The sequence below is a fragment of the Callithrix jacchus genome, chromosome 13 (genome assembly GCF_049354715.1).
Source record: "Callithrix jacchus isolate 240 chromosome 13, calJac240_pri, whole genome shotgun sequence".
NCBI classification, from domain to species: domain Eukaryota; kingdom Metazoa; phylum Chordata; class Mammalia; order Primates; family Cebidae; genus Callithrix; species Callithrix jacchus.
This window is the reverse complement of record NC_133514.1, coordinates 20,414,511-20,486,599: the sequence shown is the minus strand read 5'-3', so window position 1 is coordinate 20,486,599 and position 72,089 is coordinate 20,414,511. Positions and strand designations below refer to the sequence as shown.

Here is a 72,089-nt window from a genome sequence, read left to right as displayed (position 1 = left end):
AATGCTGATGAAGGAAATCAAAGATCTAAATAATTAAAAGGACATACAATGTTCATGGGTCAGAAGACTTCACAAAGTAAGGATATTAATCCTCTGCAAAATGATACACAGGCTTAATTCAATTTCTATCAAAATCCTAGCGAGATTTTTGTAGTTGTAGATAAGATTATTCTAAGATTTATAAGGAAAGGCAGAAGAGCTAGAACAGGAATAACAACTTTGAGTCTGGGAAGAAATTAGTCTACTCAGTTTCAAGACTTCCATATGGCTGTAATAACCAAGACTTGTGGCAGAATAGTTGCATAAGTAAATGAAACAGAATACAGAATGCAGAAAGAGACCTACACAGGCCGGGCGCGGTGGCTCAAGCCTGTAATCCCAGCACTTTGGGAGGCCGAGGCGGGTGGATCACGAGGTCAAGAGATCGAGACCATCCTGGTCAACATGGTGAAACCCCGTCTCTACTAAAAATTACAAAAAATTAGCTGGGCATGGTGGCGCGTGCCTGTAATCCCAGCTACTCAGGAGGCTGAGGCAGGAGAATTGCCTGAACCCAGGGGGCGGAGGTTGCGGTGAGCCGAGATTGCGCCATTGCACTCCAGCCTGGGTAACAAGAGCGAAACTCCGTCTCAAAAAAAAAAAAAAAAGAAAGAGACCTACACAAATGGAGCCAATTGATTTTTGTCAAAAGTACAAAAGCAATTCGATGGAAGAATTACAGTCTTTTCAACAAATGGTGCTAGAGCAACTGGACTCCCACAGGCAAAAAATAGTAATAATAAATTGAACCTTATTAAAGTGAAAAGCTTTTGCTCTGCAATGTGCCCTGTTAATATTATCAAAATATGAGCTATAGACTGGGCAAGAGTATTTACAAACCACATATCCAACAATGGATTGATATCTACATTATATGAAAACATCTCAAAACTCCATGGTAAAAAAAAATAAGTAATTACAAAATGGGCAAAAATCATGGGCCGGGCACAGTGGCTCATGCCTGTAATCCCAACATTTTGGGAGGCCAAGACAAGTGGATCATCTGAAGGCAGAAGTGTGAGACTAACCTGCCCGACATAGTGAAACCCTGTCCGACATGGTAAAACCCTGTCTCTACTAAAAATACAAAAATTAGCTGGATGTGGTGGCACACACCTGTAATCCCAGCTACTCAGGAGTCTGAGGCAGGAGAATCGCTTGAACTCAGAAGATCAAGATTGTAGGGAGCTGAGATTATACCACTGCACTCCAGCCTGGAGAACAGAGAGAGACTCCATCTCAAAAAAAAAAAGTCATGAAGAAACATTTCACCAAAGAGCATATACAGGTTATAAATAAGCACATAAGAAGATGTTCAACATCAGCAGGCAGTGGGGAATACAAATTAAAAACACAATGAGACATCACTAGATACCTAACAGAATGGCTAAAGTGAAAAATAGAGTCACCACCAAGTGCTGACCATGACCCAAACTGGATCATGCACACATTGACCATGAGAGTGTAAAAAGCAATATACAACCACTCTGGAAAATATTTGGCCAGTTTCTTAAAATAAAAGTAAACATGCAACTACCACACTCCTGGACATTTATCCCAAAGAAATGAAGATTTCTGTTGACACAAAAACTTGTATATGAATGTTCATAGCAGCCATAGCCATAATAGTCAAAACCTGGAAACAAAACAGATGTGAAAGACATCTGCAAATGATCTCTGAAACAAACTGTGGTATGTCCATATCATGAAATACTCCAGCAATAGAAACGAAGAAACTGTTAATACATACAACAATCTGAATGAATTTCCAAAGAATACTGTTGAGTGAGAAAAGGCAACCTTGTTATAGAGCATTCTAGAAAAGCATTATAGAAATGCAAAACAGATGAGTGGTTGCCAGGAGTTCAGAGAGGGTCATTAGAAGGAGGTGAGTCTGGCTACTGAAAGGTGTGATGGATCCTTGGGGTGATGCAAAGGCTCTGTATTCTTCCTGTACCAATGTCAATACCCTCGTTGTGATACGTCCTATAGTTACATGCAATGTTATTGTCTGAGGAAACCAAGTAAAAGGAATCTCTGCAGTAGTTCTTGCAACTGCATGACTCTATAATAATCTCAAAATAAAAAGGTTTAAACAGCAAAAAGATATGGTCAATTTGATGTGTAATGCATCTAATGTGATGACAATTAGAGGGCACGAGGCATGGGTATACATTATTTCTGTGTCTACAACAGGCCATGCTATCTTAAGCAAACCCCTGGATTGACTGGGTCTCAGTCTTCTCATCTGTTAAATGAGGTATGTGAGCTAGATCACCTCTAAATGCTTTCCTATTTAATGTACAACTGCATAGATGGGACAGAGAATAACTGATAGAGATTGATCCCAAAGTGGCAAGAGTTCCAAGTGCTTTATGGCATGTGGACCACTTCCTTATGAACCCACACACGTGCCATTGAGTAAGGAAGGAAACTGCCTGTGGCTCAGATCCTCAAATGGACCAAGTCCAACAGTAGGCATGCCACACATGTTTTCTTACTTAGTCAAGCACCAATAATAAACTTTTTTGAGGGAGGAAACTGAGTCTTGAAGAGATTGTGTAACTTTGCAGTGAGTGCAAGCACTATAATTGCAAAGTATGAATTTAAAACCCAAAATGGTGACTGCTAGCAGAATGTTAAATTATTTAAACTCTATAAGCCTCTGTTTCCTTACTTGTAAAACATACAACAGTTTCTGCTTTTCTGTGCAGAGTAGTTGGGATTATGTATGTAAAGCATTAACATAAAATCTGGTATATGATGAGTATTCAAAAATTTTTCGAGATGATGATGATCATCATCGCCAGAGTTTCTGCCTGGGACGTTCTGTTTTCAAAGTTCATATTCAGGACCTTAATTCCTGGCAGCTGCTGTATTCTCCCAGGGAAGTCCATGAAGCCCTTTCTGGTAAGATGGGAAAGGAGAAGGTAGAAAAGAAATCCCGGCTCTAGATAGCTCAGCTGTCAGCAGTTGTTTTAATTCACCTAGGAGACAATGCAATTCTAGAAATCAGCAGTTTTGCATAGGTTCTCCCATGACTGCCTCACCAACATTCCTGACTCTCATTCATCTTGCACCACAGACAGATGTGCTTATTTCATAGATGGGAAAACAGGACCGCTGGAGTGGAGAGGCTTGATCCAGGTTACACAGCTGGTCAGAAATGAAACACAGGACTGGAGCCCCAGCCTTCCATTGTATTTTCATGTTCCCTCCCTCAACCAGGAGCAGGTCCCCAGACACTTCCTCTCCTGGTGCAGCATGTGCCCTTGGTATCAATGATGTTCAGGAGAGTTCAGGAAAAAGGAAGATAAATGGACGCCATGTAGTTGGGAAGACCTTCTGGAAAAAAGACTTGAGTTACATCCTGAATGAACAGCACGTGTCTATAGGGGGAGGGGAGTGGCAAAAACCATGCAGGCCAGAGTCACTGGAGGGAAAGTATGGAAGTGGAGATGCCTATGCTCGGTCTCAGACGAAGGAATCAGCAGACATGCTTCTCAAGCCTGCTCCCCACTATTATTCTGGCAACCTGACCTGAGCAATCTTCCCCCTTGAGCTTTCCTGGCTTTAGAATAAGAGACTTGCATTCCTAGCATGACTTCTCTCATGGTGGTGCTGAAGACAATGAGATCAGGTCTAGGGTTCTCTACAAACTGTAAGGAGATGGGTCCAGGTACAGGGTCACTGGTGGCAGTGGGGAACCTCAGGAGATAAGTTTAGGGAATCTTGAGGACCAGGCTGTGGAGTTTGGACAGCAAGCTCTTGATCTGGGAGAGGAAACTGCTCTCTCTAGGCATGGCCGACTCCATTCCTGCCAGCAAGAACAAGAACATCAGGTCAAACAATGACCTGCAAAGTCACTGGCGGGTCCTAGAGGCTTTGATTTCTAAGCAAGTGAAGTACAGCTGTTCTCCGCCAGGTTCTCATGGAGAGCAAGTCACGGACATGAAGGTCTGGCAGAGTGGGGAGCCCTGGCCCTTATACTCGTTGTTGTAAATCCCACAGGCTCTCCAAGACCCCCCTACTGGCCGTCCAAATAGGAATAAAGACAGGGGCCTTTGCAGCACATTTGAATGGCCTTCAGAATCCGTAATGTGCTGTCCCCACGGAAGAGCTGGCAACTGCTGGGTGCAGAGACATCTGGGCCTTTGATGGCAGGTATCTGCCGGTGCCGGCCCTCCTGGCGCTTCTCCTGGAGCCCACGCTTTCCCAAGTCTCAAAGGGGATTACGCTACAGAAGAAGACAGAGTGCTGCTCAGGCTTAACTGAGCTCGAAGGCTGGTATTCTCTCCCCATATCTTCTAATTAATAGTCAGGATTAACAGCTGCTGCTGCTGGGCCTAAGCCATCTAATCACAGCCGCACAGGCTCCTGGGTGCTCAGACTTCCCCGTGCTCTGCAGCCTCCCCCAACCCTCGGAGAAATGTGTTCAGAAATTAAAACAACAACACAAACTAGAAGAAATCCATCTCCCCTGCTCCAGCCCCAGCACCTCCTGGGATTGGAATTGTGCCTGCCTTTCACCTCTCTGAGATGAAAGCAGAAAGTGCCACTTCCCTGGGGCCCCTCTGGGTTTGGGAGGGTTTCATAAAGCTTTGGTGAGAAGGGACAAGATGCCTGTCATTCCAGCCCACAGGCAAGACACAACCCGAGAAAGCAGGCGACCTATATAATAATAATGTTATAATTTTTATGCTAACATTTGCTTTCTAAGTGTTTTACATAAATTGAATTATTTCATATGCACAAAACCTAAGTAATATGTACCATTACCATTCCTCTTTGATAGACCAGCAAGGGCGGCACAGAGAGGTTACATCTCTTGGCCCCAGTCAACCGCTTGTTAGTGATGGAGGTGAAATTTGAAAACCATGTAGGCTCAAATAAGAAAGGCTGCGAGCCCAGGTATCTGTATGTTCTCAAGCAACTCACAGAACCATGCCACTGTGGAAGCAAAAGTTAGGAGCCCAGAGACCTGTCTTTCCACCTCCCTTTGTGGAGGTGACTCCAGCACCTCTACAAACCCTGGGCCTCCTCCACAAACCCTGGGGCTATAAGACACACATGCTGCAAACTCTGGTAGAAAGCCCTTTGCTGATCATGTCGGCAGGGCCCCGAGCTGGGTCCCAGGGTCAATTACTGACCTCTGAGGAGACACAGGAAATCATGACTAAGTGGTCAGGGACTCTGGGAAGCTGCTCAGCCTGCACTAGTACCTGCAGAGGCCCGACCTTGGGGAAGGATTCCCCTCTCCCATGGATCTGACCCTCAAGGCCACACCTTCAGCGTGGGTCAGACTTTGGTCTGCTCCCAGTGGACTCCACCCCTTTTCTAACATACCTACACCTTTTCTCATTTCATGCATTTGTATTTGCTCCACAAATGCATAAAATGAACCATCTACTAGACGGTCTGCTGGGGGCTGCTGGTGAAAAGATAATGCAGTTTTCTGCCCTCAGTGGATACCCCTGCCTAAAGCTCATCTTCTTACACTCTGCTGCCAAGGGCTCCCACTGGACCACTTATCTGTGGAGACTTTTGTGCTTCTCATCTGGTACTTGGTGTTTCTCCGGTGGCGATGGTGCTCCTCTAGAGTCATGTGATGCTGGAGCCCTGTTTCCAACCAGCACCAAACTCCACGTCACACTCACCAAACAGACCAGTGCTCTGCTGGGCCAAATGATAAGCTCATTCACCTGTCAGTGGTGAACCATGAGGGTGCTGAGAGCGGTAGAAAACACATAACTTAGTGTCAAATGGAAAAAAGTTTAAAGGCTAGTGAAGCCACTAACTAGCTTTGGATCTCTGATAGGCAGCCCCTAAGAGGACCCCTCTTTCCCCCGCTCTGTAGCCCCTCCCCCTGGAGTGTGGACATTCCCTTGACTTGCTTTAATGGGTGGAATGCAGTAGAAGTAGTGGGGTGTCACTTCCAAGGTTAGGTTATAAGAGGTTGTGGCTTTTATCTCAAGCGCTGTTTACTTGTCTCTAAGAGCCCCCACGTTACAGGAAGTTAGCTGCCATGCCGTCACATTATGGCAATGACCATGTGGCAAAGAACTGATATCTCTGGTCAACAGCCAGGGAGGCCCTGACATGCATGAGCTTACAAGCTGATTCTCACCACCCCAGCTGACCCTGGAGATGACTGCAGCCTTAGCCAGGCGCCTGACTGCAGCCTGGGAGAGACCCCGAACCAGCAACACCCGGCTAAGCTGAGCCCAGATTTCTGATCCACAGGAAGAGTGAGATAACAAAAGTGTGCTGTTTTAAGCTGCGAGGCTTTGGGGTAATTTGTCACCTAGCAATAGGTGACTAATACACTAGCTGAGTGATAGTGAGCCGCTTTTTTCCTCACTTTATTGTAGAACTAACTGAAACAGATTTAAAAATAGGAAATAGTTTCTTATAAACCCTGTGATGGTTAATATTGAGCATCAAATTGATTGGGTTGAACGATGCAAAGTATTGTTCCTGTGTGAGTCTATGAAGGTGCTGCCAAGGGAGATTAACATTGGAGTCAATGGTCTGGCAGAGGCAGACCCACCCTCAATCTGGGTGGGCACATTCTAATCAGCTGCCAGCAAGGCTGGAATAAAAGCAGGCGGAAGGTGGAAAGACGAGACTGGCTAAGTCTTCTGGCCTCTGTCTTTTTCCCGTGCTGGATGCTTCCTGCCCTCAAACATCAGACTCCAAGTTCTTCAGCTTTTGGACGTGTGGGCCTATACCAGTGGTTTGCCAGGGGCTCTCAGGCCTTCGGGCACAGACTGAAGGCTGCACCATCAGCCTCCCTACTTTTGAGGTGTTGAAACTCGGACTGACTTCCTTGCTCCTGAGCTTGCAGATGATCTGTTGTGGGACTTCACCTTGTAATCATGTGGGTCAGTACTCGCTGATAAACTCCATTTCATATATACATCTATCTTGTTAGTCTTGTACCTCTAGAGAACCCTGACTAATACAAACTCCCATGTTCCCGTCACCTACTTTCAACAATTATGCGCACATAGCCGTTCTTGCTTTATCTCTGTCCACAATGTCCAAATTGCTTAACCTTCCTTGGCCTCTATTTCCTCTTCTCTAAAATAATATGGTTTAAAACATTTGCCTACCAGTGATTGCCTGAGTGAATGCATATAGAGTGACTAGTATGATGGCTCCTACACAGCACAAGATTAATGAACATCTACCCTTCCCTTTCCTTCCTTTCATATCTTAGAAAACTCAATTTGTACTGTGACATAGTTTAAAGATGCGACCCATTAAATTACAGGTTAGTGAAGACGACCTTACAGTGACATGATGGCAAGGGCTTGGCACGAAGGTTTTGTTCTGAATGCTTATGTAGGCATCAGCATGGAAATTGCCATGGAAATGTCATTCTTCTGACCTTCCCTTCATTCAGTGACAACACATGTTCTGAATTCCTGTCTTACCAGACCTAAATACTGGGGTGACCAGGGTAGGGTCTCTTGCCTTCAAAGAATACAGCTTCCTAGAGGGTAGAACCACACATTAGCAGCCGCAATAGCCTTTTGTTGTTGTTGTTGTTGTTGAGTATAGAGGGGCATAGAAGGTCCTATAAGATCTGCAATCACAAGTATGGATGACAGGGGGAGAAATAGTCTTTATTGGTACACTTTGAAGGCATATGAAACATGTGAGCTTCTAGACAAAGTGTCTGCAGGTCAACAGGCAGATAAGGGTTGTCCAAACAGCACCATGGAGGCTGAAAGGGGCAAAGTGGATGGCATTTTAGTGACATGGCAGAGATGGAAAGAGGAAACTGGAGGCAGCAGAACAAACCACTCCATGGAGAGGCTTGAGGCTGTGATGATGATCAAATAAGAAGGAGCCAGGACAGGATGGGGATTTATTTCTAGGATGGTTGTGTAGACAGAGAAAGACCAGAGGAGAGAGAAAAATTCAAAGATGTGGGAAAAAGAAGATAACTGACAGAGCCAAGTCCAGAGGGGATGTGACAAATTGGGATGAGGTGTGAGGTGTGGCAGAGCAGGGGTCCTCTTCTCCGAGATGGGTGGAAGGATCACTGGCAGCATGGAGATCTTTAGAACTTCTTGTCTAAAGGATCCTGTTTTCTCAGTTATCTAGGAGGCAAGTCATCCACTGAAAGTGAGGAGGAGGGTGGGGGAGGGTGGGGATATCACAGAGAAGTATTTACCATAGACAAGGAATGTGAATTTTGTTAGGTTTCATTTTTTTTCTGGCAGAGAATGGGCAAAGAGAAGTGGCAGAGAGAAGCGGAAGATTCAGTGGACAAGGAAAAAGAAAGACATTATGCCCTGTTTGTGCCCTCCCAAAATTCATATGTCAAAGCCTTAATCCACGCTGTGATGGTGTTTGCAGGTGGGGCTTTGGAAGGTAAGAAGGCTTAGATGAAGTCATGAGGATAGAGCCCCCCAATTGAGATTAGTGCCCTTGTAAGAGGAGAGCCTGCTTCTCCTCTCTGTTCTCTGCCATGTGAGCCCATAATGAAAATAGGCAGTCTGCAACCTGGAAGAGGACCTGCCAGAGTCCTACCATGCTGGAGCCTTGATCTTGGACTTTCAGCCTTCAGAACTATGAGAAATAAGTTTCTGTTGTTTATAAGCCACCCAGTCTATGGCACTTTGTTACAGCAGTGTGAACGAAGACACCAAATGTACATTAGGAGCCTGAGGCCTCCCAAGGAAAGGTATTTAGGGGAGAGTGACAAGTTGGACACTGTTGGGGATGAGAGGGCAAGAATAGTACTAGGTTGAAAGGAAAAAGATGGTGTTGTGGACTGAATGTGTCCAATCTAAAATTCATATGTCGAGTTTTCATATTTTTATTTATACATTGACTATTCATATTTATATATTGAAGCCCTAATCTCCTATTTGAGGGCATTTGGAGGTGGGGCCTTTGCGACGTTGTTGGGCCATGAGGGTAGAGCCCTCATAAATGATGTAGTGCCTTTAAAAAAGGAACTGTAGAGAGATCCTTCACCCCTTCTGCCACATAAGGACACAGCAAGAAGGTGGCTACTGCAAACAAGGAACTCTAGAAGACTAGAATCAGCTGATACCTTGATCTTAGACTTCCAGCCTCTACAACTGTGGGAAATTCATTGACATTGTTGAAGCCACTCAGTCTCTGCACATCTATTTTTTATAGCAACACCATCTGACTCATGCCCATAAGTAGAGATAAAGAGATGCTAAAGACAAACCTTGTTTTCTCCAAAGAAAGCTGATGCGAAGGCATACTTTTAAGAGAGAGCAAAAGGAAAGCTATTTGACATTTCTGGGACTTGTGAGACCCAGGAAAAACAATCTGTCCCAGATGGGAAAGTTGTATGCCACACAAAGAGGGGGTGCAGGGTGCAGGACTAGGGTCATGTAGTTCCAGGTACTGACTCGTGGGTTGGAGAGGGTTGCAGCCCATCTCCCACAATGCCTTTCCTCCAGCACTCTGGCACAGATGAGCCCAAGACGCTTTATAACTTGCAATCCTCTTTTTATGATCCTCGGAACTTGTCGCCATCTGCTATGCAGGGCTTTAATGCAAATCGGAGTTTGCTTTTATGGTTTCAATTAACCTAATAATAAAGCGGGGCAGGCAGGCTCCAAAGCATCTGCCCCTCCCACCCACTTCCTGGCAAGCTTCCCACCCTCCTCCCCCAAAATAACAGACCATGATGGCTTCATCCTGCAGTTGGAAACCCTTTGTCACATTAACCATGTCATGTCTGCACCAAATTAACCATCTCCTGATTGCACCATAGTTGCCGCCAGGAATCCCTTCAGAGGAGACTGATCTAGACTCTTCTGTGACAGGTGCTACTTGAGAACAGAAGCCACTCAGGCCAGGAGGTATTTCCCGGAGCACAATGTAAAGGGAAGACCATGGCTCTGAGAATGACAGACACAGATAGAGATCATCCCTGTTTCACAGTTGGGTCACCTTGGGCATCCGTGTGAGCCTCACTTTCCTCACCTCTAATAAGAGGACAATTACATACAGCATGCATGGTGCTGTGAGAATGAATCATCTGCCTCCCTATTTTTGCTGTCAGTAGGAATCAGGAGCATGTTAGGAAGATAAATCTAGGATCACCAGAGGGGTTTCCAGGGACACAAGGCTTTCAATGCTAAAACTTGGAAAGTCCTGGGCAAAGTGGAAGAAGCTGGTCACCCTAAATGACTTCTCTCCAAGGTCTCCTTAGGGCCCTCCACAGGTGGATAGCTAAGGCAAGGCAAGGTAGGCACTCCACAGGTAAGGCAGGTAAGGTAGGGTAGGTACTCCACAGGTGAGGTAGAATCCCAGTTTCAAATTTTATTCTTTTGCTTATGACTTGCTTAGAAATTTCACAAAACTTTGGGGAGTCAAGTTTCAAAAATATAATTATTGCCATTGATTTATTCTTAAACTATAAATAACGTGAAGATTCTTTCCATTTGCCTAATGCTGTGTAGCATACAAAGCTACGCTTAATACCCGGGAAACCTCTGCAAGGAAAGGCAATAGCCAAGGCCACGTAGCAACAACATCACAGGGCTCCCTGGTCTTGAGCGGGACATTTAATCACGCTCTCTCCCTCTTCTCAACTGTAAAATGGAGTTAAAATATTTAGCTTGGTGAGAGTGAAAGATAATGCATTTAAAGTGCCTAAATTTTGTAGGTGATCCATTAAATGATGGCATTAGCTCATTATTGTTTTAACCTAACAAAATTGCTCTGTGTATCTATAAAAAAAAATCTGGCATTTGGCCTTAGGTGCTCATCCATCCTTTCTTTGGATGTGAATGTCCTGTATTTTCTGAACTTGGTTGATTAGGTAGGTGTCAGTTGACATTTTTAAAGTAAAAGCCTTCTATTATAATTTTTGAATTATCTTCTCTTGAAGCAAAGTGAGATGTACACTCCCATTTAAAGCATTCACTCATTCATTCATTCATTACTCTATGCATATTTTATTGGGCTTCTGGCTCCCAATGGGATTTTCCTGGGCTAGACATTCCTCTACTCAACCAGAATATATTACATTTTAGTTTTTAAGTTGAAATCACCTTTAGGTTCAGGAGTTTCTCCTAACTAGACAGAGACAACCCTTTTGGAAAGGTAAATGGGAGTATTCTTTGGTTCTGGGAGCGTAGATCAGCTTTAGGACTGTATTTCTCACAAGCAGAAAAGCAAAAGCCCACAATACTGTTTGGGGCCCCCCAAAATGTTTGAATTATTTTAAATCAGAAAAAAAAATATAATCCATTCCATTTTATATTTGTATTTATACCATCACAGTTATATAATATTTTACACACACACACACACACACAACATATACAATTTTTAATGGACTAAAAGCATCTATGAATATAAATGCCTAAGACCCATGAAAGTCAATTCAGCCCTGAGTCAACATCATTTCAGAGCTGGGACTTTCGACTACATGTGGTTAGCGGAGTGGCTAGCTGCAGGAATGATTCCTTAAAGCCTCTAATGCAGGGCTTCCTGCAAATGAAAAGGACATGGGGGCTACAGAATGGGTGGATGGGTGGCTGGGTGGATGGATGGGTGGATGGGTGGATGGGTGGGTGGGTGGGTGGGTGGATGGATGGGTGGATGGGTGGATGGGTGGATGGATGGATGGATGGATGGATGGATGGATGGATGGGTGGATGGGTGGATGGGTGGATGGGTGGATGGATGGATGGATGGATGGGTGGATGGGTGGGTGGGTGGGTGGGTGGATGGATGGGTGGATGGGTGGATGGGTGGATGGATGGATGGATGGATGGATGGGTGGATGGGTGGATGGGTGGATGGGTGGATGGGTGGGTGGATGGATGGATGGATGGATGGATGGATGGATGGATGAATGGGTGGGTGGATGGATGGATGGATGGATGGATGGATGGATGGATGGATGGGTAGATGGATGGGTGGATGGATGGATAGATGGATGGGTGGGTGGGTGGGTGGATGGATGGATGGGTGGATGGATGGATGAAGTCATGGGTGGATAGATGGATGGGTGAATACATGGATAGATAGATGGATAAATGGGTAGATGAATGGACAGATGGATAGAAGGACAGGCATATAGATGAAAGAACAGATATTTATGAAGATGCAAAGTTGTATAAGTTATCAGGACCGGAAGTGGAGGAGAATTAGTGACCCACGAAATCAGAGAAGGGACAATTGACCTTGTGTTCTGCCTAGGCCCAGCTAAAAGGGACCCCACGAGTCTTACTTTACCCTTTTTAACCAGACTTTAAAAATCTTACTCTTAGGTTGGTATTTAAAGCACACATACAAGTCCCATTCCGTGATTTAACTGGGTTTTGTGTGTAACAGTAACTCAAATGGAAAGTATTGGCCCTAAAGCTGGTAAGTGCCATATCCAAACCCAGGGCTGTGGCTCAAGTCCCGTGTTTCTCCAGAACCATGGTCTGCCTTTTGGGAGATATTACCTGCTAAAGTTTGCTTTCTTTAACACTATGCGCCATTTCACTTGGCTTAAAGACAAGAACCAGTTTCAACTTTAAAAAATAAAAGGAATAAAAGAAAAGCAATGATAACACATAAACCAAAAACTACACCAGTGACATTTTCTGATACATTTCAAGTTTCAGACACTTCTTGTAAAGTGATTTAGCTGAGAAACAACAATGAAGGCATTTCATTTCCAAGCAGTGATGGCACCAAGACAATTGGCAAAAAGTGTATTCGACATGAAGACAGGAGTTGGTTTTCATTCCTCTTTGGATGTTTGGGGCATCTTCTTCTGCCTCTTAGAGAATCCCTGAGAGACAGCCCTTAGACTTGCTTGTCCTCCACTAGTCACTGCCAGGGACCTCCTGAAACACCAAGATCCCCAGGGGACCAAGTTATCTGTTGCTGACTTAGCTTCTTCATTTTGCCTTCTTTGTGCCCTTCTCTCCACATCCACACCCCCACTCACGCTGTTATAAACCATATTTAATAAAATGTAGACACCCAGGATGCTATAGTGAATGATTATAACATCCTTGATGGTAACTAGACATTGAAAGGGACCCATTAAAACTAATGAATAAATGGGCCAGTTCACACTAAAATGCAATTGTAAATAAGCAACCTCAGAAGTGAGAAGGGCAGGGGCTGTTCGTTCTCATTCCTAGTAAGAGGCAGAGATAAATTGGGTGCAAATGGAGATCCAATAGGTGCCGACAGTAACAGATGAAGATCTATGAAAATTGGGGATGCTTTAATGAGTTATGTTGAACAGATGCAAGAGAAATTGGTCTGGGAGGGTGCCCTTGGAAAGCCCTGTAGTCCTCCATATGCTTGGGTTTGTAGTTTGTCTCTCAATCACGTCGTCTTGATAAATGAGTGCCTGACTCTCCTTTTAGGGCCTCTTACTGGGCTAGAAGCTGAGGCCAAACTTGTGGTTTTTCTCTGTTGCAATCTGCAATGTCCTAAGCACACCATTATCTCTCTGTGTGTTGCAATCTGCAATGTCCTAAACACACCATTATCTCTCTGTGTGCCTCACTTGTATTATCTCTACAGTGAGAGTAATTATAATGGTGCATCTTGCCTCGAAGTCTTCGAAGGGGGATGGATGTGACAATGAATGCAAAAGGGCCACCACATAGTGGGAAGAGATTCAAGAGACAGCTCTAACACAGTCTGGCCATGTGACCTACCGTGGGCTATTATTTCATCTTTGGAGGCCTAAAGTTTCCTCATCTGTAAAATGAGGAGCTTGGATTCGCCAGTGGTTCTCAAACCTGGCTGCACTTCAGAATCACTTGGGGAGCTTTTGAAAAATAGTGATGCCTGGAAACTTTCTCAAATTAGTTACACTAGAACCTTTGAGGTTAGGCCCCAGACATCAGTCTATTTTAAAGCTCCTGGGGTGATTCTGTTGTTCAGCCAGAGTTGTGAACCGCTGAACTAGATGATCTCTAAGGTTTCTTTCCCTCTAACATTCTGAGACTCTATAATTTGTTTTATAATTGCATGAGACATATTGGCTTTGATTCAGAGCCATTTCTACCTTAAAGGGAAACATCCCCCAAATAACAATGAAAGGGTGGCACAGAAGGGCAAGCCAGGTGGTGGAGCAGTGAATTCCATCTGTTTCAGAGTCATGGTTCCTATAAAAAGCTGGACGTGATGGTTGGCATGCTTAGAGCAACATTTTTTACTATTTCCTCTTAAAAGTGGTTGAGATGTTATATAAATTAAGTCACACACTGTGTAACCTTTTGAGATTGGTTTTAGTTACCCAGTGTAATGGTTTTGAAAATGCATCCTAGTGATGCATGCATCAGTAATTTGTTCCTTTTGATTGCTGAGTAGTATTCCATGATAGGCTTATACACAATTTGATTAAATTTGCACATTGAAAAAAATTGAAGTTGGTTCTGGTTTCTGACTATTATAAATAAAGATGTTAAACACATTTTATAAAGGTCTATTAGGAACATAAGTTTTGCATTTTGTGGGATAAATGCCCAAGAGTGCAATTTATGGGTCATACGATAAATGCATGTTCAGCTTTGTAAGAAACTGCCAAAACTATTTTCTAGAGTGGCTGTGACATTTTAAATTCCTACCAGCAATGTGTGAGTAATCGAATTTCTCTGCATCATGACCAGTCTTTGGTGTTAGTCACTCTGATAGCTATGTGGTGATATCTCATTGTGATTTTAATTTGAATTTTCCTAATGTTTTGTGATGTTAAATATCTTTCATGATTTCAATTATTTTAGTGTTGTTGACTTTTTGGGGGGCTCAGGATATAATTTATCATGACGAATTTTCTGTGGTCGCTTGAAAAAAGTTTATACAGTCATCCCTCAGTACACACAAGAGATTGGTTCCAGGATAGTGGTTACATATCAATGTTAATTTCCTGACTTTGATTTTATTCTATAGTTTTGTGAGATGTTACTATTTCAAGAAACTGGATGAACACTATATAATACCTCTCTGTATTACTTCTTATAGCTGCACGTGGGTCTGCAATTATATCAAGATAAAATTGAAAAAAATTAAGAGTATTCTTACTTTTATATACCTTTGAAATTTTCCATAGTAAAACATTTTGAAGGATGGATGAGAAATTATCGTAAATTCTGCTCTTTTACGCATTCTCGTTTGTGTTGTCCGCATTCGTTCGGTGTTACAGACACTGCTTGAAGGCAGGCAGTGTGGGACTTTGTGTTTACCGCTTGGTATTGCTGACATTTTGATACTTCAGTCTAAATCTGACTTGATCACATTTTAAACCTCAAGGTTCCCTCAGCCTGGGCAGGAGCCCCACTGCCTGAATCAGCTCAGGTTGGAAGGGAACTTGCTTGTGATCCTCACATGGCTGTGATCACTCCTATTTGTTGCTGTTTCATGCTTGTTTTCCTTCTTGGATTTGCTTCTCTTCTCTTCTCACTGATTTATCTGAGTAAGGGAGAAAGGGCCTCAGCACTTGGGGCCCAAGGGTGTGGACTCTGCACCAAGCCTCACGGCTGAGTCCAGATTTGGGCAAGTCACTGGCCCCTTCAGAACCCTCATTCCTTCACCCATCAAATGAGGGTTACCGTACAACCATCACAGACGATGGCATTGAGAAACCCACAAGAGGGCATGTTAAGGGACTTACTAACTATACTGCGTCATGCAAATGCAGACTGTGATTACTATTAGGTCCTTTTCCTGACTCTTCAAGAAAGCTCTTTAGCGCCGATTCCCTTAGGACACATAGATTGCTTGCACAGTATTTATTTCACTTTGGGTCGTTTGGTGGCTGTCGTGTGCTTGATTCGACTTTGGCAAAGCACATCCTCCTCCAAGCCATGCTTAGAAGTTTAAAGAAAGATTTCAGACCAGACCAGCCTGGGAGAAGTGAGTGCTGACCTTCCAGGGATCTCAGGACTTATGCAAGTGAACCAAGAATGGCCAGGATGAGGTGCTCAGGCAGTGGGCAAAACTAGGACGAATGACATGCTCTCAGGAGAGAAACTGTGGGTTTGAAATGATACTTAGAGAGTTTTTTCTTAGTGGGAGTCCTGGTCGTGTCCCTGGGTTTAGGCAGTAGGAGTAAGCAAGCCTCAGGAGATGTTTCTCAGATGCTTCATCCGCTGTATTCGTCAGGGTTCTACAGAGTCACAGAAGCAACCGAATCTGTACAGACAAATAGAAAGAGATTTATTATGAGGGATTGACCCACGTGCTTATGCAGGCTGAGAAGTCCCACAGGATGAGGCTGAAAAAGTCAGGCGTCAGACCCGGACAAGGCAAAATTCAAAATATTGAGCACCTCCTTTCTCCACCCCATCCCCAAACACACACAGACATCCACTTCCATGGAGCTCTAGGCCTCTGGGATGCAGGTATAAGAAGATCAAATAAAAAAATCTGCAAGCTGGAGGTCCAGGAAAGCAGTGGCATAGTTCTTATCCAAGCCCAGCGCCCTGAGAACCAGGGCACCGATGGTGTAAGTCCAAGTCTGAGTCTGAAGGCCAGAGAGTGAGGAACACCAGTGTCCAAGGGCAAGAGAAAATGGCTTCCCACGTCAAGCAGAGACAGTGAATTTGCCCTTCCCTGACCTTTTTGTTCTCATCAGGCCCTCAGTAGATTGGACAGTGCCACTGACATCAAGGAGGGGCACCTTCTTTACTCAGTCTGCTGACTCAAATGCCAGTCTCTTCTGGGATTTGCCTGTTCCCCTCCTCTTTCCTTTCTCTCTGTCATGGCCCCTTGCTTCTCTGGGTTGCAGGACTGGCCATGCTGCATGGCATTGTCTCTGAGTGCTTTACATTGTAAGTTCCTTGAGGGCAGAGGCTCTAGCTTTCACAGCTGCATCTCCATTACCTGGAATATAATGGGTGCCCCACAAATGTCTGTTGAATAGTTATATGGATGACTAAGTGAAGAAAATGGCAGGAGAGAATAGAGAAAAAAAGACAGCAAAGAGGAGTGCAGAGAGCTGCAGGGCAGGGCTGTGGAGGGTAGACAGGCTGCAGAGGGCAGTCTACCTGGGTTCTGGCAGCTTATCTTCACCTCAGCTCTTGCTTCTTTTTCAGCTCCCCACAGGCAAATAATGGTGTCCCTCACCTGCAGGCACAGAGTTATAGGGTCGATTGGATAACCATCTGACTGGACAGATTGAGACCATCATTAGCAGCTTCAGCTGCTCGTTTCTCACACTGGAGGTTTGAAAAGCAACCACTTACAAACCCTGAGTGTCCACCCTCTTTCATCCTACCTGCTCTTTTCTGTGAGGCATTCTCAAGGTGCTGTGTCCTCCCTTCCTGACCTGCTGTGGGCTCACCCTCCAGCCTGGTACCCTCAGGTCTCCTCCTTTTGCACCTTGTAACTGTCACTCTGTGTTCTCTTCATGCCTGAGGCTCCTGGTCCTGAAACAGAGTGGGGGTGCCTCTTAAGGGCCCGCTGCTAACCCTCCCCATGCCACATACTGCTTTGCAAGCATGGAAGTGAAGTAGAATCTTGAGTTCATTCATAGAAATTTCAGACACCTAGCTAGCCCTGGGAAGTACACGGGCAATTTAATAAGCAAGAAGCCAATAGTAGCTTAAAACAATAGCCAAGAAAGTTAGAGTCATAGGATGTTTGGTTCCCTCCAGAAACTAAATATAACATCTCAACATGTGTTCCGAGTTGTTTTTCAGAAACCCTAAACCCCACCAAGTGGATCTGCTGGCACATAGACCTCAGACAGGGGAACTGAGCCCTGAGCTCTAATCATCACTTTGTTCGAAATGTCTTCCAAAGGGGCCTTAGAGGAAGTCACACCCACAAGCCAGAGCTAAAGTTCTTCTCTGCTGATCCCAATTTTGAAGTAAAACTTCTCTTCCTTAACGAATTGCAAATCAGAAAATCTTTTAATCTACCTAACCTGTACGCTCTTACTTCGAGATATCCCACTTGTTAAGGCCAAACCAACGTAAAACCTCCATGTATTGATACATGATTTTGCCTGTAATTTCTGCTTTCCTGAAATTGTCCCTGCCTTTAAGAACTCTTGCTTGTACGCCATCGAGTCTTCAGTGTCAGCTGTTCAGTTCTCCTTGCATGGTGCCCCACAAAGGAATGCCCTCATTTCTCTCACTGTGAATGTCAGTGTAGGTGTTTGGCCTTACTGTGGGGGCGGGTGGACCCTCGTTCACTTAGATCACAGTTCTTCCACTAGAGGTGTTCAGACCTCACTCATGTCCACTCAGATTCTTTTTAAGGGACTGGGTTGGATTGCTTTTCTCCAAGTTATAGCCCTGTTCACATGAGTGAGCATAGTAGCTACAAGCATTGACCATACAGTTTAAGGTTCAAACCCTGGCTCCGGCACTGGCTATCTTGGGAACTCGGGCAAATTAAGTAAACTTTCTGGGCCTGCTTCCTTCCTCTGTGACATGGGGCTAATCATAATACCTGGCCATATATAATAAGGTCAGGCGGCCATGAGGTCATGCAGGTAAAATACCGGAACTTTTGAGCTAGTCAGTATTCGACAAATACTGGCTGCTTTCTTTTCACGGTTCTTGTTAATTGACAGATAGTCCAGAACCCTCACCGCTGCCTCCCTTGACCAGAGTCCTGTTGGAATGGTAATTAAACATGTCAGAGTTGACGACCCAGCTGTCACCTAGAAGGAGAGCATCATGCCAGGACAACCTCCCCAGTGATGCGAACCCTGGCTTATGGGCCTCTCCTCCGATGCTGTGGTTTCCAGATTCCCCAAATGTCACTTGCTGACCCAAATGACACTGAGGCTGAAAAAGTCAGGCATCAGACCCGAACAAGGCAAAATTCAAAATATTTAGCACACCCTTTCCCCACCCCACCCCCAAACACACACAGACACCCACTTCCATGGAGCTCTAGGCCTCTGGGATGTGGGTATAAGAAGATCAGATAAATAAGAACAGAAAATAATATAACAGCCATGTCAGATGGCTGATTCTCTCCTAAGGAGGCAAATCGGCAGACGGATCTTAGGTACAGGCCACATATGCCATGATGGTGCATACACTGTGGTACGCGGAGGAGAGAGGAGCAGCTGGGTTCTCTCACCCTGGTCAGGGTGAACTGTCACCAGAGAACGAAATGATCAGAAAGGCTGTGCACTGGGGGAGGGTTCTCTCTCAGGAGGTGTGTGCAGGAGGAAATTTTTCAGAGGAGTCTGTCTGCTAGACCTTTAGCAAGTGAAAGGGAGTTTGGGAGCGGAGATACAGCTGACCCCTTAGACATCCCAGATGCCACCCTTGGAAGGGGAGTGGAAGAGCACCTCCTCTCTTTCCTCTGGATAAGGTGAGGTCACAGGCTGGGCCCCTGACAACAGGAGCTGCGTTCCATGACAACCTAAGATGCTGCCACTGCATCAGAAGGAAAATTACAGTCAGGCTCGCGTAGCCTCAGGCAGTGCGTAAAAAGGGAATCAGCACTGCATTAAAGGGAAATGAGTATTTGTTTTGAAATGTATTTAAAAGCTCTGGCTGGTTAATTATTTAAGGACCAGCGGGTATCTCAGCTACCATGGAAACCTCTGGTTCTGTGATTCCTTCCTGGAGCCCTCAGACACCTCCCTGCAACACACACACACAAACACACACTCTCATGCACATTTACACACCTACACTCATATAGGCACACACAAACATATGGTCACACACACACAAACACATTCACACACATGCATTTGCACACATACACTCACATAGACATTCACTTACACACGTAAATGGCCACACACACACTTAGATATACTCACATGTGCACACATGCACATGCTTATATACATTTGCACATATATTCACGTACTCTCAGACACACACACACACAAATGGTCACACACATTCACACACATGCATTCACAGTCACACAAATGCAAACACTTACACACTCAAACACCTTCACATTCACCCTTTCTCACACACACAGGGCTCTGTTAGAGCCCTCATGTTTTCCTGCTCTCACTATCCATGAGGTGCTCAGAGACTGCGCCAGGACTTGTGCAAGATGTCCTGGGACATCCCTTCCAGCCCCTTTAACTCTAAGTGCACTACCCTTTGCACATGGAGCTGAGCACAGCGTGTTTCCCTTTCTAAATTATAGTCAAGTGCCATTATGAACAGGTCGGGCCACTAACTGACTTTGCTCAGAGTCCACCACAAAGCTAAGGGGAAACAGCAGGCCAGCACACAAAACAGACTAGAATCACGACTGACATCACTTGCTGTCATAAGTTCCCTAGCCTCTCTGAGCCATAATTTCCTCATCTGTCAAATGGGGATCATAACAGCGAAATGCCTTTTATTTGGATTATCTTATTTGATTCTCCGCGTCACCCTTGACGCAGGGGTCATTTCTATCCTCATTTGCTAGATGACGAGAAAGCCCTGGCTCAGAAAGAATGAGAAACTTCCCCAAAGGTAGACAAATGAACCCACGTGGTTTCCCACTAGAGACCACTTCTTTGCACTACCCCCTCCTTACTAGTGAATTGCTGTGAAGATGCCAAGAGATGCACATGGCATCAGAGAAGGTGAGTGCCCCCATCCCACACCTCCGTTGCCTGGAAGGACCTGGATGGATGCCCTACACTTAGCCAGAGGCAGAAGGAGTTTCCTGCTAGACTCAGGAGCAGGGTCCTTGCCTTGGAAAAGAGTCGGGTCCAAGAGCTCAAGTTTCCTTTGGAAGGAACTTTCCCAGAGCTGAAGTGGTGCCTCTCATCCCTCCCTGCGCTGCTGTGGTGCTGCACCACTGAACTATATAATTGCATATTTGTTCCTGTTGAGTCTTGAAATATTAGGGCCCAGTGTATAATTTCAGGGCTCCTGTACTGAAGATACTACCATGTAACTACCAAATAAAAAGACAAATAATGTGGCCAGAGCTGCAAGCCCATACTGCCCTGCTTAATTAATGGAAAATTTTATGAAGAGCAGGCAGAAAACAGACCAACCTCTGACACCCAGCCTTCTCCGAGGATCCTTACAGGGATAATAATGCCTCCTGAATAAATCCGGCATCATCATCTGCTAAGAGTTTTCATAATATCTTGTCTGTGCAGCTTTGATGACTGTGTTTGCAATGGGGTGGGGATGGAGGTCACACTGGCATAACAAAGGCAAAGACTCTGCAGCCAGGCAGATGTTGGACATGCAAGCTGGTGGGTCTCCAGATGCCAGGGACCCTCAATGCCAGGGAGAAAACACGTTTGGGTTCAGACAAATAGATCAGAATCCAGGGAAATGTAAAAAGATTGTTGTGCACGAGGATAGATGAGTCCAGATAAACAATTTGTCAGGAATCACACAGGCAGAAATTTCTCTGCAGAAAAGAAAGCCAGAGAGTCTAAAGCTCGGAGGAGGGAAAGGAGGTGAGGTTTGACCAGCAGGAAAAGGCAGGTGGTCAAGACCACGCAGGTGACCAAGGAGACTTGAGCCTAGGACAAACACCGCACAGGCCTAGGAGTTCGTTATGCACCCCCTCCCAGAGCCCCCAGAGAATTCAGTGCCTAGATATTCAAAGACCTAAAATAGGAAGGCATAGTTTGGTTCCCTCTGATCAAAGTGACAGCCAGTGTCCAGGGAAGGAAGCCCAGGCCAAGGGTGGGGTACAAGTCCTGTAGGGCAAGGTGCCTGGACACAGAGGGTTATGCATTTACCAGTCATTTCCATGGCCTGTACTACATACCAGGCACTGCGCTGAGGACAGAGAGACAAAATAAACATCAGCTCTGTCAGCACAGCCACTCCACTAGGTGTTTCTATCCCCATTGCACAGGAAGCTGAGCACAGAGGTCACGCAATTTGCCTAAGGTCATAGAAGGCGGTGGTGGTGCTGCCTGAGAGCAAAACGGAGGCATCCGGCCCCAGAGCCTGGAGATCAAAGTCCAGAAAGGACCATTTGGGAGGTTCTAACAGGGAAACAGGGAGATTAAAAACATGGACTCTCCTGCTGACAGCAGTCTTTACACACAGGCTGAGGGTCAGCACTGGGACAGGAAGAAGTAACCAAGCCTCCCTCTCCCATCTCTCGGTCTTTCTCTGCCTCATTCTCTCTTTGCCTCATCCTCCTTCTCTCTCCTTCCCCCACCCACCACTCCCATCTCTGCCTTTTTCTCTGTCTGTCTTTCCTTTCCCCCCTCTGTATGTCTCTCTCTCTCTTACTCTCTCTGTCTCTCCCTCTCTCTCCCTTTTGTGTCTCTCTCCCTCCCTTCCTCCTTACCATCTTTCTCTGTGTGTTTTTCTCTCTTAATCTTTTTTACTGTCTTTCTGTCTCTCCTTCTCTCTCTCCATCTCTGCCTCTCTCTCTCTACCTTCCTCCCTCTTTCCCCTCTCCCTCTCCCCTACCTCCTCACTCCTTCCTTCCATCTCTTTCTTTGTGTGTGTGTCTTCCCTCTTTTTATCTTCCCCTTGCTTGAAACAGGAATAAGGTGTGGGGGTCAGGGAGAAGTAGAGGAAATATTTGACAAATTGGCCAAAAAATGTGTCTAAGTAGGATGTTTCTCAAACTTGTCTGGGATCTGTCAGCCGTTCCTTCAACTGTCTGTATTTTCATGGTGCCATGTAATGATTATCTCTGTTAAATAAGTTTTCATATACACTTTTCCTCCCTAAAACCCCTGTGGGAAAATGGATTAGGCACTTGGGTTTAAATTTTGCTGCCATTTCTGCCTTCATTGAAAACATATTGAAAAGGCAAGACACTTTTGTTCTGAAGGTAGTGAGTTTAGTGCCAGGTAATGAGGTGTCAGGAGAGGGTTGATGAGAGGCATGTGTGGCATGAAGTCGTGTCTTCTGGATCTCTCAGAAGAATCTCACCAGCCCCAGCTTTCCTTTGAGGTCTTAAACTCAGCTGCTTCGGGCATGAGGTTCTCAGGTCTCAGCTCTTTCATGAAGTTAGATTTCCAGTGAGCTGACAATGCAAAGAGTGGGGACCCTTGCCCAGTGGTAGTCACAGTTTCTTCTTCTTCCTTTGCTGGTGCATGAATAGGCTTGAGATGTGGCTACCTGTGCGCCCTTCCCTCTTACTGAATTATGTGTCTGGGGTAAATCCTTTGGCCTCTTAAGCTTTCATTTCCAGCAGTGTCAAAGAATAATGATGCAGGCTCTCTGCTTTGGGGATGCCTTCTAGGATCTGGTGAAAATGAATGAAGCAACTGGTTATCAAGAGCCAATGTCTGCCCATGACTCTCGTTCTACCAATGAGGGAGCTCCCCATGAAAGGAAGCACTGAGGCCATTTTTCAATTCTTTAACTGATCTCCAGCAAATGGGCTCCCTGGGATCCCCAAACTCCCTTTCAGTTACAACAGATAAGCAGAAGAAAAACTGGATGCAATTTTTAATACCGCAACCAAAAAGCAAAGCATAAGGGTATAAAACTCCCAGGTCTACAGCCCGCCCCAGTGTCTGCCTCTGAAACCCAGGAACTGGCATGGTGCTAGCCCTAGGATAGCAGTCAGAGGGCTAGGTGCAGCCTCAGGCCCCTTGCTAGGATTTTTCTTTCTTCTCTTTCATCTTATCTCTGCTTAAACCTCTCAGACACCTCTACATATGGTCCCCCTTAGGGCAATTATCTCCTTTCACAATTTCTTAACTTGTGAAGTCAACTTTTCTTTCATCAGTTCCAAAGCTGCCTCTTTCAGTTATCCAAGAGGTGTCCTTCATTCTGTCCCTGGTGAAACTGTGTCCCAAAAGGTTAAAGACAGCCATGACTAACAGAAATTGAGTTTGCAGGATTACAGATAAAAAGAGGAACAACTTACTGAAACATGTACAATCATTTGCTTATAAGAAAAGGATTTGACTAACATGAGTTGGAACCAAGATGGCAGACTGGAGTTTGCACAGAACGGGTGTGCTGGTGTCACAGCCTGATTCTCCACTGCATGTTTCATGCCAGCTCTCCTGAATTTGCGCGAGCCACCCATGGATTAGCATGAAGAAATAGCTGTGCATGCTCGAGGACTTTCCAGACCTTCCCCTTCCCTCCATAAATTACCTACCCATCTCAAAATCCACCCCATGAATCTTTTCTAATACAAATACTGCCTCGAAGTCAGCATGGGGAGACAGATTTGAGCTTGACTCCTATCTCCTTGGAAGTTGACTATGAACAAAAAGCTGCTTTTCTCAAAACCTGGTGTCATAGTATTGGCTTCTAGCACCAGATAGGGAGCCCCTTTTGCTCTTTAATGCGGGCAGAGAACATCATGCTCTTACTGTTTGAGAAGCTCAGATCATCTCCACTTGCAGCCTAAATCTTTAAGAAGGGGCTTCACCAAGGCCCACCCAGAGGTTTCAGAACAGTTCCTGGGTACCTGAGGGAAGATGCCTAGAATACAACCTAAGATGCATACAAACTGCTAGGTGAAGTGTCTCACACTTGTAATCCCAGCACTTTGGGAAGCTGAGGTAGGTGGATCACAAGTCAGGAGTTTGAGACCAGACCAGCCAACATGGTGAAACCCTGTCTCCACTAGAAATACAAAAATTAGCTGGACATGGTGGCGGGCACCTGTAATCCTGGCTACTCAGGAGGCTGAGGCAGAATTGCTTGAAACCGGAAGGCGGAGGTTGCAGTGAGCAAGAGTGTGTCACTGCATTCCAGCCTGGGCAGGCAAAAGAGCAAAACTCTAGCTCAAAAAAAAAAAAAAAAAAAAACGTTGCATACAAACTACCTTGATCTGTTTCATGAATCAGGGCCTCCTATTCTCCACTTTGTGTATAGATAATCTGACTAACACTAGCACCGAGATATCACAAATATGTTTGTATTCATGAATAAATGGTGTGTGTACGTGTGCATGTATCTAAGAACACACACACGTGTGTGTGTAAGAATAAACAAAACACTGCATTCTTCGTGTTGTTTTTCATCAAGAAATGAGACCCATTTTCCACCTTGTGAAGTTAACTGTCCTTTTATTAATACCCCAAAAATGCCTCCTTTAAGTTCTCAGGAGCTAACTTTCATTCCAGTGGAGCCACTAGGTAACCATGAAAGTGGGACTGTTTCCTTACTTTTCTTTAACTTCTGTGACCTTACCCGTAAAATGGGGCTGAGACTCTACCTTGTAGGACCGTAGCGATGAATAAAGTAGACACAAATGTGCTTTGTTCATGATGAACCATGAGAGAAAGTGCAGCTTGAACTCCCGCATATGTACCCACACAGTTTCCCCGTGGAGGCACAATTCCTCCCAGTAACCTCACTGCAACTTACAATTGCAGCATCAGGAACTCAGGAGGGAGGACCAACCCTTAGGAAGCTGCATCTCTACGAGCCTCCTAGATCAGAGAGTTGGCTTCTCCTAAAGCCAATGTCCTCCCTTCGGGGACCAAAGATCCTGCTTTCTAAAATTGCATCAAGAAGATCCCCCTCCTCAGTTATACCCAGAGGGATCTCTCTTCTAAGGGGAGAAATAAGCAAAGAAACTAATGGGAATCATAAGATATCTGTGCAAGCTAGGGGAAGGCATGTAAAAGGTCCCATCCGTTTTTATGGAAATTAAAAATACAGGGTCCCATCCCCCAGTCTGAGGACCCAAACCATTCCTTTTTTTAAAAAAAATGGGAGTCATACCCCTTGTATATCTCTGTTTTCATCATCTCAGATCTTGTTGTTGTCTCTCAGAATCTCATAGTGCTCTCCAGTGAAAAGACATGTTCAAGTTACTAAACAAAAATCCAGTTAAGCTGCTAGGTGAGAAATGTAATTGTTAAGAATGAAGCATGTCGGCTATATGAAATGCTATTTTTAAAAAAGGCCATGGCTGTAGGTTTCCATGCAGAGGCTTGGCACATCACAGCTTTGAAAAGTAACAGGCACTATTCTTCCAGGAGACTGATATTGTAAAGGTCACAGGTTGTTTCTATTACAGGGAAGGGAGGAAAGTGCTTGTTTGGATATTACAGAAGAATGCATGCCCAACAGGGCCCTGAGACAATGCTGGGGTGGAATCAGCACCTCTCCTCAATCAGACATAGCCCTGCTCTGTTTATGCCATGGATAGTGATCTCCACAGAGCCGATGCATGTGGAATGAGGACATCCCAAATTATTTGTAAGGTCAGTTCCATGCGGCCCCTAGAATTCTTCATCCCACAGACCTGTTTAAAGGAGTTTGTAGATTTGAAAAACCAAATGATTAATTAAACACTTTGTGTTGAAGCTCCTTGTTCCACATTGATTTAAACACTTTTCATACATGTTAATGCTTCTTTGAATCTGCACTTTTCCTTGGAGTGGAGGTGAGGCAAGAATAGATATTATTAACTCCATTTTATAGAAGGAGATACTGAGGCACAAACTGGGGTAGCAGAGGACCTGCAGGGAATCAAGCGAGAGGTAACCAGAAAGCAGGGGCCAAATGAACGGATCCTTATCATGTCTGCATGCCTTTGGCTCGGGAGATTATAAAAAAGGTAAATACATGATGCAGACAAGTGCAAATTGGATGTGAACCCCGAGCAAGGAGTGGAATTGGACCCTAGCCTCTAAAAGTGATGAGGGCTTCCTTTATCCATGAGTGGGAAATGTCCCAAGGAGGTGGGCCTGCCTGCTGCTGCCTCTCCACCCTTGTGTTTGTCATTTTTCCTCTTATAGTTAGCCTCCCAGGTCCTCCTCTTGCTTATTTATTTTGTTTTATTGTTGAGACATGGTTTCACTCTGTCACCCAGGCTAAGTACAGTGGCACAATCTCAGTTCACTGCAACCTCCACCTCGTGGGTTGAAGCAATTCTCCTGCCTCAGCCTCCTGAGTAGCTGGGGTTACAGGCGCACACCACCAGACCTGGCAAATTTTGTATTTTTAGTAGAGATGGGGTTTTGCCATGTTGGCCAGGCTGGTCTCAAACTCCTGACATCTCCACCCTCCTTAGCCTCCCAAAGTGCTAGGATTACAGGCATGAGCTATCATGTTCTGCCCCCTCTCCTTGCTCATTGGACTTCAAAACTCAATCGAGGCTTCACCACTTCCAGGAAGCCCTCTTCAAAAGAAGTGGGGAGCATTGGCTAACTGTGTAGCTGCCTGAACAGCTGCGACCCAGTCCTCTGAGTCTTTGCTATCCACCATAAAGGCCAGTAGCCAGAGGTAGCTCTAAGCTAAATGAAATGAGGCAAATTCGAAATGAGATGTGCTGTAAGTGTAGAAGACACACCAGACTCCAAAAACTTTGTGTGAAAAGAAAAAAGATGTAAAATGTCTCATTGATTTTTTTATATTGATTACATCTTGAACTGATATTTTGAATATATCAAGTTCAATTGAATGTAATACTATTAATAAAATTAACTTTGTCCCTTTTTACATTTTAAAATGTGGCATTTTGAAAATTTAAAAAGAGTGGATTTTAAGTGTTCTTACCACACACACAAATAAGGATAAGCCAGTGATGTAATGCGTATGTTAATTAGCTTGATTTAGCCATCTCACAATGTATACGTATTTCAAAATACCGTGCTGTACACCATGAATGTATATATTTTTGGCCAGTTAAAAAATAAATGTTTGAAAAATAAAATTTAAAGGGACATGTGTAGCTTGCCCCTATAGCTGGCCTATTTCTGTGGGACGGTACTGTTTTAGGTCCTTCTATCCAGCTTCTAAGAAAACAGTTGTGAGACCTCCCCAGAACAGAGCAGGTGTGCCTGAAGAGCCCATTTTTTTAATCTATTGACTACCTTGTGATCTGCATGGAATCATCCCCTACATCCCATTAAAAAAGGAAAGTAGGGACTGGGGTGGGAGGACTGTGTGACACCAGGAATGGGAGACCAGCCTTGGCAACATAGCAAGACCCCCGTCTCTGTTAAAAGTTTTAAAAATCAGCCAGGTATGGTAGGGTGCACTTGTAGTTCTAGCAAATCTGGAGGCTGAGGTGGGAGGATTGTGTGAGTTCAGGAGTAAGAGGCTGCAATGAGCTGTAAGAGTCTGCCACTGAACTCCAGCCTGAGCAACAAAGGGAGACTCTGACTCTATAAAAATGAAATAAAATATTTTGAAAAGAGGAAACTGAGGCCCAGAGGCACTGAGAGGCTTGCTCAAAACCACAGCCTTCCTGAGGGTCAGACCTGCACTGGGGCACACATTTCCTGACTTCCAGACCTGTGCTCTTTTCCCCAGACAGAGATGTGCTGTAAGTGTAGAAGGCACACCAGACTCCAAAAACTTTGTGTGAAAAGAAAAAAGACGTAAAATGTCTCATTGATTTTTTTATATTGATTACATCTTGAACTGATATTTTGAATATATCAAGTATTCAAATATATCAAGTAACAGGAATTTCCTTCCTGTTAGAAGCTCTGCTCTTAACTTCCTCTCTACAGTAATTACACAGCAGGACATAGTTCTAAGCTTTTCTCAGCAAGGATCCAATGTCCCCATTGCCCTAGGACTCCAGAGAAGGCCAACCTCATGCCTCAGGGTTAGTGTATCTGTCCAGAATTTTAGCTCTTTCTCTCTCCTTCTACCAACATACCCACACCTTCCTCCCAGGCTCCCTTACCTAGCATGGAGTAGAGGCATAAACCAGGCCACCTTCATGCATACACTGAGATTCTGATCTGTGTGCAGTGTGGTCCATGGGTCACCAGCCTGCCGTGGCTGACTGGACATTCTGACAGAGGGGCAAAGAGTCAGCACCCTTTGACCTAAACTTTGCCTGGCTCCAGGGCATCTGGATGCTCTGAAAAGGGCACAGACGATGCCCTCCACCTACCCATGGCAAGGCGTGGTGGAAACTTACAGACTTCTCCACAAACTCCAGGAGCTCCTCATGAGCCAGAACCTCACACATTCAAGGATTTAAATTTTAATTGGCCTCCATTCTGAGGAGTCCTATTTCAGTTTCCAAAGTAGCCTTGGTTTTATGCTACCTAACTCACTGTATGGGTTCCCTCTTTCTGGGACTACTGCTCCGTCCTTGACTGAGGCAAAAGATGGTGTCTTGTTGAGTTCTGTCCTTCCTCCAAGAACACTGGTCACAGAAACCTCCTGAAAACAGAAGCCTCACCTCTTGTACCAGTTGTTACCTTTTCCACCATTAAAAATTACCATTCAGCATCTCACGCCAGTAAGAATGGCAATTATTAAAAAGTCAGGATACAACAGATACTGGAGAGGCTGTGGATAAATAGGAATGCTTTTACAATATTGTTGGGAGTGTAAATTAGTTCAATCATTGTGGAAGACAGTGTGGCAATTCCTCAAGGATCTGGAACTAGAAATACCATTTGATCCAGCAATCCCATTACTGGGTGTATACCCAAAGGATTATAATTCATTCCACTATAAAGACACAGGCACACATATGCTTATTGTGGCACTGTTCACAATAGCAAAGACTTGGAACCAACACAAATGTCCATCAATGATAGACTTTATAAACAAAATGTGGCACATAGATACCATGGAATACTCTGCAGCCATAAAAAAGGATGAGTTCATGTTCTTTGTAGGGATATGGATGAAGCTGGAAACCATCATTCTCAGCAAACTAGCAAAAGAACAGAAAACAAAACACTGTATGTTCTCACTCATAAGTGGGAGTTGAACAATGGGAACACATGGACACAGGGAGGGGAACATCACACACTGGGGCCTTTCGGGGGTTAGGGGGCAGCATTAGGAGAAATACTAATAGAGGAGAAATACCTAATGTAGATGATGGGTTGATGGGTGCAGCAAACCACCATGGCACATGTATACTTATGTAGCAAACCTGCATGTTCTGCACATGTACCCCTGAACTTAAAGTATAATAAATAATAAATAAAAATATTTTTTAAAAATAGCAGCCACTAAAAAAAATACCATTCAGGATTAGACTGAAGACCTTACTCCATTCCTCCCTAACTAACTACAGGACTGCTTTCTGGGGCTCTCGTAACAGGAAAGAATCATCTCTATTCCTCAATTCCACCAGGAAACAGATGTCCAACCAGGAATTCACCTAGAAGCAAGCGCTAGAGTCCTGAACTCCTTAATGAGTAGAAGACCGGAAAAGTGATTGAACACCTTGGGACTTTATTTTGTCCATCTGTAATTGGCAAAATGCACTCCATGTCTACTTTGTAGCTCCTCTCCTCAGAGAGACAGTAATCAAAGAAAATGAAATGTGAAGGAGATGGCCGCAGATCCTGTTAGTGAGTGGAGTACCCAAGAGAAAATAAATAGGCTCTCAAGTGCCAGGCTGAATGTATCAAGGGACAAGTGAAGTATTACAGAGAGAAATGAAGTAAAAGAGGAGCTGAGATGTGTTAAGTCTCTGAAATTGACAGAAAGAGACAGAATAGTCTTATTGGGGAACCTGTTGAAGATCCAGAAGTTGAAATATATGGTTAGAAATTCCAAGGGCCAAAAATGTGATCAGAAGTCAAATACAGGAAAGAAACTTAGATGATTGGAGACCCTGTTCAAAGATTACCTCCTTTATAACAGCCTTGAGGCCCCAGGAAGAGTGAGTTGCTGTTGCCTCAGTGCCCCCAGGCTCTGAAAGTGCCTCTTCCTGCCTGGACTACAGCACCCAGCCCACTGGTTGATGAATGCCTGATCCCGCGCCTACTCCACCAGAAGGTAAGAGTCTCCAGAGCAGAGGCCAGAGTTAATCTGTCTTCACACCCCCAGTGTCTGGCACAGGTATTCAATGCATGCCTGTTAAATTGATAAGAGGAATTTAGGGAGTGGCCTGCTGCAAATAGCTAAGGCTAAGAGAGCCAAGAAAAGAGTATGGGATCTCACAAACAGGCAAGCCTGCGAGAGGAAAGGCAGCTCGGGGGTTGACAGGTATGTCTAGAGAAAGGCTTTGGGCAAGGAAAATTGGGGCAGGCAGTATTTTATAGTGGGTACTCTTGGGAATTATCAGACCATGAGATCTTGGCTTTCAAGGAAGGTAACAATAACTTAAAAAAAAGGAATCTCAAAAAGGAAGGACCAAAGTCAGAGAATCTCTGTCCAGATCTCTGCTTTAAAGGTTGGCAGGTAGGGGGAGCATCACTCAAAGTCTGGCAAAGATGTGCTAGAAGGGAAGAGTTGATCCATTTTCCCAGGGCTCAGGTGAAAAAGCAGGTGCCACCCAAACAGTATCATCTGAGAGGTGATACCTGTCTCAAGCATCTCTTTCTCCCAGAACATGGTCACTGCTCTCTTCTTTTTGTTAACATATACGAATGTTAGTCCATTCTCATGCTGCTAACAAAAACATACCTAAGACTTGGTAATTTATACAGGAAAGAGATTTAAATGACTCAGTTCTGCAGGGCTGGGGAGGCCTCAGGAAACTTACACTCATGGTGGAAGAGGAAGCAAGCATGTCCTTTTTCACGTGGCCACAGCAAGGAGAAGTGCAAAGCAAAGGGAGGTGGGGAAATAACCTTATAAAATCATCATATCTTGTTAGGACTCACTCAATATCACAAGAACAGCCTGGAGGTAACTGTCCCCACAATTCAATTACCTCCCATAGGGTCCCTCTCATGGCATGTAGAATTATGGGAACTACAGTTCAAGATGGGATTTGGATGGGGACACAGCCAAACTGTATCAAATATATATGAAATGACTCTGGGTACCTAGCATTGTGAGACATCACAGAGGAAAAGCGGAAGGGAGTGGTCCTTGCTTTAAATTGCTTGTAAACCCCTTCCTTGCCCATAATCCATTGATGTCAGACCAACAGAAAGAGGGCACCTTACCATCAGAATGTGACTTACTGAGGAACAAGAAGAAAGAGAGTCTCCTTTCTCCTCTTAATGATTCCTTCTCCATCAGTTAAACAGAGGCTGGGTCTAAGTAGGTATAATTTGTGAGAAACAACCCGCTAGTGACAATTCCTGCTTGGTCAGAATTAATAACAAACATTAGAATGGGAAGGGAAGGCCCTAGATATTAGGGTAGACCCAGGATGGAAAACCAGGAAATTGAGATGAAGCAAGTGGTATCTACTCGCAGGCACAAAGTGGTGATCTTGCATGGTACTCTGGGTCTTCCTGCTGTGATCCCATCACAGAGGAGGGGAGGAGAATGCTATAAACTGTCTCTATTCCAATAACTCCTGTGTACAGTCTTAGGTTTATTCAGCACGTTTCGTGAACCCCTGTGATGTGCCATGTGCAGAAAATACAGGAGTGAACAAACAGACAAAAATGCCTGCCCTCATGGAGCTTGCATTCTAGCAAGTGGTGACAGACAATGAACAAATAAACAAGGGAAAATATTTATAATAGGTGAGAGGGTGATGGGTGCAATGGAGAAACAGCTCATGATCATGTAGGCTGGGAATAGAGAGTGTGCAAATTAGAGTGGTCAGGGAAGGCTATACTAATGTCATGACTTCTGAACAGGGGGGATCTGAGGAGGTAAGAGAGCAAATCACAGAACATCTAGGGAAAAGAGTATTCTAAACAGAAAGAAGAGCAAGTGTGAATGAAGTTCCCGAGGAATGATGTATGAAAAGGTTCTAGGTTGGAACCAGCCCTTCTTCAGGTCAAAAGCCTATAATGAGTCCCTATGCTCCACAGCAAAAAATATAAATTGTTCACCCCAACATTCTAGGCCTTCCCAAAGTAATCAGGATCACTATCCTATCTCCCTAGTTCACTAGACGTGATTCGACCAGGCTCACCAATATTCCCTGTGCTAAGCTCATTCCATCTGTAGATGGCTATTAGGTCCAACTCTACACCTGTCATGAAGCATGGTAATTTAACATAGAGTTGGGCTCAGATATAAGGGATAGAGATTGGGTCATCAAGAAGCAATGCCATAGGAGGAATATGTCTCAAAAAGTGACATGGGATCTGGTTTCTCTCTTGCTGAGTCTGTCTGTCCCCCGAGCCTGTTCACTATATGCCCAGCTACCTCTCACTCCCTGGCTTCCAGTAGGACTTACCTGGTCTGTGGAATCATCCAGCTTCAGAACTCATGGCTGCTCAGCTGGGATTAATCTAATTCCCCATTTTCTTTCCATCTCTAGGATGTCATCATTTCTCCGACATCCCATCCTGTTCCTAAATTGTTTTACCAATTCTATACTTTGATCTTGACTTTCACTGTCATGATCCACTTTGATTCCTCTTGCTTTCAAGGCTCTCCTATCATAAACCACCTGTTAACATTAATACTGCCTATGTACACTTGGGAAGCCACTTCTTCTTTTTTTTTTTTTTTTTTTTTCTTTTTGAGATGGAGTCTCACTCTATTGCCCAGGCTGGAGCGCAGTGCACAACCTCGGCTCACTGCACCCTCTGCCTTTCGGGTTCATGTGCTTCACCTGCCTCAGCCTTCTGACTAGCTGGGATTCCAGGTACATACCACCACACCCAGCTAATTTTTTGTATTTTTAGTAGAGACGGGGTTTCACTGTGCTGGCCAGACTGGTCTCAAACTCCTGACCTCATGATCTGTTGCCTCAGCCTCCCAAAGTGCTGGGATTACAGGCGTGAGCCACCACGCCCAGCTGCCACTTCCTCTTTCTAGACCTCACATTCTCCATCATCTAGGATGAGAATGTTGGACTTGAAAATGTGCAAGTTCTCTCTTGTTCCTGGCATTCTGAGATCTTATGCCTCATTCCCACCTTCATGGCCTGGCTCATGCTACCTTCTAATGTTCACTACTCAGTCCATTTTTATGAGGTCCCTGCCCTGAACCAAGTACTGCGTCAGGTCCTGGATAGAGAAAGATGCACAGACCAGCCACCGGTACCATGCAGTGCAGTGAGGGATCTGACAAGGGTAGTAAAACCTGTTAGGGAAAGGATGGAGCAGAAGGTGTCTGGGCGTCCTTCCCTGGAGATGCACAAGCTACACTGTGAAGACCATGCCAAAGAGAACTAAGTAAGGAGTATAGAGAAGTTGTTCCAAGCAGGAAAGACAGTGGTACAGGCAGGCACAAGAGAACACAGACTATTTAAGGAACCTCCAGTAGAAAAGAAAGGCTGAGGTCCGAAGTGAGTGTAGGTACACAGCAAATTGCGACATTCAGGAGGTAGGGAGGGGTCAGATCATGAAGGTCCTTGAATGTCACTTTGAAGAGTTTGCTTATTGACTTTCAGAGACTTAAGTGAGTAACACAAACACATTTGCTTTCCAGAAAGACCACTTCAACAGCAGTGAGAAGAAGGAATCGGAGGTGGGTGAGGCGAGAGTCAAAGAGAACAGCCAGAGGATGTTTGCAGTTATCCAGGTAACCATGATCAAAGTCCGCAGAGACAAGGGCCGGGGAATCAGACAGAAGGATCCACTTCTAGTGATATTTGAGAGAAAATCGATAGGTGACCACTTGGCTTGGGGTGAGGTAGAAAGGGAAATTAGGTTTCTGGCTGCAGTGACTAAATAACTGGTAACTGCCTTTAACAGAGACATGGGTTGTTACAGAATAATGTCTATAAATTTGAGTGGAAAAGGTTGAGGTCAGACTCAACCACGTTACATTTCAGGTACATTTCCCTTCCTATCTCTTGTTTCATAGTCTCTGACTATCACTTTACAGCCACGCTGTGGTGAATATTGTTATGTGTATTCATTTAGCATTTTAATATGATTTTTTTTCAATATTTCCCTTTGTTTTGATCCCCTACATATATGCATCTTGAATCTTTTGTTTGTTTTTGTCTTTGTTTTTGTTTTTGAGATGGAATCTCACTCTGTCACCCAGGCTGGCGTGCAGAGGCACAATCTCGGCTCACTACAACCTCCACCTCCCAGATTCAAGCAATCCTCCTGCCTCAGCCTCCTGAGTAGCTGGGATTACAGGTGCCCACCATCACACCCAGCTAATTTTCGTATTTGTAGTAGAGACACGGTTTCACCATATTGTTCAGCCTGGTCTCGAACTCCTGACCTCAGGTGATCCACCCACCTTGGCCTCCCACAGTGCTGGGATTACAGGGGTGAGCCAACACACCTGGCCTGTGCACCTTGAATCTTAATGGAGAGTTCAGTATTCGTTTATGCCCCAAGTCCTCTACTTTTGGGTACCCTTTGGTGCCCAGCACAGTGCTCAGATCACAGAAAAAGCTATCCCCACCCTGCTGTCAAGGCCACAGGAAGAGTCGCATCAGAAGCCTAGGGGATGATGTAGGCGGGAGAGACAAGACACCCCTCTCTCCTTCACTTCAAGAACGCGTGTTTCCAGCATGGAGGGCAGGATCGAGCTGCTCATTTCATGTTTGCCCTTTTATGTTTCTGTTTTGAAATTTGATATTGAAAAGCTCACAGGCTGTGGTAGGCAATCAATCCGAATGGAAATATGTAAGGGCCGACGGAGCAAAGAGAACGTGTTTCTGAGGATAGGGGTGTTTTTTTTTCTTAGGAATTTTCTTATGGCACACAGAAAAATCTTTCTAATAACAAAGAGAAAACTCGTGAAGATGAATAGGGATAATGAACTCCACTGTTTCTCTTCTATGCAGGGGAGTAGAGCTGCTCGAATGTGAATATCCTGGCAGGAGAGGGCAGCTGTGCTCACAGTAAGTGGGATGTGACCTTGAGGGGCAGGGAGAGGAATGAGGGAGAAGTGAAAAAGAGGCTGACCTTTTTTCAAAGGAAAGAAGGAGTATTAATGAATGACAAGAAAGAGGGGGAGTGTTTTCATGAAGCATGTGCCCTCCCAAAGGGAAAGAAAGAGTGAATTAACATCTGTTGAATAGCTATTATGTGCCAAGACCCCTTTTTTCATTTTGCTTAATTCTCTCAATATCTCTGAAGTCATTTGTGTTGTTATTATCGCCATCGTTATTATTATCATCCTAGGGGCATTCTTAACCACTCTTTCCTGTAGAAGGTCTCCAGCAGGTTTAATTCAGGCACTGCCTCAATCAGTGAAGTCCATCGTCCCACTGACCTTTGTCGTGGGCTGACAGTGTGTCCTGCAGTGTCATGAGGCTGGGAGATGTCCACACGGGTAATTCATTTAAGGGTTGCGCAAAATCTCATGTTAAGTTCAGTTCAGGCACTCCTCTGAGCAACCATCAGAGGAAGTTCTGGCTGCCAAGAAATGACTGGCCAGCTGCACAGGACCACAAGGGAAAGGACAGCCAGACTCTGGGCTTATGGTGGTCTCTGCGGCCTTTACGTCCTGCTGGGCACTTGGGCCAGGCTGGTCTTCGAGGCTGTCTCTATTTCTTTCTTTTTTTTTTGAGACAGAGTTTCGTTCTGTCACCCAGGCTGAAATGCAGTGGTATCATCTTGACTCACTGCAACCTCCGCCTTCCAGGTTCAAGAAGTTCTCCTGCCTTCAGAGTACCTGGGACTATAGGCATGTGTGCCACCACACCCAGCTAATTTTTTTTAAAATTTTAGTAGAGATGGGGTTTCAACATGTTGGCCAGGATGGTCTTGAACTCCCAACCTCAAGTGATCTGCCCACCTCAGCCTCCCAAAGTGCTGAGATTACAGGCATGAGCCCACCGTGCGTAGCCTGGCTGTCTCTATTTCTACTGATGACCTCATAATCTGTAGACCCTAGGGTCTTACCACATACATTTATTCCTTTTCCTCTCCTCCCTGCAGCCTGGGAAGCTGTAGAAAGAAGGCTAGGTCTACTCACCCTGGTACTTCTCCAGGACATTGATTTGAACCCACCAATACCATCTCTCTTGTCTCCTTGGAAAAACCCTCCTTCTCCCTTCTCATTCGTTCTCAGTCAACCTTTGCTGAATTGTTTCACTGGCAACAGTGACTGAACAAAGGCATCAGAAGATGAAGGCAAGAATACCCCAAAGTCTGCATACATCACAGAGGGTTTCTCAGGGAGAAGACTTGGTCATGACACCTGCTGGCAGAGGGTACATATCCCCAGCCTTTAGATTTCCCCAAAGCCTCACTGCTGCTGTGGATACTAAGCACCCGCACAGGAAAGAAACTTCCTCTACCCTTCTTTCCGAGCTTTTATCTCTTGTTGGCCTTGTCATGGCTTCTGCAGACTGGCTGTCTGCCTGACCACTCAGCGGGGACAAGCAACAAGAGCCCTAACCAAGAGACTGGGCAGGTGACCGGCCAGTTTTCCAAGCTCAATTTCCAGGCCGCCTTCACTACCCCACAGACCCCAGCTCGAGCTTTCTGATAAGAAGCCCAGGGCCCTACTAAGCCTAAAGCTACTTTTTCCTTTTCTTCAAAGGCAAGGAAGGATTTAACTTCCAAATCTTCTAATGAAGAACGGAAAAGAAAAACAAAACAAGCCCAATCGTGTTATTTTTACTCTTAATGCATTCTTTAAATTTTTCTTTGTTCTAGTAAAATATACATAAAATGCAAGTTAGCATTTGAACTAATTTGCAATGGATAGAGTTTAATGACTTTCAACCATCACTACCATCCGTTTTCAGGACTTTGTCCGTTTTCAGGACAATTTCCCAAACTGAAATTCTATACCCATTAAACTGGAACTCTTCATAGCCCCTCCCCTAGGCCCTGGTAATGACTATTCCCTTTCTGTGTCTATGAATTTGAATGTTTTGGGCACTTCATATAAGTGGAATTATATCCTTAGCATAATGTTTTCAAGGTTCATCCATGTTGCAGCATGTGTAAGAACTTGTTTTGGAGGCTGAATTAATTATATTTCATTGCATGCATATACTACATTTTGTTTATTCATTCATCTGTCCATAGACATTTGGGTTGCTTCACTTTTTAGCTCTTGTGAATAATGCTGCTATGAATTGGTGTGCAAAGTATCTCTTTCAGTCTCTGCTTTCAATTATTTTTGGTACACACTTAGAAGTAGAATTGTGGGCCGGGTACTGTAGCTCATGCCTATAATCCCAGCACTTTAGGAGGCCGAGGTGGGTGGATCACCTGAGGTCAGGAGTTCAAGACTAATCTGGCCAACATGGGTGAAACTTTGTCTCTACTAAAAATACAAAAACTTAGCTGGTCATTGTGGCAGGCACCTATAACCCCAGCTACTCATGAGGCTGAAGCAGGAGAATCACTTGAACCCGGGAGGTAGAGGTTGCAATGAGCCAAGATCTCACCATTGTACTCTAGCCTGTGCAACAAGAGCGAAACTTTATCTCAAAAAAAAAAAAAGATGTGGAATTGTGAGATTATATTTGTATAGAATTGTAATTCTATGTTTAGCTTTTTTTTTTTTTTTGAGAAATCACCATACTGTTTTCCACAGTGGCTGCACCATTTTACACTCTTACCAGCAACGCAAAAGAATTCCAATTTCTCCACATCCTCACATATACTTGTTAGTTTGTTTTCTTATCGCCATTGCAATGAGTGTGACAAAGTGTTCCCAATGGTCATATTTTACCACGTTAGCATCGTCTTACAATTCAGAACTGGCTTTCCTGCAAGTGTAAGTTTCCCTAAATGATGAGAACTCCTTGTGTCCCCTCCCATATCCCACCTGACTAGTTGATTCTCCTCTCTGTGTAAGCCTTGGTTGGAGGTTTAGAGGGTCTTGGGAAGTGTTTGAAGCAGAGGTTTGAATATAATATGCATATATTATGTTGTGAATATAATATGAAGATAATAGTGTGTATTATTAATGCACCTCAAGCTGATCTTTCTTCTGAGCAAAGCTATCAGTCAACAGGAAACATGTCCTTTTCCAAGCCAAGGGGATATCTAACTTTGAGCAAAAGGAAGAGAGAAAGCCCCCAACTCTCACCTAAGCTCCATGGATGCCATGGATGCCATAGGCTTATCAGGAGCATCAAATACCCACAGAGTTCCTCCCCAAGAATAATGAACAGCAGCTCCAAAACCACCAACACCCAAAAACTGGAAGGCCATGGAGATGATCTGCTCAGCACAGCAGTGGACCCATAGTAGCTGCTGGATGATGAGGGCATGACAAGCCATAAGGAGACAATTGGAAAAGTGCCAGTTATCCAAGTCCTACTAAGTGACAGGTGCCTCACCCCACGCTGACAAGCATGCATTATTATCTCTGATTTACAGATGTTGAGAACCTGTGGCTCTGAGACAAAGGCACAGAACTTGCTGCCAAATGGAGTCAGGATCTGAGCTCTGATCTGGCTTGTTCTGAAACCCATGTTCTTTCAACTTCAGCCATTCTCACTGTGGGGTACCTACGTAGAAACTCAGGACACCAAGCTGTGGTCCGGGAGGTAGGAAAAGCCATGGGGTGAGCACAGTATGGCTTCTAGGAGCATCTTTTGTTCCTCAGTGCTTTGAGAAAAACACTCAAACTCAAAACATTACTTTTTATGTTAAAAATATACATTATGGGCCGAGTGCAGTGGTTCACACCTGTAATCCCAGCACTTTGGGAGGCCAAGGCATGCAGATCACAAGGTCGAGATCAAGACCATCCTATCAATATGGTGAAACCCCATCTCTACTAAAAACACAAAAATTAGCCGGGCATGGTGGCGCATGTCTGTAGTCCTAGCTACTCAGGAGGCTGAGGCAGGAGAATTTCTTGAACCTGGGAGGCAGAGATTGCAGTGAGCCAAGATCACACCATTGTACTCCAGCCTTGGCAACAGAGTGAGACTTGTCACATATATATACACACACACACACACACACACACACATAAATACCCACACACACATTATGACATAGAATGCAAAATTTTCTAAGATAAAACACAGGGCTTCAAAGTTCACACTGGCAGCTAGCTGCCTTAGGCAACACTTCCGGACTCCTGGGGTAAGTGTTAATGCCTCTGCTCTTAGGCCTCTGTCCAAGACAAACTCAGCCATGCTGTCCTATATTCAGGCATGAGATCTTGAGCTTTGGAGACTTACCAGCCTAGGTTTGAATTCTGGTTCTCATTTGCCAGCCATGGGAATTTGAGTTTTTTCTTTTTCCTTAGGCAAGTGATTTAACATTTCTGAGCCTCATTTTTCTTATTTTTAAATTAGGGGGGAAAAAAACTACACCTATTTTATACAGTTACTGTGAAGATTAAATAAGTAATATGCATAAAGGGTTTATAGTTGTGCCCACACATAGTAAGAACTATACAAGGGTTCTTCTGATCATTATTTACTCTGAACCTGTTTAATTGTCTATAAAATTATAAAATTTTATCTATATACCTTACATATACTATATATATAAGTATATGTTTTATACCCTAACACATACGTTGTAGCAGGGGTCATGGGCATTACATGAAATGTTATGTATACAACACAGTGCCTGGCAGGTGGTAAGTTCACCAGAATGCTATGTATACTGGTAGTTATTTTATCAGCATTGTGGCTCTAGCATTATGACACCATTTCCAGGAGAAATTCAAGTTACAACCTTAATTGGTTGATGTCAATTTCATGCATTTCAACTTCCTGTATATTTTATCTATGGAGGCCAAGGGTCCTCTAAAGTTTCGCTGAAAAAATCAACTTGCAAAAGGCAGATTAATTGGAGCAAACGCATATACATTTATATAATGTGTATACATGGGAGCCTTCGGGATGAAGACCCAAAGATACAGGGGAAAGTGTTCATTTCTATGCTTAGGTTTAACAAGATGTGGACAGCTGCGTAGAGATGTGATTGAACAAAAAGGGTGTGATCTAATATTAACAGACGGAATGCGGAAACCCAGAGAGGCCTGTCTCTCTAGTTTCTTCTTGGCTTCTCTGAGCAGTGTTCCTTACTTCTGGGTGTGGGGCAGGTCCTCTCTGCAATCAGAGCAGGGGTCTCATGACCTACAGTGAAACTGGTAGGTCAGATAATTTTTACTCTTTTTTCCAGGCTGGAGTGCAGTGGTACAATCTTGGCTCACTGCAACCTCTGCCTCCCTGGTTCAAGCAATTCTCCTGCCTCAGCCTCCTGAGCAGCTGGGATTGCAGGCATGCATCACCACACCCAGCTAATTTTTGTATTTTTAATAGAGACAGGGTTTCATGGTGTTGCCCAGGCTGGTCTTGAACTCCTGACCTCAGGTGATCTCTCTGCCTTGGCCACCCAAAGTGCTAGGATTACAGGTGTGAGCCACCATGCCCGGTCAGATAATTTCTTTATGGCCAGTTTTTACACAGAAAGGCAGAGGGTAAATTAGAGTCATATTTTTAGGTTTTATGTCTGGCTTTGAACAAAAGGGACTCTGGTTTCTAGGACCCGCTGCTGGGGGAAGGGATTCTCATTTCTGTGGGTACCCTCAGGGGAGAATGGGACTAGGAGACAGGAGGACAGGAGAAGGGCAGAGAAAACTTTTGCTTCAGATGCTGCTTCTGAGGCCGTAACACACCCATTTTCTAAATAGGTATCTAGAGAAGATAGAATCCTGGGCTCTTTGAATCATATATTTGAATCAGTTTGATATTTCTGAAATTGTTATGAAGGCTGTTGTTTCCACTTTGAGTCAAAGGAGAAATGTCCAGCAAGCCGTATTCCTAGTCTGTATCTTTCCTTCTCAAGGCATCTGTCGTCCTTCAAGAAGGCTGACAGCACAGCCTCATCCCTCATCACATACGAAATCTTTGTAAGCAGTACCCAATCAGGTATGCTTTCCTTTGTGTCTTATTTCTCCAATTAGAGTGTGAGTTCCGTGAGAGGGGTAGAATTTTCACCCGTGGTGTACAATTTGAGCCTAACAAAATGCAATGGAGCAACTGAAACCTGCAAACCATGAGATCTGTTTCTAATTGATTGGTCCAAATAAGGATTCCCTTTTGTAATTGAGGGCATCATTTTACCATTTTTTTCTGGACCAAAGGGGCACCTTGTTCTAATGTGCACCTATCCATGGCACCCAAGACAATCTCCTGTGCACCCTCCAGTGTAGACAGTGTTGGGAACCCTGGTGGTACTTAGTAAATATCTGAAGATGGGTTCTATAATTTCTGAGTCTGAGTTTGGGGTTCCCTTAGGAGAAACTAAGAGCCTCATGAACCAGCAGTGCAGGTGCAGACACAGCACATCCTTCCTTAGGTGTGATGTCTCTATAACTGAGTGCCTGGGTGTCACCACCTGTGAGGATAAGGGACTGAGTCCTGTCAGTAACAATCCCCGAATAGCCATGGTGATTGGATCCTGTGTGCAGGCCAGCACCATCCCTGCTTAAGGCCCCCTGAAAGTCTTCCTGGTCACAGCTGAGAATTTCTAGGGGCACTACTCATGCCACAGGAGCACAGTTTAATGTCTCCTGAAAGAGGCACTGCTCAAGAGCCTGGGTTCCTGAGAGACCCTCTCTGCTGCTCTGCCTGGTGCCCCAGAGGGTGTCCATCCACAGCACCTACACTCAACCCTCAGGGTGCTAAAGCCTTGTTTGATTTGAGGGGACCAGGTAGGGATGCCTCACACCAAAACCCTCAGCCCCTGAGCAGAACATTTTGATCCAGATTGACCAAGTCCAGCTCTTCAGCTTCTGAATCTGCTACTCCTTCCTCACTTGCTGGCAGTCAGTCACTCAGTGAGCACAGGAGGAAAACGGTGACTGCTCTCCTCATCACTTCTGATCAGTCCCCCGCTTAGCCACAGTAGCAATAAGAGATGCAAACAAATAAACCTCCTGGGATTGAAAAGAGAGGGTAAAATGCATATTTTATTAAAAGCCTTAATACAGAACAGGTGTGCAAATGGCAGGCTCCCTGGATCCTCATCTCAAGATTTACACAAAGAGCAAATAAACTCGGGCTCAGCTAGGACACTTGGTGCAAACTTTGTCTAGCCCTTTACATACCAGAAAACACATTCTCATATATTATCTCAGTTGATCCTGATAAAAACTGCATGTTGAACTCAGAGTTTTTATCCTATGTATGTTTCTCAGAGCATAGAAAGAAGTCTTAAATTAAGGAGCGTCAGGTACCAAGGAAACTTCTTAGAGGGGAAGCTGGAAAACTCTAATGTTTATGCAGAAATTGCAGAAATATCAGGAAGGAAACAAAGCGTTCAGCTCCTGGGCCTGATACATATGTGCCTGCACATGCATGTGAATGTGTGTGCAAGCACGTATGTGTTCATATGCTCATGTGTGTGCCCGCATGTATATTTGTGTCTGTGTGTATGTGCATGTGTATATATGTGTGCCTGTGTGTATGTGTGAGGGCGCACATGCATGTATGTGTACACAGGCAAAGGAATTGAGAACTGACTGCGATGCTCTCTTGGAGGTCCAGGCTGGGAATGGAGATGGCAAATTGCAAAGCATCCAGGGCTGAGAGTGGTTTCATTGTCTCGTCTCATAACAAGGGCCCTCGAAAGCTCCTGGGCACCATGCCACCCATCCTGTGGCCTGGGGACAAGCAGTCTTGGCATGGGTTTACCCACCTTCTGGTGAAGGTGCCAGGAACTGTTTCTTCACTGACCATCTTCCCAGTTTCTGTCCGAGAGAGGCCAGATGGAGGAGGTCAGTGGAGGGGCAGCCATTCTCTGGGCTCTTCTCCAGGCTGTCAGCCTGCAATGAACAGCGCATAGAGAGCAGTTTAGCTAAGGTGATGTCACATGCTGGGACAGAATGGTGACCATGGAGAGGAGTGGTGGATGGGCCTGGGCCCTCTTTGGTGGGGGTGCCGGTCATCATGTGAAGGTGGGTCCAAGGGCTGGGAGGGGTATCCCAGAGCAACAGGCCAGCAGTGAGGATGATACCTGCTCCTGAACCGCCCTGGAATCAGGTATCTTCTCCCACAGCATTCCCAGGATGGGTCAGAACATTCTAGTAACGGATTGCTGACCTTCGGGACCAATCGTGGGGATGCAAAAAGCAAGACATGATTTGAGTGACAGGAAAAGGAAAGAAGTGGAGAGATAAAGAGAAACGTGGGACTGAGGACTGTCTTGTACCTTCCAGCCCCATCTCATCGTCCGGCATTTTGTGAGTTTCTCAGTGAAAGAGGGAATAAAATGCAGTGAATTGGACATGAGGGAACTACGGGAGGAAGGATGCAGGATCCAAAAGAAGAAGGGCAGGGAAAGGGCAGAAGAGGGAATTTGTTGAAAAGGTTGAAGAAAAAGCAAGGAGGTAGTGGAGAAAGGGGAGTAAGAACATCACTGACATGATTTGGATCTGTGTCTCTACTGAAATCTTCTGTTGAAATGTAATCTTCAGTGCTGAAGGTGGGGACTCGTAGGGGTGATTGGACCATGGGTACAGTTCCTAATGGTTTAGGACCAGCCCCCCAGCGCTGTTCTTATGACAAAGTTCTCACAAGATCTGGTTGTGTGTGGCATGTCCCCCTCTCCTTCCTGCTCTGTCCGTGTAAGGCATGCCTGTTTCCCCTTGACATTCCACCATGATTGAATGTTTCCTGTGGCCTCCCCAGAAGCCACTGTGCTTTCTGTAGAGCCTGCAGAACTGCAAGCCAGTTATACCTCTTCTGTTTATCAGTTGCCCAGTCTGAAGTATTTCCTTGTAATGGTGCAAGAATGGGCTAATGCCATCACCCAACTGGTGAGCAGACATCAGCAGACCCACAGAGCAGGTCTAGCCTTCAATCTTACAGAAGAGGGTACCCCAGTTCAAAGCTGTGAAGAGGTAAAGAGAGAATGTCAGGTAGTGGAGAAAGTACAGATGTGTGAATTCCGAATGGGGCCCTCCACAGCTGTGGGATTATGGTTCACTAACCCTCCAAGCCTGTTTCCTTAACCAGAAGATGGAAATCAAAGAACGTGGATTTTAGATTTGCTGTAAGGAGTGTGAGAAACAATGGCTATGCAAGCAGTAGCACAGGGCCACATAAAGGCAGGGGCTCAAACTTGGCTCAGTCATTGTATTAGGCTTCTGGTGCCACCCAACAAATCACTGCAGACGGTTCCTGTGGATCACAAGTCCAGGCCCCGCACTGAGTCCCCTGCTCAGGGTCTCAGTGGGCTACAATCATGTGTCAGCTAGGATTATGATCTCATCTGAAGCTGGGGGTGCTCTTCCAAGCTCTCTGGGTGTTGGCAGAATGTAGCACCTAGTGGTTGCAGGTCTGAGACCCTCAGCTCCAAGAGACCATCCACAGCTCCCTGCCATGTGGCCCTTCCCACGTATGCCAGGACCATGCAGGAGAGCATCTCTCTCCGGTTTGCTCAGACACAGTCTAATATAATGTAACGTGGTGATGGAGGAACATCTCCTCACCATTGCTGCATTTTATTGCTTAGAAGCAAGTCAGAGGTTCCCCTGCCCTCAAAGAGAGAGGATTATACAAGGCCTTGACTCCTTTGCTGTCACTCTAGGGTGTGTCCCTGAGCAAATAGGTCTCCTTGGTCTTCATTTTACTTCTCTGTAAAATGATGATTTGCAACAATGCTTCCTACATGACAGTAGTTATGACGGTTGAATTAATCAGGTAATTGTAAGACACTTAGAATAATGTTGGTCCATGGTACATATTATATGTGCTTATGAAATGTTTTTTAAATAAATGAATAAATTTGAAAAAAAAAAAAAAACTATCACGGCCAGGCACAGGGCCTCATGCCTGTAATCCCAGCACTTTGGGAGGTCAAGGAGGGTGGACCATGAGGTCAGGAGATCAAGACCATCCTGGCCAACATGGTGAAACCCCATCTCTACTAAAAATATGAAAATTAGCTGCGTGGGGTGGTGCACACCTGTAGTCCCAGCTACTTGGGAGACTGAGGCAGGAGAATCACTTGAACCCAGGAGGTGGAGGTTACAGTGAGCTGAGATCATGCCACGGCACTCCAGTCTGGCAAGAGAGTGAGACTCCCTCCTAAAAACAAGCAAAAACTATCATGCAGCAAGTACTGAATAAAGGAGCAAATGACTGAAATTGGCTGGTTAGTGCTACAGGTAGGCCCAGGGACTGCTGCCCTGGACCTGAAGGTGCTGGGGTGTTGTTGCTATTGTTGTTCTTTGAAACGGCGTTCCACTGTGTTGCCCAGGCTGGAGTGCAGTGGCGCGATCTCAGCTCACTGCAACCTCCACCTCCCAGGTTCAAGCCATTCTCCTGTTCCAGCGTCCTGAGTAGGATTCCAGGTGTGCGCCACCATGCCTGGCTTATTTTGTATTTTCAGTAGAGATAGCAGTTGACCATGTTGGCCAGGCTGGTCTCAAACTTCTGACCTCAAGTGATCCTCTGGCCTCAGCCTCCCAAAGTGCTGGGATTACAGGTGTGAGCCACTGCACCCAGCCTGAACCTGAGGGTGCTCTTTCTCTCTGCACTGTCCCTCCCTCGGGGAGAAGACAGATGGATGTTTATGCTCTGAGTGGAGGCACCTGAAATTCGGGGGTCAGAAGAGTGCAGGAAAAAGACTCGTCCTTCCAGCAGGTCTCATAGTGCATCCCCATTTTCTTACGGTGCTGAACTCTCCCTCACACTCCAGGCCTGGCCTCTCCACCCTGCAGCAGCCTCCATGCCCACCTCCTGCTCCCTGGCTCTATTTACTTCTCGAGGAAGATGGGATGTCCTGGGGAGCTGGGACCTTGCCTCTCAGCCCTTGCCATCCTCCCGCAGAAACCCAAGACAGCTGCCATCCCCATCCATCTTTCCCATTTGAATCTAATTTATGCATAGCTTTTCTCATATTTGCAAACCATAAGAAACCCTTAAAACTAAAAGACTGTTTTCCATTTCTGAGGTGGGTTCCGCTGGCTGCCACACACACTCACACGCATATATTTGAACAAGTTTGATTCAGTGTAGCTGACACAAAAACCACTTAGTCGTTTCTCCTACATCATCCTAAGTTAATACTCCTGACAGGCTGCAGGAGGCTTTTCAGCAATTTTTCTATTTCAGCTTTTTTTCCCCCTCTGCCTCCTGCCACCTCTCACCTCCCGCTTCCTTGCTGTAAAATTTGCTTTCCGCTCAAAAGCTGACCAAACCTTTGCAATTTGTATCTATCACATCTTAAGACCAAATTGAAAGGCAAGCAACAGCTCTAAATGGGAACGGGCCAGCCCAGCCTTGCAGGGATGGATTCTATTTGTGCTTGATGTGGGAGAATTTAACTGTTTATGAAAGATAAGAGATGTGCTTGCTTCGGTCCCTTGATTAGGGAGCTCTGACTTGGAGGGGGCGCTGCCGCTCTGGGCAGTCTCTGTCGCTCACCTCCTCAGCCTCCTGCCTCAACTGGTCTGGACTTTGTGTCCGGTGGTGGGCACCAGACAGGATCCCCAATGCCTATGCCCAAAGGGGAGGAGCTGGCATGTGCCGAACAAGTACAGATATTCTCTCTCTCTCCCTCCCTCCCTCCCTCTCCGTTTCTGTCTCTATTCCAGCTTTCCTATCTCTGTCTCCCTCTGGCTCTCTGCCTCTGTCTCTGTCTCCCTCTGCCTCTGTCTCTGCCTCTGCCTCTGCCTCTGCCTTTGTTTCTGTCTCTGCCCCTCTCTGTCTCTTTTTATCTCTTTCTCTATCTCTGTTTGTCTCTCCCTGTCTCATCTCTGTCTCTATCTCTCTGTCTCTGCCTCTCTCTGTCTCTTTTTGTCCGTCTCTATCTTGTCTCTCTCTCCCTGTCTCATCTCTGTCTGTATCTCTCTGTCTCTATCTCTCTGTCTCTGTCTCTGCCTCTCTCTGTCTCTGTCTCTGCCTCTTTTTGTTTCTGACTCTGTGTCTCTCATCTCTGTCTCTTTTTGTCTCTATCTCTCTCTCCCTCTCTTATCTCTCTCTGTATCTCTTTGTCTCTATCTGTCTCTCCCTCTGTCTCTTTTTGTCTCCTTCTCTATCTTTGTCTCTGTCTGCCTCTCTTTGTCCCTTTTTTTCTCTTTCTGTCTTTGTCTCTCTCTGTCTCTTTTTGTCTCTGCCTCTGTCTCTGATCTGTCTCTGTCTCTCTCCCTGTCTCAACCACACACATGCACCCACAAGGCTGTGAGCCTGAGGCCCTGATGTAACCTTAGCCTCTCCTGACACTGCCCTTCACCCTGGCCTCCACCTCCCCACCCTCTCCTCTCTCTAGGACACCACACTGCCTTCCCGGGTTCTTTTCAGCTGAATAATATGTGGGGGGCAGGGGATCTGCAGCTTACCACCAGGAGTCTGCTTCCCTCAAGCACTAGTACCACCTAGGAATGTGACCCAGCACTGCCCAGACCCTCCTTCTGGATCTGCCCCCACTTCAGCCCCAGCTGCAGGCTGACCTCTGACTCCAGCCCTTCAGCCTGGAGGCTGCCCGGCCAGAAGCTTTCCAGGGCCAGGTGGCCAGCAGGGGGCACGCTGTCCTTGCAGCTGGCAGCTGAGCTAGTGACAGGCAGTGGGGAGGGGCGGGGGAGTGGCAGCAGCTAACCTTGCAGGGGAGGCAGTTATTTAAGGCCCAAACTTCTCTGCTGCTGGCGTCGTATTTCCTGAGCAGAAGCCCTAAGACTCAGGGGCAGCCAGGAAGAAGGCTGAGCCAGGGGAGAAGGATTCAAGGGTAAGCACAGAATTTGTACAACCAGCTCTGGGTGCAGTGGTAGGCTGGAGTGTGGCCAGGGCTGCTGAGGCCACCCCAGAAAAACAGCAGAGTGAAAAGGACGGTGCTGCCATTCAGTCCAACACCCCCCAGGTGCTGGACCTCCCACGACAAATGTCATCCACACGGCTATTGTTACTATTTTGGAGGTGAGAAAACTAAGGTGCAGAGAGGTTAATTAACCTGCCGAGAGCCACGTGGCAGAGGAGTGATTTTATCTAGAACTGGCTGACCGCAGACTCCCTGCTCAGCCACAGCTGTGCTGCCTTCGCTGTGATGACACAAGAAGTCTTCCTAGCCCATGGCCCTCAGCCAGCACCCTGCTAGTTAGTAGCATCGTCAAAGGGGTGACCCATTCAGGGATTCTCATTTTCAGAGGGAACACAGGAGGCCTGTAAAGGGGTCAAGACCCAAGCATTTAAGGAGGCCTTGGATAAACACTGGGATGGCAGGAAGGAAATTGTTCCAACTCTGGTTTGCCCATGGCTAGACTGTGTGACACTGAGCAAGTTGTATGTCATCTCTGTGCCTTGTCTAAGAAATGTAGAGATAGAGCCAAATTAAAGAGTCTTGGCTGGGCACGGTGGCTCGTGCCTGTAATCCCAGCACTTTGGGAGGCTGAGGCTGGAGGATCATGAGGTCAGGAGTTCGAGATCATCCTGACCAACATGGAGAAACCCCATCTCTACTAAAAATACAAAAATTAGCCAAGCATGGTGGTACACACTTGTAATCCCAGCTACTCGGGAGGCTGAGGCAGGAGGATCACTTGAACTTGGAAGGCAGAGGTTACAGTGAGCCAAGATTGTGCCACTGCACTCCAGCCTGGGTGACAGAGAGAGACCCCATCTCAGAAAAAAAAAGAGACTTATCCAGGGCCCATGAATGGGCTTGGAGGACCCACGAATTCCCTACATATTATATGAGAACTCCTGTGTATGGGTATTATGCACATACACATTTACCTGGGAAAACAGTCGCTAATTTTCATCAGATTCTCAATGGGGTCTGTGAGCAGAGAAGGTTTGAGAATGACTGTACCTGATGGCCTCTAAGTCACTTCTAGCTCTGACATTTTGAGACAGATGACTGACTCTCTAATGAAAAAATTTCAGGACCGAAACTATGACCTTTAAGCAAGTGGTCTTTGGGACCAGCTGTGGAGAGAGCTGTGGTCTCCGGGGGGGTCACTCGCATGTCTGAGCCTCCCGGCTTCTCACCTGATGACAGGTATTCTTATGCAGGTTTGTAGGGTTAAAATGCTGGGAGAAAGGACTGCCCATAGGTGACTCTGGTGAAAGGAGGCCCTGGAGGCCCCTCAGACATAGCCCCTGGGGCAGTATCTCACTTGTCATGTCACCAGGTGTCACTTTAACTGTTGGTCAGTCTCACCTGAAACAAGCCAGGGCTTCGTCTAGCTAGGTCTCTAAGGATAATGACGGGGTCCTCTGTAGATTCCAGATAATGCTGGAAAATTGGCCCAGGCCTTCTTGGAGAACCCAAACACCATACTGTGCTGGGTGAGAGGGAGGAAAATCTTACTCTTCTCTATCCCAGTTGCTTCTTATTGCCCATCTGTCTGTTCTAAGGTCAGATCAGGTTAAAATAGCCATCCTCCTTATCCCTGATGAGAAAGGAGTCATCATAAATTAACATTACAAGCTCTAAGGGTGTAAGAAGTGGTCGTGGAAGGAAAGGACCCTGCCTTGCACTGTGACAACAAGGATGTTAGGGGTTGGTTCCAAGTCTAAGAGTCTCAGATGTATTTGCATTGGCCGGCAAAACTACCCTTTTCACCCCAAACTGCATCCCTAGTCACTGTCAGAAACCTGGTGATTGAAAGCCCCAAAATGACAGCCCACCTTCTACCACCCCACCTTCCCCCACCTTTCACCAAGCCCACCTTCCACCACCCACCTATCCCCACCTTTCACCAAGCCCACCTTCCACCACCCACCTACCCCCACCTTCCACCACCCACCTACCCCCACCTTCCACCAAGCCCACCTTCCACCACCCACCTACCCCCACCTTCCACCACCCACCTCCTCCCCACCTTCCACCAAGCCCACCTTCCACCACCCACCTACCCCCACCTTCCACCAAGCCCACCTTCCACCACCCACCTACCCCCACCTTCCACCACCCACCTCCTCCCCACCTTCTACCAAGCCCACCTTCCACCACCCACCTACCCCCACCTTCTACCACCCACCTCCTCCCCACCTTCCACCACCCACCTACCCCGACCTTCCACCAAGCCCACCTTCCACCACCCCACCTCCCCGAACCTTCCACCACCCACCTCCTCCCCACCTTCCACCAAGCCCACCTTCCACCAAGCCCACCTTCCACCACCCCACCTCCCCGAACCTTCCACCACCCACCTCCTCCCCACCTTCCACCAAGCCCACCTTCCACCACCCACCTACCCCCACCTTCTACCACCCACCTCCTCCCCACCTTCCACCACCCACCTCCTCCCCACCTTCCACCAAGCCCACCTTCCACCACCCACCTACCCCCACCTTCTACCACCCACCTCCTCCCCACCTTCCACCAAGCCCACCTTCCACAACCCCACCTCCCCCCACCTTCCACCAACCCCGCCTTCCACAACCCTACCTCCCCCGACCTTCCACCAAGCCCACCTTCCACCACCCCACCTCCCCGCACCTTCCACCACCCACCTCCTCCCCATCTTCCACCAAGCTCACGTTCTATCACCCCACCTCCTCCTGCCTCCCACCTGGTTGGACTCTTCAGTTGATGCTGCCTGGAACCTGTGCCATCTCTTCCCTACACCCCTCCAAGCACAGAGTGAGAGCTGAGATGTGCTTGGGTACCAGGTGACTCTACCAGGCAGGCTGGGGCACCATCTGGACCAAGAGGAATGACTTTATGCTGTGTCACTTTCATTAATGTAAGTTAATAGGATATCATTTCATAATTGACTTGACTTTCTTACTTTGCAAATACTGGTAGAATATGAAATTTGCTCAAGTTTTTCTAAAATGTGTGTCTAGATCACCTGGGATTTGAAACTGAAATTCTTAATAGGTCTCCAGATCAGCCCATGCCCAGCAGTCCAGGGAGCCCAGTCTGGCTGGCTTAGGCTGTTGGCTGATGTTGAAAACAGGAGATTTAGGGATCTGTAGACAGGCTCTGATGCTTCAGGGTCCACCCAGGATTAAGCGGGCAAGGAGAGAGGATTTGATCCTAAAGAGTATGACGAAAGGAAATAGACAGTATATGGCAGCAGGAAGGCACTGCCCAGCTCAATAAGCAGTGACCCACAAAGAGCATAGGTGATGAGATTCAGAGACTGTGATACGGAAAAGTGAGGATACAAATAGGTCACCATCACTGTGTCAGTCCATTTTGCATTGCTATAAAGGGATACCAGAGTTTGGGTAATTTATAAAGATCTTTATTTGGCTTATTGAGTTCACAGTTCTGCAGGCTGTCCAAGAAGCATGGCACCAGCATCTGCTTCTGGTGAGGGGGCCTCAGGAAACTTTTGCTCATGGTGGAAAGTGAAGGGGGAGCAGTCTTGTCATATGACAAGAGAGAGAGAAAGAGAAAGAGGAGGAGGTGCCAGGCTCTTTTTAACATTCAGATCTTGCAGTAACTAATAGACTGAGAATTTACTCATTACTGTGAGGATAGCACCAAGCCATCCATAAGATCCACCTCCATGACTCAAACTCCTCTAACCAGGCCTCACCTCCAACATTGGAAATCACATTTCAACATGAGATGTGGAGGGAAAAAACATCTAAATTATGTCAACCATCAACCCAAAGATTGGTAAAGAAAGCAAGGTGGGGACCCAGCCCAGAGGCAGTGGAGTAGTGACTGGGAAAATAATCCAGATAAAGCTCCAGCCCCGGTGCTGGAGCCTGTGTATTCCAGCGGAGCCTTGGCCTTAGAAATCAGAACAAAGAGCAGTCCTGAAGCAAGGCAGAAGGTCTGAGCAATGCCAGCAGCAAGTCTACCTTGATGCTGAATTCTCTTAGTTGACTCCAAGGGCAGGACAGTCCTGAGTATAAGTTGGGTGTTAAACTATAGGTAAGGCTCAGATGGCTCCTGAGTGTGGTCCCATAGCCCCAGACCAAGGATGAGGAGGGAAGTAGAGGCAAGAGCATTGTGCAAGGAAAAAGAGAACAAAGTGAACAACTGCTTGTTACACATGGAGGTGGAATCCAGTGCTGTTCCTTTGTGGGCCATTCTGACTCCTGCATGGCCAGAGCCAGACTATCAAGAAAGTCTGATAAAGATGCCCTCCACGATGCCTGGCTGGGTGAAGTGTTACTGGAAGACAGAGGCTTTCTCTCCCCAAAAAGAGACACTACAAGTCTCAAGCCCCAGGGATGCTGCAGATACTGATTCCACAGATAAGAATGGGGAGCTCTCATGTGGTCCCTTCTAATGTCAGCCAGGGCCAGGCTAACCCAAGAGGTGCCTGCTGCAGAGGGGTAGAGAGGCATGGCTGTGTCTGGGTTGAATCTGCTGTCTTCTCAAAGAGTTCCCCAATCCACGGTGGACTTCTCTGCCAACATGGTGATGACTTCCTAATAATGGTGTGTATTAGGGTTCTCCAGAGGGACAGAACTAACAGGATATGTGTATAAATGAAAGGGAGTTTATTAAGAAGAGCTGACTCATATGATGACAAGGTAAAGTCCATTGATAGGCTGTCTGCATGCTGAGGAGCAGGGAAGCCAGTGATGGATCAGTCTGAGTTCTAAAACCTCAAATTAGGGTAGCCGACAGTACAGCCTTCAGTCTGTGGCTGAAGGATTGAGAGCCCCTGGCAAATCACTAGTGTAAGTCCAAGGATCCAAAAGCTGAAGAACTTGGAGTCTGATAGTTGAGGGCAGGAAGGACCTAGCACAGGAGAAAGATGAAGGCCAGAAGACTCAGCAAGTCAGCTTTTCCATCTTCTCCTGCTTGCTTTATTCTAGCTGAACTGGCTGCTGATTAGATGGTGCCCGCCCAGATTGAGGGTGGATCTCCCTCTCCCAGTCCACTGACTCAAATGCTAATCTCCTTTGGCAACACCCTCATGGGCACACCTGGGAACAATACTTTGCATCCTTCAGTCCAATCAAGTTGATACTCAATATTAACTATCAAAAATCCACCCGTCGTATAATTGAACCCACACAAATCTCCTGCAACCACACATAATTTTCAAAGAAAGACAACAATAAGGTCATAATTATGCCTAACATAATACAGCTATCCTTCAGAAGTGTACTAATTCTTAACGTAAATGCTGTTACAGAAAGTTAATAGCACTTAAATGCTGATATGAAGTCAAGAAATCTAATGTCACATGATAAAGGAAAAGTAAAGGAAATAAAATGAAGATATTTTCTTCGTACAAGTGTATACCTGCACAAACATGTTCTTAACAAAATAAGGAGGAAATACTCATGACAATGACAGTCCTCATTTCTGCAACTGGACACGTGGTCATAGCTGGTTTCGATGACTACCTTATTTTACTATCCATTCTGTATTTCCTTGCCTTCAGCAAGCACCTCAGCAAGTTGTGTTATTTTTACCTTCATTCCTGAAGGGTCTGGGTCCTTTGTAGTCCTGCCTAGATTGAGTTGTTGTAGTTTCCCATTGACCTTAATCACAGGGCATGGCCATACTAAGAAACGCCCAAAGGAATCCCCTGTATTCCATGCATACTCTTCCTTACCTCTTTTGTGGAGTAGCAGGCTGATTTCATCTTGATAGTCCAGGTCACTCACCCCAGCCAACACTGTAACTCCCTTCTTAGCCTGTTGACCTAGAGGTAGGAGGAGCCCAAAGTGTCCCGGTCGCAATCTTAACTTCCAGTTTAATGGAATCGTTGTGTCTCCTGGTGGCCTCATTTCTCCCTCTGGAACTAGGACCTCTAGGCCAGCAGAATGTAATGTTGTGGGAACAGAAAGCAAGATTTTGCTAGTGGGTCACTAGGGGTGATGGTGAGTAGTGCACTTCCACTTCCGCCCCTTGATTCCTGGGCCTGTGGGAGAAATAGTATCATATATTGGATGCTGATTCACAGCATATGCAAAGGAGAACTTTGCCCCAGCCCTGCAAAGTATTGTCATCTAGTTGGCAATATAATTGTGACTTCAAAAAGCCATTCCACCATTCTATCAATACAGCTGCTTCAGGATGATGGGGGACAAGGTAAGACCAATGAATTCCATGAGCATGATCCCACTGCCCCACTTCTTTAGCCATAAAGTGAGTGCCTTGGTCAGAGGCAATGCTGTGTGGAATACCATGATGGTGAATAAGGCATTCTGTGAGTCCACAGATGGCAGTCTTGGCATTGTGGGCAGGATAGGCAAAATCATATCCAGAGTGTCTGCTCTGGTGAGGACAAACTGCTGTCCTTTTCATGATGGAAGAGGTCCAATATAATCAACCTGCCACCAAGTAGCTGGCTGATTGCCTGGCAGAATGATGCCATATCGAGGACTCGGTGTTGGTCTCTGCTGCTGGCAAATCAGGCACTCAGCAGTGGCTGCAGCCCGATCAGCCTTGGTGAGTGGAAGTCCACTTTGCAACCTTCAATCCAATCACGTTGACACTCAATATTAACCATCACAAGGTGCTTACAAGGACAATTAAAATCTGATTGCAGGAGTAGGGAGTGGATGAGCAACTCCTCCCCATGCTCTCTAGTCCTGGAACCTCAAACTGTCTACTGTCTCCTGGCTATGATCCAAGAATCCCTGCCCTCACCTGTCAGCTTATCTTCTCGGGCAACCGGCATGATGAACTGAACATGGGCTTTAGATTCAGACCCAGGTCCAAATGCTAGCTCTCCACCCACTAGTTGTACTCTTGGAATAACAATGTAATCTGCCTGAGCTTTAGTATATTATATAATGGGGATAATAAAACCTATTTCATTGAGTTTTAATAAAGATTCAGTAATAATGACAACATTTATTGAGTGCTTACTGTATTCCATGCACTGTGCAAGTGACTTACATAAATTACGTAAATGGAGCTTAGGCTTCATTTCAGTTCCTTAGTTCCTTTACCTGTAGGGCCATAAATTGGCACCTGGGCTGACGAGTTAATAGCTACACAATTGCAGCTTCAAGGTATTGTTTCCTTGAAGAAATGAGCAGTACCTAAAGGGCTTGTCTGGCAAATCTGGTTCTCTTCAAGAAACCGAGATATGATGTCAGGCAGGGGAAGTTATTTTTCTGAGTTTCAGAAATCTTCAGTAACTGTACAGTGCCTTAAACATGGACCCTAATTCCTCATCCAGCTACACAAAGGCCACTGTGAGCTTGTTTGGATTGTCTTTTCATTCCTAGCTCCCACCAGTCCCCAGGAATGAGTATTCACTGCCTTGTCCCCTTTGTCACTCCATTCATACTGTTTACTAAGCCTGAAGACCATTCCCTTTCTCCATCGGGAAGTCTTTCTCAATGTTAAGGTCTTCCTTAATTCATGTGCTTTCATGGGGGCTGTTCCTGGCCAGAACCCAGTTAACTCCTTCCTTTCCTGCTCTCTTGGTTTATTTTAAGCTTCTGTTTTAGTCTTCATCCAGTTTGATCTTACCTCAGCCATTTGTGGATGAATCTGCCTCTCACACTCAACTTTCATCTCATGGACAGAAGAAGTAGTGCTTTATTTATTCTTTTATCCCACCCCTTCCCTATGAAAGGAACCTATCGGGATACAACAAATTTAATGCAGTTAATTGAGCTGAGATCAGCCTGCACGTCTCCTGGCAGGTAACAGGAGCTAGACATGGAGGAAGGGAATACTTTATAAGGCTCCAGGGCTATAGAGGCAGGGACCTGGGAGCTTTTGCAGGTCCACTGCCTCTTCTGGGAGGTAAAGGCCAAAGATAGGCATTCTGTGAGTCCACAGTCTTGGCAGAAGCATTGTGGGCAGGATAGGCAAACCCATATCCGGAGTGTCTATTCTGGTGAGGACAAACTGCTGTCCTTTTCATGGTGGAAGAGGTCCAATATAATCAACCTGCCACCAAGTAGCTGGCTGATCACCTGGTGGAATGGTGCCATATCGAGGACTCGGTGTTGCCCAAGGCCAACTCTCTCCCATGGTGGCCTTGGGCACTGGGAGGCTCCACCCTCCTTTGTAGATCCATGCTTCTGACTCCAGCGGTCCTGTCACCACCTGATTCTAAAGCACCTCTTCCCACAAGGCTTCCCACAGCACAACTTACTGAAAACCGATCTTTTCTGAGTTGTATGTCCTGAGGCTTTATTTCATACAGAACTGGGTCTGATCAATGAGGCCAGGCAGGTGGTATCTACCGTCTAGATGGAGCACTCTAGACATGTAACACTCCTGCAGAAAACCACTTTAGAGGGAACTGGGCTCCCTCCCATGATATCCCCTCATCTCCAAGCTCTTCTCAAGGGGTCACAGTTACTTTCACATTCAAAGAACAAGAGGGAACAGACTCTGTATTTGGATGGCAGAGCCTCCCTACATGCTCAGCTCAGGGCTTTGTCCTGCTGACTGTGAGAGAGATTGTTCTGTCCCACAGTGTCCCAGAAAGTAGCTGGGCACAGTCCTGTACTCTCAGACAGTCAGACTGACAGACACTCCGCCTGTGGCTTCCTCCTTCCTCTGGTGCACTGGCCCTCTCCCATGGACTGGGTAGAACTACCATTTCAGCTGCCATGACTCTTGGCTTTTCTAGAAGAGAAGAAAATTGGTTATGGATCCCACCCACCTATATTCAGACAGTGGCAGCCGAAACATTCTCCCCTAGGTAAAAAGAACATGTCTGTTTTACAATCTGAGCCTCAGGACAAGTCTCTTAGTCATGGTCTTCCCATCCTTCCTTGCAGAGGACAGTCCCTAAACTTCTGTTATACGGACATTCTGGAGCTGGGCCTCAAGTCATTGCAACCAAATGGCAACTTCAGGGAAGTGAGTAGGGTGTGTATTTCCAACCTGAGACGGGCTTGGGTTGCCTGAAACTGGGGACAAGGTGCTAAGGAGGAATGAAATGTGCAAAGGGAAATGTCAACAGAGGCAGCAAACGCCTGGACCTGTCTTGGCATGCAGAGTGTCTTTGTGGGGCCACCCAGGAGAGCTGGCCAACCTGTAGCCCAAGCCTGCAGGGTGCTCTCTGAGGTCCCATCTCAGCCTCTCTTCCCCTCTGCCCTTCCCCCTCTTCCCCTGGGCAGCTCCTTTGCTTGCAGCAGCCTCTCATTTCCCCGTGTTGGTTTAGTCTCAGGCCCAGACCCTTTTCAATATTTGTTTCCCCGGCTCCGCTATTTGCTCTCATTTCCATATGTTTAACATACATATTAGCTACCTCCTGCCTGGTCCCATAGTTGTCACTGGCTCTTCCGGCCTCAGTCTGAGTCCCAAGACCACTGAGCACCTTACTGTCATCCCAGCAGGATGCTGCTGGGTTGGGGTTGCCTACAGCTGACTTGTGCCACCCTCCCACCTCCCTCACCCACTCAGGGAACCAAGTGTGGACAGCGGGACCTCAGAGCTCCCTCTCCCCTATGCTCACCTCATCCCAAGTTGCCCTTTCTTCCTTCGGGCAACGTAATATTGATTGATATTCTAGAACTGTAATTTCTTTCTTAATGAGAAGTCAAGGTAAGAATACAGTTAAAAGTTCTTAAAGTGGACTCTGAGGCTTTCTTCGGACTATCTCTTCCCACTGCCATCATCTCCCACGGAACTTATTTTATCCTCCTCGCTCCACATTGGCCAACCTGCCTTCCTCATGAGCTTCTTGATGAATCCTAGTGATCATGTAGCCCAGCCATGGAGCTATGGCTTCAGTGCTCCTTCAGTTGTCCACCCCGCATTCCTTCCCCGTGCCTGGCACTGGGCTAGACACCAGAGTTTCCGAGATGACAAGGATGAATAGGAAGAAGCTGGAAGGAGCTCACATCTAGTGTGGGAGGTAGGGACCCAACTATAATCCCATGTGACAAGTTTAAGATAGAGGTGGGAAGGGACTGCCAGAAGAGGACCGTAACACAGCCAAGGCTATCAGCAAAGGCTTCCTACAATCCTTTCATTATTGATCATTTCACATTTAGGGGCACTCCCTACCTCCCAAAGTGTCACCCTTTCTCTCTCTGAGTTCTTGACACACATACTTCTTTCTGTGAGTGCTTTCCTGTTGCCTGCAATCAGTAATCTAAATTTTTTTTTTTTTGAGTAAAAAGCTGCGTTATCCTTGAATGAACCATGTTCCTCTGCCTCAATGTTTCCCCAGCTATAGAAAGAAAAGAATTAAGCTCAGTGATTTCCAGAACCGCCCCCCAATCCTGTTATTTCTACAGCAGACTGGCTCTCAGGGAGCCTCTCTCTCCATCGTCATTGCACCGTCTGAAAAGATGCTGCCGGTCACCTTCCCCTTGCTTCTCGATAGCCGCTGGTCTCTTCTTCACTGAACCCACCTGCACACTCTGCTAGTTGGCTTCCTTAAAACCCTGCTCATCATGTTATCCTGATCGCTTGCTGCCTCCAGGAGAAAGTCCACACAACTTGGTTTCAGATACATTCAAGACCTTTTATAATTAGCCCCAACATACTTTCTTCTTCCTGCCCTCTGCCACCATGGACCTGCTCCTGCTGTAATGCCCATCCCACAGTTCCCCAGACATGAGAGTCCATTTCAACTCCACACCCCTGGATATGCCTCCACATCAGCTTGAAAATCTGCTCCCTGTCTTTATCAATCAGCAACTCCTATGTATACTCAAAGCCTGGTTCACAGCCTAGGGGTAATCCATTCATCTTCCTCTGCCCCCCTGAAGCACGCTGTTCATAATGCCATCCTACGAGTCAGTCCTCAGTCATGCTCATGTTCTGGAATTTCTGCTCTTATATGGTCCTGTCCACACTGAATAAAGATAACCTATGTAGCAGTAGGATATAGCTGTGACAATTGGTGACTTCCAGGACTAGGTTATAAGATACACTGCAACTTCTACTTTTAGAGTTGGGCCACTCTGGGGAATCCAGCAGCTACGGGACCTGCAAATAGCCTATGGGGAAGACCAAGGGGGCAAAACTGAGGCCTCCTGCCAACACTCATATATTAGTCTGTTCTTGCTCTGCTATAAAGGAATACCTGGATAAATTATATATGTCTGTATATATATGTGTGTGTGTGTGTGTGTGTATGGGTAATTTATATATATGTATGTGTGTGTGCATGTGTATATGTTTGTGTATATATATGCATTTATACATATATATACATATACAGAGAGAGAGAGAGAGAGGGAGAGAGAGAGAGCCTGTTCTGCAGGCTGTACAGGACGTATAGTGACTTCTGCTTCTGGGGAGGCCTCAGGAAGTTTCCAGTCATGATGGAAAGCAAAAAAGGGAGCAAGGCAGCTGTCTCACCTGCAAGGATCAGGAGCAAGAGAGAGTGAGCAGGGAGGTGCTGTACACTTTTAGGCAACCAGATCTCATGAGAACTCACTATTATAAGAACAGCACCAAGAGAATGGTGCTAAACCATTCATGAAAATTTCACCCCCGTGATCCAGCCACTTACCACTAGGCACCGCCTCCAACATTGGGGACTACATGAGAGTTGGTGAGGACACAGATCCAGACCATATCAACCACATCAACTTGCCAGTGTGCAAGTGAGCCATTGTCTCCAATGCATCCTTCAGCCATGGCCAAACCTTCATAGGACTGTGTTCCCGGTCAACATCTTGACTGTAACCCACGAGAGACCCTGAGCCAGAACCACCAAGCTATGTGGCTCCTATTTTGGATCCATAGAAACTGTGAGAGATAGTAAGTGCTCATTGGTGTTTTCAGCCATGAGGTTGTGGGGCACTTTGTTACGAGGCGTTAGGTAACGGAAACAACAGCTTTTACCTTATTGCACTAACGTGTGTCTTTTTACAGGCTTCTCGGTATAATCTGTCAGCATCTCTGAGAACATGGCCTGTGTCTTTCTCTTCTGAATCTATAGTGTCTAGTAAACTGCATGATGCAAAAAGTAGGCTATAAACAAAACCTTGTCTAACTTACTAATTCATTAGTAACTAATTTTTTAAAGCCCTAAAGATCTGGTTTGTGTATCTCCTTGTTCAGCTACTTGAGTCTTTAATTTGGCTTCCTTTAGGCATCTCTCTGTACCATACCCCCACCTCTGCACTCTACAGGGCTCTACCTCATATTTGCAGTTTGCAAAAGACCTTTTAGCTGCTTGTTCATTCCTCTAATGACCTTCTGAGGTTGGCAGAGAAGGTATGATTAAGCATATTTTACATAAAACAGGTTATGTTCCTTGTCCCAGTTCGTCAGAGTCCCAGTTTTCCTAGACTTTCTCAGTTTTCCTAGTAGATCCGTTCAGCGTCCCTTATACTGCCCTTTCTTGTATAGGTGAGCTGGGTATTGTAGATGCTTCAGCTGCTTCTCTCTAAGACCCATTGTTGGAGGCTTCTGAAGGAGCCCAGCTTCCTGTTTCAAGGTAAGAATACAATCATTCACACTTGTAAGAATTTCCTGCCTAGCTACCCTTCTTTCCTTCCGAGGCTGGAAGCCCAGCCACCCTGGGCCACCCTGGACCACCCTGGGCTATGATGACACAGAGTCTGGGTGTAGGCTGTGCCTTGGTTTGTTGTTCTGTCTCCTTATTAGCACAAGCTAATGCCACTCAGCCCTGTTGGCTGCACACACATGCTTCAGACTTCCTGCAAGAGCCATGGTGGTGTTTGCTTGGAGAGATTGTCTGAAAAATAACCTCTTTCCCTAGCATCCAGAAATAGCTCTTGATGTTATCTTAAAAAAACAATTTTGGGACCAAAATTTAGAATAAAGCTGAGTGCCAGTAAATGCCTACATGACTGCTTCCAAGGGAAATCAGGAAGGATTTCTAGAGACGCTAAAGCCATGTATTATTGTAAGCATGTGGAGTTGAAAAGCTCCTAGACTAGACTAGGTGTTAGAAGACCTTTTTTTCGAGTCCCATCTCTCATCACAGTAGCAGTATGAGGCACTGCACCTCTTCGGAGTACAGTTCTTTCATCTACAGAAATGCAGTCATCCTACTTTCTGTACTAAAAATCATGAGATCAGAGAGAAGGTGAGTAAACATCATACACATCACGTGCCGAACACCTAGGATGTGCCACATTCTATATTAGGCACTTTGCAGTCCTTAACTCACTGAAGTTTCACAGCAATGCTATGAAGTAGGCATTTTCCCAACTTAAATACCAACTAAACCAAAACTTAGAATAGTTAAGTAGGATGCTCACCAGGCAGTAAATCAAGGGTAGAACAGGGATGCAAACTTCAGCTTTTTCCACTTTGCTGTGATGACAAGTAAGAGACTACATCCCAACTGCTGTAAACATTCCTTTTTAAAAAAATCGAATGACATAAAAACAAAGAGGAAAGAGCCCAGCATTTGGAGATAGGCCCAGTGATTTGTGCTATCCTCCTTAGTTCCCTTTTTTGACTTCTCAGGGCAAAGACTACACTCTGGAAGCATGGATCCTGGACAGCCCATGCTCCCGAGCTTCTGCAGATGAAGGTAAGAGAAGGGTGGGCCCCCTACACCCCCCACAGACCGACAGAAGCTCTCTCTTACCTGCCAGTGGAGATTCCACTCACCCCACCCTGTGCAAGGAACAACGGGGTTTCATCGTCTCTCTGGAAAGCTGCAGATGGCCCATTTTTGCATTCTTCCCATTTCTTAAAAGTACTGCACATGAATTTTTAAAAGTAAAATTGATTTAAATTGATTCTATTTAAATTTTCTTTTATTTTAAAGGTTTCACAATGCATTCTAGGATAACTGCAGCCTTTCTCTGTGTTCAGAAACACACTTTACAGCCAATATTGAACTCACATATAGTTCCTTCTAGGTCATAAAGGCTGCTCGTTTCAATGCTAGAATTTCATCTTTTGTCAAGTCCTGGTTCTCATCTTGTGCACTCTGTGAATATCACAGAGGCCCACAATCGCTTAATGCTCAGCACAAAACCCAGAAGTTGACCTTTCTCTTGCCCAACATTTTTCTTCCAACCCAGATTCCAGAGAGTTCATTTGTACCTCTATTTGTCTGCCTGAGGGTCCCTAAAAGAGAGCAACTTCTCTTTAATTCTATTGCCATTCAACTGTCTGACTTTGAGCACATCGCTGAGCCTTCTCTGTGACTCAGTTTCCCCTTCATGATAACTGCTCCATGTCCTTCCCACAGCTGCTGTGACAACAGTGTTAAAGATGCCCCACAGTGATCACATCATCCTTGTCCCTTTTGGTTACTGTGCTGAGAGAGGTACTTAGAATTAGACTCTTCTTCATCCCTCAGAAGGTAACCCTGGGGAGGAACTCAGTTGATCACTCTGATTTTCCATGGCTTGTTACATGCACCAATCTCCAGCCCCACCCTTCGCTTGGCTAACTCTTAGCTCTTCCTATCCTGGTCCTCTGCAGAGGTCACTTTCTCTAGGAAACTTCCCTGGTCACACCCAGTCTTGATTAGGTACCCTTCTTTTTTTTGGATGGAGCCTTGCACTGTTGGCCAGGCTGGAGTGCAACACTCGGCTCACTGCAACCTCCACCTCCTGGGTTCAAGTGATTCTCCTGTCTCAGCCTCCCTAGTACCTGTGATTACAAGCACCCCAGCTAATTTTTGTATTTTTAGTAGAGACGAGGTTTCACCATCTTGGCAAGGCTGATCTCAAACTCCTGACCTCCTGATCTACCCACCTCGGCCTCCCAAAGTGCTGAGATTACAGGCATGAGTGCCAGGCTGGTTAGGTGCCCTTCTTAAGGAGTCTCACAGCATCCCATAATAACCATCACCAAGTGGTGTAATTATCTCTCTGTCAGTCTCATCCACCAATCTCTAAGCTCTGTGAGGGTATCTCACCCTCCTTGTTCATCATTGTATGCCCAGAGCATAACAGAGTGGCTGGTACACAGTAGGTCTGAAAAAGCACCAAATAAGCCTGTCTGTCCTGCCCCTTCATGGAGCTGCTATGGGGAGTGAGTCTTTTAGCAAGCCACTTCATGTCTCCTGGCTTCAATTTCCTCCTCTTTAAAAAGCATGGTTTAAACTAGCTGTTCTCTATCATTCTTTCCTGCACAATAATCTGTAATTCTGTGATTCTAAATAAGGTAATGCATTGAAAGAACATGGGAAACTGTAGCACTTTAACCAACATAAGGATTGTGTTTAACGTTGCTATTATTATTCTGCATGGTTTTCCCGATCTGTGCATCCTAGCAGCTCATGCCTCAGAATAGATGCAGCCTTCCTCCCGCAGCTGAAAGACTGGCCTTGCCCAAGACTGCCCCTTAAGTCAACAGCAGTACTGCAACAGGGGCATCGATGGGTCTGACCCTCCTTTTCTCTTTCTTCACAAGAGGCTTGGGAAATGTGTGAGGATCCTTTCTTTCCTGACATCTGAATATTGCCTGGGCTGAGTGGATGAGACCTCGTTTTTGCAGACAGTCTGTGATGACCTTACTGAATTTTCTCATCTGGCCAGTGGGTTTTGAGGATTTTTTTCTCTTTTAAAAAAAGAAAGAATTGAAAATCAATAATGAAAAAAAAAGAAACAAAAAATAAAGGAGAAGACAAAGCAGTCAGTGTGCCTGAAGTTTAAATTAGAATACAACGGTTTAACGCTCCCAAAGACCAGACTATTGTTTCTTATCAGATTTCCCCTTGAATGAGCAATTGTGAAGCCAGCCTGTCCAAAAGAATGAGTTGTCATTCCGCCAGATGAGCAAACACCATCGATTTTAATGTGTGTGATAGAAACAAACAGCACTGAGCTCTCCCCTCCACACCCTCCGCTGGACTCTGCTTGGTGGAAATAGATGCCCCGGTTTTGTTAAGTGTCCAGACAGAAGCACCAGGCAGGAAGTGGCAGCAAAAGGTTCAGGACTGGACAGAGGGAGATTCTTCCAAACAGACTGGGCCCCGAGAGCCTCCCAGTTCAGAGAAAATGCTGAGTCATGAAACATGGACCCCCAAGGGTGGGAAGGACTGGAGAAGAGGATCGCAGTTCCTTGCGGGGACTGGGGAGACAGAAGCCAACACACCACCTCCTGGAAGTCTTCAGACAGCTGCCAGTGGGCGGGGGCGGGCACAGAGGACAATAGATGGGTCCAAGAGCAATGACACGACCTGCTACGGGGCCTTGTTGTCAATGCCCAGCCTGAGCTGCCTCCACACCATGAGAACTGACTCGAAGAGAGCTTGCCTTTGAGATAATCTCTTATCAGAGGCAAGAAGCCTACTGAGTAGAAAGGAAAAGAGGAGGGCCCCTGGAAACCTAGGAGCTTTCCCCATAGCCCCCGAAAAGATTCTGTGGTCTACTGAATCACTTGCAACGTCTGCTGACCAAACACTCAGGGGTTTTCTCTTCAAAAATTATGACTTCTGGTCTATGGCCTTCTGTGTTTATCTGGTTAACGAATAGGCATCAAAGAAATATTTATACAGTTCACTGACTGATATTCTGTACCAGCTGAGGAGAGGATAGCTCCTACGTTGGAATAAACCCACTGCATTAATGCTGAAAGCAATTAGCAGTTAGCAGATGTCAAGATATCAGCTTCCTAGAAGGCCTATGTGAGACCAAGCAAAATCTAGAAAGAGACTATTGGACACTGATAGTCAGGTAAGTGTCCCCTGCACTTTGGCAAAATGGTTTATCGTCCTTATACCCAGGAGAGAGAAGAGTGGCTTTTCTAGTGAAGAGGTCCCCAGTCTGGAAGCTGAGATCTGGCTTTTGTTATTAACAACACAAAATGATAACACACCCCAGTGTTTCAAGAATAGTAACCCCTGGGTGTTCAGCTCTCCTTCTACATTTGCAGTCTATAGGAGGATACTCATGAGATAGGGAGAACGCCAAGAATTCAGTCATGGGGAATACAGTCTTCACCTGCAAGCAAAACCTAGCAAAAGCCACACACAGTGGAAGTTATTAGGCAACTATAAAAGTCATTGCAGAGATTATCTGTAATTGTGTGACTTGAGGATTTAAAAACACCCAAAACTCCAGTTAAGGCCACCTGGTAGATAATACTGTAATTTAGTGAGACTGTAATTAAGTAAGCAAAATCCTAATCAATCATATTGCTCCTTCCTAAGAGAAAGTCCTCTTCCAAGCCTGCCCCTCCAGACTGCTGTGAGTGTCCATTCATGTGACAGGCAGTTACCTGCCATAAAGATACATACTTCAGCTGTCAAAGCCAGTTGACCTTGGAGTCATAGAATTCTTTTCTCTGGTTCTAATTCTATGATCCTCAAACATTGCTCTGATAAGTTTTGGACCCACATGGCTTGCTTGCAGAGAAAGAATAGTCTGGACAAGCCAGAGCAGCTTACACATCTTGTAATAGCATTCCAACATATGCCTCTTGAGGCTTTTGCTAATGTAAACAAGTTGACCTGAGTTCAGTTGACAGGACAGGTCTGATGAGCACACAGTGCTAAGATCCAGGACCTGGAAAAGGGGAAATTTATCTAGAAAACTAGCAGTCAGATGCCTGAGACCCTGCCTCCACAGACCACTCTCCCAGGGAAAAGTAGGTGTTGATTTGACCTCTTCTTCAGAAAGGTGGCATTCAGGTGTTTAATCCCCACATGTATGATATAGATTTTTAAAATTACCTCTTCTGTTTATCAATAAGGAAGCTAAGATATAATGGCTCAAGGTCACAGAGCATGTGGTGTTTTGACTTTACACAATCCAAGGCTCTCTCAGCACCATAAAAAGATTTACAGAAGATTTCCAAGGATCTCTCCCAATCTGAAAAGGCTAGGCACTTGCTCCCCTCAATCCTGTGTAAAAGGGATGCTGGAATGGGGTCAGATTGTCTTTGTCAAGTCAGAGATCAAAAGGAGGGACTTTTGATCCCACCCTGATGTGCTTCCCTATTCCATTTGCTGGCTGTCATGGCCTCCTGCTTCCTTTCCAGGTCACTCATAAGACCCTAGGCATTAGGTTCCTCTTGCTGAGGACTGAGAGGCATTGCCCCAAGAGAAATGAGTCTGCGCTACCTGGGAGACTCCTGTAAACATTCATTTTCACCTACAGACCACGAGCCCTGTGTGTAGAGAACAGTACAATGGTGTGGTCCCTAGGCTGTAATGGAGGATGGGCAGGGAGGAGGAAGTACATCCAGTGGCTCCCAGGCACTCCATGATCTGAGAAGCAAATCCGCCCTTCTCCTTGTCCTTGCCACTGGCTGAGGGGCATTGCTGAAGAATCTCAGGGAGATACAACCACAGAGTCATACCCTTCCCCATTCCCTGTAGCTCTTTTCTTAAATAATTATCCCATGAGGATGGTAGCCACAGTCCAAGCTTTCCAAGGGCCAAGGGACTCCACCACAGTGCCTGTGGGGGCAACATGGGCATAGGATTGTACACAGCAGACTAGACACAGAGTTATGCCTTCCAGCCTCTCCGTCTTGGTCATGGTCCTCTCCAGATCCTATTCTGTTCTTTATTCAGACAAGGATTCTTGTTCCCCTCCCCAAACAGCCTTTCTCTCCCCAGAAGAGTCTCTGCAGCCTATATCTCCTCTCATTGTATTAGACGATTTTCACACTGCTGACAAAGACATACACAAGATTGGGTAACTTATAAAGAAAAAGCTGTTTAATGGACTCACAGCTCCACATGGCTGGGGAGGCCTCACAATCATGGCGGAAGGTGAAAAGTACTTCTTACCTGATGGCTGGAATAGAGAATGGGAACCAAGTGAAGTAGGCTTCCCCTTAGAAAACCATCAGATCTTGTGAGACTTATTCAATACCAGGAGAACAGTATGGGGGAAAACCACCCCTGTGATTCAGTTGTCTCCCGCTGGGTCCCTCCCACAACACGTGGGAATTATGGGAGCTACAGTTCAAGATGAGGTCTGGGTGGGGACACAGCCAAACCAAATCATCCATCTCAGCAACCTAATGCAATCTGTCACCTCTCCTCCCTCCCTCCCTCTTGAGCAATTTCTCTCTTTCAGATGTCCCTTACCAGCTCCCATTTTTTTAAAGCCTCCAGTAGATCATCAAATCAAAACTCCAACCAACATTCCTGCTCCCTGCGCTCTTCCTTCCCTCCCCTCCTGGCCTCAGCATTGCTCCACCACCTCTTGCTGCATTTGTGCCTGACCTGCAGGAGAGCTTCCCCATGATTTATTTATTTATTTGTGAAAAATGAGGTTCCAATTATGGCATATCCATAGAGTGGAATGCTATGTAGCCATTTAAAATGATTGGGTAGAAGGAAATCTAATGAGGTGGAAAAATGGTCACAACAATATATTCAGAGAGAAAAAGAGGCTGCAAAACAGTGTGCAGAGAACATTCGCATTTCTGTTAAAAAGTGTGTGTGAATGTATTCCTACACGACTGAGAGTATATGAGCCTAAATGTTCTCAGTGGTCATCCGGGCATCTGGGCAGTGTGATGATTGCAAATGATATCTTCTTCCTTGTGCTTTCTATATTTTCTAAATTGTTTTACAATGAGGAAATATTACCTTTGAGATGAGAAAAGAAGTGTGTGTGTGTGTGTGTGTGTTTCCTTGAAATACCAGTAAAATGCCCTTTCCGTCCTCTCTCTCTCTGCCCTTTCTGTTTTTATCCACATTGGCATATGTACTTGTTATTCTGAGCAAATGAGCCAATTGAAATAAGACTCCATTTATGCAAGCAGACTGTGGCTGTTGGTAGTCCAAAAATGTTGTCAGCACTAAGCAATTGCTCCTTTACTTGCCTGAAATGTACCATCCTCTCCAGTGTGCCCTGCTCCACACTTAGGTCCGCTCAGCTGTTCCTGAAAACATGATGGATGCCGTTACCATCAGAATTCTTACATGTAACTAGAATATTCTCTTTGCCATGGAGAGGCAACGTCATATAGTGGTTAACAATGTGCATTATTTTATCACTAGATTGACAACTTGGTTTTGAGTTTCATCTCTGCCACTTACTGTGACTACTGACTATCCAAGCCTTGATATTCCCCATCAATATCAGTGAATATTGACAACAATAATGACAATATCTATTCATAGGATTATTTTGAAGACTAGATGACTAAAAATAATCAAGTACTTAGCACAGTACTTAAAATATAGTATTTAACAAATAGATGTTGTTATTAACCTTGGACAATCCTATTTCTTGAAGGAAATAACATTGTGAGTCTTGTATTTTTAGTCTTGCATACTTGGCTTAAGTTAAGGGCAGAAGAGCAGGTTTTAGGAGCTTAGAGAAGACAAAGTGGGGATGAGTTGAGGTGGAGTATTCTGTTCTGCTGCTTCCATCTCAGAAACATGTACAGACATGGGCACAGCATATGAACAGGTCACAATCTTTCAAAAGGGCTCTTCTGTTAAAGGTCATCCTTTATTCTAGCTTTGCTGTGCCCTGGGCACAAGACCATATTTTAATAATGACCTGCTTAAAATCAACAGAAATACTAGCTTTCAGTTCAGTAAAACAGAATCTGAGGGCTGAAAGTAACCTCAATCCTCATCCAGTCCAATGTCCAAATGGTAGATTTTGAATCTCTCCCTAAACATACATGTAATGTCATCATCTGGTCTATGCTCTGTCGTCTCAAGTTACCAGGAACTCATACCTCTTCAGACAGCTCATGCCATGGCAGAGCACTCAAAAAGCTAAATCAGAATAGAGGTCTTTCATTTTGTTGAACCTAAATCTGCCTCTCTGTAGGTTTCCATTTTTGGTCCCATTTCTAATGCCTGCAAAGAAAGAACAAGCAAGCCCTTTCTTCTGACGGCATTCTTTCAAATATTTGCAGCCAGGGACTATATATTACTCTCAGCTTTGTCTCCTCCAAGCTAGATGCCATCAAATTCCAAACCAAAAATTACCAACATGCAAAGTTTTATGGCCCTTCATTGCTCTAGTTCCTCTCCTCTAAACTTGGTCTGATGGTCTAGAACACATTTCTTCTTACGGGATTTCACTTAAGACGTGGCAAAATGACCACCTCTACCCCTTTAGACACTGCGGTTTTATTCGTGTTGCCAAGAGTCTTTGCTTTTGGTGGCCACCACCAATTTACTCCCAACTAAATCCCAGGAAGGAAGGTATATATTCCTTCACAAGTATGGCTTCTCCTTTCTAGTGATCTTATTCTGTAACTGTGAGATTTTAAAATAGAATGTGACATTATTCTTGGTTAAATTTCATCATTTTGGATTCATTTCATTCTTTCAGCTTGTCAAGAACTTGGGGGAACCTGATTCTGTCATCGAGAATATTTTCTAACCGTCCCAAATTCATGTCATCCACTGATGACTCTGGCTTCTGGCTTTATAAAAGTCATTCATTAAAACTTTTACTAGCATTCACCTGAAGTCAAACCCTGGAGAAGTTCACTAGAATCTTCTCTCCAGTTCATCATTAGTTCAGATCTTTAGATCCTTCACTGAATTATCTACCTAAGAATCCTTTGATCCTTTCTGAATACATCTTAAGATACGGTATAATATGATACGATTTTTTTTCAGGATACATTATTGAAAACCAGAAACACACTTTCCTTATCTACCAGTCTCATACCTTTACCTAAGAAAAATAAATAGACAAGTCTGACATGGCATGCTCTTAGAGAATTCTAGGTCTTAGGATTCTCTGCTTTTTTTTCTGGATATTCTCAAACTATCTCTTTTTACCATTTATTTTGGAATTTTATTTTATTTCTTATTCCCTTGTCAAAAATGGGCCTGACACTGGCCTTCTGGTCCCATGACAATTACTGACAATCCAGCATTCCCCAAAGATCACAACAGCAACCTGGAGAGTGCAAGAGGAATAACCGTGACGTGTAAGGTACTAAGTCCAAAAAGCTTAAATGTTTAGATTGGTTAGACATCTTGTATTTATTGGTTTACTGACTGATAATGAATTGATTTTGCCCATTAGGGGCTGAAAGAAGTAAATATATAAACAAATAAAAGACAAATATTAGAAACTAAATCTGTTGCCTTGGTTTTGGAATAATTTCTTCACTGTAATCTAAAGCCACAAAAACCAGAGAGCGAGAGGCTGATGGATAATTACTACATTAACATTAATTTGGGACAACTCCGCAGGGCCATCTCATCTCCACGCTCCCTGTGGGATTGGCTGAGGCTTTTGTTGCAAATGCACTGCAGTTCCACTCCTTCTTTCAGCCCAGTTCCACATCCCTCAATTCCTCACACGCATGGCTTTTGATGGCATATCTAATAAACCTCCACGCAAATCTCCAAAGTCTATTTTCAGAGAACTTGACCTAAGACAGTTGGTATAAAGAAGCAGATTTTTAAATGGGATTTTGGAGCCGTGTCACTCTCTCTGTAGAGTCACCTGCGAGTGAGGGCTTCATCACTGGAGACTGCTGGAGTCCTGTTAGTCCCTGGCATGCTGTATTGGCACAGTTATTAGAATGTTTATTGGTGTTGAACTGGGATGAGATACCAGTGGAAGGGCAAGTATGGGCAGGTGAGATATCTCAAGCATTTGAGAAGTATCAGTAACTAGTAAGTTTTAAATTTAGGGAATGGAATGCTGTTGTTGAGTGCTATGGATACATTAGAGAAAGACATTAAAGGCTGAGGGGGATTATTTATGAAGTTTAAGCTCAGTGTAAAAGTCAGAGGGCCTCATGAGCAGCATAGAGCAAGAACCCCCTCTCTTGCAGCAGGAGTCAAGAAAAACTGAGGATCAGGCCGAAAGCTGAGTTACAAGGGGAGCAAAGCCTTAGAGGAGATTTAATTCTCAACTTCAGCAAGTCTGCTCCACCAAGGTCAGGGCTGTGACTGAGAAGGAGGGAGCACAGCTATTGGGATGGGGACATCTATGTTGATAAACTCAAGGATCTTAGAACCCCAGATGCCCATGAACTCTCTATGGAGATGCCCCATCCTCCTTCTTAGATGCTGATGCTCCCTCTCTTCTTGCTTAAAAGTATTTCAAAGGCCTCTTATTTGAAAAACATGCCCACTACCCTCCATATGAAATGCTACCCTAACTTGTATCCTGTTTAACACAAGATTCATAGTTATAATGTCAACGGGAGAAGTGATGGGTCTACCAAGGGAGAGAAGGCCATATGCTACATTCTGTAACCCCTGTGCAGCAGCAGGAGATGGGAAAGTAAGCACTAGATCGGCTCCCGAGGGTGTTGAGTCAAGAGTGGCAGGGTGCAAGGCTGGATAAATGAGAGCTTATTGGTATGGAAACACCCTTCCAGGACATAGAATTAACACCCTGGCCAAGTATTGTGAGAAAGCGTGCTGATATGTGAAAAGGATATCTCTTGGAAGCTTAAGAAAAGGGATGGCTCCACTAAATGAAGCAGAAATGCCAAAACTGTAGTGGTAGACAATGGAAGAACAGATATCAAAGGTCAGATGGTCAAAGGTCCATGCTAGAATGGACATACTGCACAAGGCCAGACAAACTGATCCATTGGCCATGTTCCATGGGAGAACCTGAAGGACACTTCAGGTTATCAAAGCAATAAGAAATGCATAGGTGAGTGGATACTATAGACTAAACTGTAACCCTCCAAGTTCATTTGTTGAAGCCATAACCCACTGTGTAAATGTATTTTGGAACCAGGGTCTTTAGTAGGTAATTGAGGTTAAATGAGGTCATAAGAAGGGAAACTTAATCCCATAGGATTATTGTCCTTAAGAGAAAAAACATGCAAGAAAGCCAATTTTCTCTCTCTCTCTCTCTCTCTCTCTCTCTCT

At 45.4% G+C, this 72,089-nt stretch overlaps 3 long non-coding RNA genes across 3 annotated transcripts; 1 reads left to right on the top strand and 2 right to left on the bottom strand.

Annotated features, from left to right (window-relative positions):
- Positions 1-15,222: 15,222 nt before the first annotated feature.
- On the bottom strand, positions 15,223-36,664 carry LOC118146761 (uncharacterized). The gene is made up of 4 exons (XR_004732695.3): positions 36,594-36,664; positions 17,285-17,435; positions 17,055-17,133; positions 15,223-16,200 (listed from the first exon to the last, which is right to left on the bottom strand). It is a non-coding gene; the product is annotated as an uncharacterized LOC118146761 (long non-coding RNA).
- Positions 29,891-62,041, top strand: LOC118146760 (uncharacterized). Its single transcript, XR_004732694.3, has 5 exons — positions 29,891-30,620; positions 34,137-34,229; positions 35,458-35,514; positions 60,719-60,806; positions 61,808-62,041. It is a non-coding gene; the product is annotated as an uncharacterized LOC118146760 (long non-coding RNA).
- On the bottom strand, positions 58,405-67,057 carry LOC118146762 (uncharacterized). Its single transcript, XR_004732696.3, has 3 exons — positions 66,985-67,057; positions 61,932-62,045; positions 58,405-60,796 (listed from the first exon to the last, which is right to left on the bottom strand). It is a non-coding gene; the product is annotated as an uncharacterized LOC118146762 (long non-coding RNA).
- Between the last annotated feature and the right edge of the window lie 5,032 nt (positions 67,058-72,089).